Here is a 72089-nt window from a genome sequence, read left to right as displayed (position 1 = left end):
ATACATCAACACAGTGTGTGTCTATGGGTGCGTACTCTGTTGTAATAACATATCTTATTTACTTGTTGTTTATGCATATTGTGTATGCTGAAACTGTACACACTACTTTGAAATGCAGTTAATAGGCCTAAAACTGTCTCCCCATTTTTACTTACTGGCAGGGGCGGTTCTAGGAATATTCTGATGGGGTGCCAATGGGGGACCAAAAACCAATCATGGGTGGCCATGGGAAATCAGCAAATAGTATCACAAATAGCATTGAAAATTGGATTAAACTACAATCAACTGTTAATTTGTATGTGCCCTAATTTATTAAAATAAATACATTTGATCCATGTTAAAGTTATATACATGTTGAGTGTTGTCTCCCCCTCCAAATGTAATAGATTGAGCTATACACCTTTAATGATAGTCCATAACTCCCTTGTGTTTAACAGCCAACCAGTAACACTCGAGGTTGAAGGTCAAGGGGATTTGTAAATGAGCAGTCTTACAGTTGGAAGTGCGGCTGCCTTAACAGTGTTAATCGTTACCACGCTTCAGATATAAAGCTAAAAGTATTAGTACTTCAGTCTCCATTGTGAAGTTAATTCTACCGTGCCATCTAGAACAGGACACCAAGGATGCCCCCCCCCCTCCCCCCAAAGGAAGCGACATTACTGCATTTCTGCTAAATGTAAAAGCTCTCAAAAACTATGTGGAGAACAGCAAATACAAGTAAATATTACTCCAGCCATTATCACCATAGCTGCTGTAGTGTCATTAATCTCAGTCGATAAGGAACATACATAACATTTTATAACAAATATACAGAAATTAGCTATTAGCTAGCTCAGCACCGTGATTAAACCCGAATTTAGTTTCCTTTCAAGTCAAACAGCAGTTATCTAGCCATCTTCTTGTCTGCACTGCTTTCATCAACTCAAGTGTGAGAGAAGTTGCGCTGTTCGACAACTGCAGCTGTGCACTTCAAAGTCCTAAAGCCAGACAGCCAGCCAATCAATCAGCCTTCCCACCGGCTCCGAGCCATCCGCATGGTCCTAAAGTCAGCCACAATACTTCAAAACTGCTTAAACAAACGTACCCTTCTAAAACTGCACCTGGCTACTGGTAGGGTAGGGTTACATAATGTGTATGCAAGCAGAGTTTCACTTTATTCTGCAAGTGCAGAATAAAATGTAGCCTATATATTCAACAAGTGGATTAATCCGACATGCAGGCCTACACCACCAAGTGCAGACAGGGCGCTTCAGCAACTGCAGAAAAACATCCTAGAAAGATGCAATTTTACCTCAATTTGACGGAAGCACTGGATGAAATTTTAGCAGAAATGGCTGCGAGTGATGGGTTCCCCTACCATGCCATTGCAAACAGCATTGTGCTACACACAATATCTACCTTATCTGCCAGACTGTTCCACCGTGTGCTGCAGTTCAATTTCATCTTGAGCTCTGCAGTCCAATTTAATCTTGAGCTCATTCCTTAACTCTTCATATAACCTACCCCTGTATCTTTTCATCACTGACCCCTGACTTGTGAAAGTGACACGCAATCTTCCTTACTTTCTTCACTGTTCTGTGCAGGTCTACTCTTAGCTTGGGTGCAGTTTTATTAATTATCCCCATCTTCTTCAGCATCAGAAGGCTCACATTTATTTTATTTTATATTGTGGTTATATTTGGATATGATGTAGGCTAGCCTATGTGTTTTGACGAACATTTGATTTGGTGAAACGCTTGATTTGTATTTATTTAATTATCATAACATTTCTATGAATAGCCTATTTCTATGTTAACAAAGAACGCCTTGATGTACCCTTCATTTGTTTTATAAAGTGTTTTGTTCATTTGAACCTGTTATTTTTTGCCTCTGTGATTCAGTCAGTTTAAAAAATACATAAATAAAACATTTAAAACAAGATCTTGAGAGATGACCAATAACTTGAATGATAACAAATGCAATAAGAAAATGTTAGATTTTATTCTTGGGAATGGACCATTGGTAAAATAACAGGAAAATATGAAATCCTGACAGAGACGGGCAGAGAGGGGGAGAGAGAGAGGCCACAAACCAACAGGTAAGATAGTGTGAATCAACAGACTGTGACACAATCTTAATTATTGTATGACTTAACTTGCAGGTGAGAAGCAGTCATGAATATATTATATTACATTTTTTATAATAATTTCAGTTTGCCTACTTAAAAAAAAAAAAAATGTTTTTGACTGTGTGTGTTGCTGGTTATTATTAAGGTATAATTACTAGATTTTAAGTTGAAAATATTATGCTAAATTTGAAACCATACAGTATGTAGAGCAGCAGTAGTAACAACCTGACAGGGGAAGTGGGAAGAATACTAGGACATTAATCAGTAGCAGGGAAGGAGTACAAAATGGATGTTTAATTTAATATAACATAAACATTCACACTGGTATTGTGGGATTCTGTGTTTTACATTATAGCCATTACCATATATATGATTAAATATTATCTGATGTTGGCTGTGTGAAGTATCTGCATTTGTGCACTTGAGCATCATCATGAGATTAAACAACTGCTTGCTACATCTACTTGCCTGTTTGTGTGTGTGACAAGAACTGAGTAACATGGTGTGACCTGCATGTTGCAAAACTGTAGATAACAGCCCAGCAGATGCTTTGTCCTTGTGTTTGTATGTGACAATATTGAGCACATGGTGTGACTTGCTGTATCTTACAAAGTTGTGGTTAATTAGGTATAGGGAGGGGTGGTCATCACGAGGTTTAACTGAGATGGAAAAATACTGAACAACACAATAGCAGGAACTGAGCAACTGTTATAACTAGGGGGTGATACCAGAACAGTGAGAATCTATACATCGACAGAGGGTGGACTCCAAGAAGCGCCAAGAGGCAGGGACCAGCCTGAGCATCTGCGATAGGCTGAGCATGTTTAAACCACGCTCAGCCTCTACTGTGATAGGCCAACAGACGGGTTGGAACTATGTCTATCACAGTATAAGAACAGCTGTTTATGTACATCCTGTCAGTTCCCTGTTCTGCCCTGCGTGGTATTACAGTGAGCCCGTATATACGAAAATTTCATTTGCCATTTATTGCTTAGCTAACAAAAGTACATAGAGTACAATCAGTGACTCAGTGTTATAACTTGTTCTGATACCAGATTCGAATTGACGCAACCCTAACAATTGGTGACCCCGACGTGATCTGGTAGAAGGACTTCGCTGGAGATTGTCCGGACGATTGGCCATTGCTGTCATCGGACGGTGTTTCTCACAAAAAGACCTGTCTACTAAAAAGGTAAGCAGATATCTATTGTAATAACTGAAATTCTGCACATTGGCTTTATCCAAATTCATTTTGTGAGAACACCTGTTTGATGTAAGTTACTAAATTTAAACTATTGTGACATGTGATATTGGAATATAGTTGAGAAAGTAATATCTCCATTGGTGGTGGATAACGGGTGACCACCAAAGTGTGAATGGATAGCCTGGGACTACATGTATGATTCATTCTAGTTGATTATAAATGTGTGACTGGATAGTCTGGGACTACATGTATGAGTGGCGGGTAACGAGTGACCACCAAAGTGCGAATGGAGAGCCATATGATGTGAATGTGATGTACTAGGCAGGGCCAAGTGTGAGTGACGGATAATTAAAATTGATTTGAATATTTGGACTTGAGACCGATTTAGCCCTAAGGAGAGGGTCTCTCTAAGGTCCTAACAAAGCATAGGTGTGTGTGGAGTACATCAGGTAGTAAAGTCGGCACACTGACTACCAAGTTTGAGTGAGACATTAAGTTGTTCTAGAAACGTGATCCGGTCGACACGTAAGTCATATGGAGTGATTGTATTTTTTATTTTGTACATTTGGTATTGGTGATAATCCGGGGGACACTAGACTACTTAATACCCTAGTGGACACACAGTGCATAATTGAGTTCTTACTTTAGACCTAATTGAGGGCCAATTTAGCTGTAAGGAAAGGGTACCACTTGGGTTTGAGTAAAGGCATAGGTTGTTGACAGTATTGTAGTGTAAATAAAATGTCGTTGGAAATAGAAGAGGTGTTGAAAACGCTGAAGTCCACTCTAGAAGTGAATGAAGGCAGAGAGGGTAAGGAGTAGAAGAGACGGGGTGAGAAGCTGTACAGAGAATGGATAGAAGGCGGGGCCATTGCGTCTCCTACTGGTCTACTTACTGGCGTGAATGAAGATTTGTGTGTGTATGGTGTAAGTTGAAGCTTACTGGTGTGAACGAAGATTTGTGAGACTCAAATCGTGTGCATGACATACGCTTGATATTCAGTCGGGGACTAATATCGGTATGAATGAGGTCGGGGACCTTCAGATGAGATGTCTGAGTTGTAGTAATTTGAGCCTGCGAAGCGAGTGTGGTACATTAGGTATTACAGTTGGAGCTGGTACCGGTGAGAATGTTTAAAAAGTCGCAGACTTGCAAATGAGACGTTTGCACAGAGTTATATCATTGCAGGAATATTGAGGGGTGTGCATGACTATTGGAAAAAGTATTAAACTCTTAACGTAACGTAAACTATTAACGTAACATTCTGTGTGTAGATTCATATTATGAGGTTTGAACTATACTAATATTTTAGCATTACATAATCAACATCTGAACATACTTATGTTAAACATTAATTGAGCCACTGAGTAATAGATAAGATATACACTAGGTATGGGAGACGGGGCGACGGGTGTGGTCGACATAAGACGGGAGGGGTGTTCTAACCAAGTCAAGGGAATAAACGTATCTCAGATAACTAACCGATAACACCCCACCATGGAATGCTTATGAATGCGAATACATGGAAATAGTCAGGGACTATTGGGGGTAAATTACTGTATGATAACGAATGCAATATACTAGATAGATCAGGGACCTGTTGGTTTGCATGTGGGTGGGTCGGCGTACCTACTAGTGTGAGTGTGGGGGAACGGCAATATAACAGATAAATACAGGTCAGGGACCTGGGTTATATTGGAAATAAGATAAGTTCGCCGAGTGACTGTGGTACATTGGGTATTAAGTCAGGGTACTAATACCATGTGTGAATGACCTAAGGGGTTAAAGAGGTGTCGGGGACACAGTTCATATGGAATAATTTACCTAAAGTATGATAGTACATTGAATATTGCAGTCAGGGACTGAATATTCCTATGGGACCCACATTGCACGATTGAGTGTGCTGAGAAATAAGGTAGATTTATTTTGTTCTTTTAATTAATTTACACAAGTACTTCCCGGTTATTGATTTTGGTTTGATTGTTCAGATAAGACCATTGAAATTAAACAGGAGGTTAAGGTATACTAACATTAGAATCTGTTTTCATTATGGGGAACAATGAAAGGCCCGCAAAGTGGATTGCAGGCTGAGTTTATTTTATGTTAAAGGGACAGTGTACGTTTATCACAGTTGTGTGTGTCTAATGGCAGGGTATTTAAGAAGCATTTTGGAGATACTGTTTGAAGAGAGACTGAATGGATTTTAGAAATAACCACAAAAGGTAATTTAAAACTAATGATTTGATAGATACAATAGAATTATTATAACTATTAGGTTTTATTTGTAGTAAACATTTTGGGTGTAAGGGGATATCCATGTTCCCAGAGACAAGATATCTTAAAGGGGTACACTCACATATGGAATATTAGCAGTTTTATTTTATTTTATTATTTTAGAGATAAAAATATAAGATAAAGGGTTCTTTAATATGTCTAATATGGTATGGAACACAAATGTAAGGGGAGGGTGTAACCTTTGACCTGTTTTCATGGCTCTCCCAGGTGGTCTGATCAGCCACAGGGGGGTGCCATTTGAATAATGAATTTGTGGTCATGTTTTTTTTAAGATAAATTAATTGTAGTGGAGTTTAATTAACCTATATAAGGACTTTAGAAATTGCCACCATAGACATGTTTTTCTAAAAGAATCCATGAGTTTAGATAAAGCCAAACAGTGAGAAATTTAGTTAAAATTTGGAAACATGAAAAAAGAGCTACAGACAGATAGGGGGAAAGGCAGACAGAGCAGCCCTGCCCGTACTGCTGAGACCTTGAAGGTTGGAGAGCAGAGAGGAGAAGTTTTAGAAGGGGCACCAGGACGAGCAAAGATAACAGTTACTGAGTGGAGACAAAAGGGAGAATTTGACATGTGGAGAATGAAAGGGGAGCTCCTACATGATAATGTCAGAACAGAAAGATAATACACTAATCTTACCTAAGTCATTATTTAGAATAGGTAAGGTTGTTACCTGGTTAGAGCCAGGTATCAAAGGGGGGATGGGTAAATTGTGGTCTAGGATAGGATGGGGCCTATTGGATAATAAACTTTTTTTTTTAATAAAACAATATTCTAGCTAACAAATAGGCATAGAGGTTAAAGATATAATCAGATAGAACAAATGAGAAACTGTTTGTTAAACAAACCTGTATGTCTAAGATTTTATGCATTACAGCTGAATTAAAGGAGAAGGTGATTCACTCAATCCAGTCCCGGAGGAGAATAGATGGGAAGCAGCCCTTTGAGAGGGCCATACCAAGTGCTCCTGGTGACAGCCTTTGCGGTAGCTATCTGTGGACATATCACACATTGTTGGAGGGTAGGACACACTGACACTTCCGAACCATCACAGAGTTAGAGAGAAGAACCAAAACCAATATGGCTCGGGGTTTAACTCTCTTAACAAAGCTTCCCTGACCCTGCCCTCCCATCACTGTGTAGCGTTCATAGAAGTGGAAGTGTGGTTTGACCTCTGGCTGCTGATGTGTTCTCTGGGAGAGGGTGGGGCTTTACAGGAGTGTCAGTGTACCTGTGTAATGTGGGAGGGTGTCCGTATGGGGATTACATGATAACCAACTTGGGACAGTTCTGGAATTGGAGAAGAGGGTATCCTTATAGCATAAGGGATCCCACAAAGGTGGATAGGTTTTCCATGATATGGGGAAAACCTGGGAGCACTGTTGAACTCTGTAAAGGTGATGAAATCCTACTAACCATTAGGTCCATTAAGCTTTCTGATGCAGGTACTTACACCCTTGGACAGGACAGACCTGGGGCTGACACGATGGGCCTGTTTTCTATTAAGGTGCTGCCAAAACCATAAAGATCCCAGACGTACCAGAGTCAGACACACTCCTCTACCACCCCTGGTCCGAGTCTGCCATCCACCACCACTGTGTCAAATCCCATTCAGGTAATTAACGTTAGAGACTATTCAGCTATTGATCAATTAGGCACTGAGACTGGTTTTGATGGTAGGGACAATTTGTGGCTGTCCTATATGAGGTATATAGCTAAAACCCTGAAAAGAAAGGACTGCATTATCTGTGGTCATGCTAGACCTGTTCTGGCTACACACCCATTCGCTATAGGAGAAGGAGAGGGGTGGTTGTGTATTCAGAGAAGTTTTTTACCAGGTTAAGCCCAATTCAACCCTCTGTTCCTCTTTGAGCCTTGTGTTTCCTACAGTACCTCCTCATCGGGCCCCTTGGGGTGTTAAGGCATATCTGGGCAATTACATTTGCATCACGTGTGCAGATAATGGCATGGACTATGGGAGATTGCCTGAAGCTGATTGCAGCAGTAACATAACCATTAAGGCCACATCTAGGGTTGCCAGACAGAATAGACTTGCTTTTTGTTTTTTACCAGGCAAGTCAGTTAAGAACAAATTCTTATTTTCAATGACGGCCTAGGAACAGTGGGTTAACTGCCTGTTCAGGAGCAGAACGACAGATTTTGTACCTTGTCAGCTCGGGGATTTGAACTTGCAACCTTTCGGTTACTAGTCCAATGCTCTAACCACTAGGCTACCTTGCCGCCCCAAAATGCTTTGGATATGCTTCTGGCCAGTCAGGGGGGTGTCTGTAAGATGTTCGGTGAACAATGTTAAACGTTTATTCCTACTAACACCAGTCCAGATGGTAGTATATCTAAGGCCCTTAGTGGGCTTGATGCACTATCTGCTGAGATGAGGACCATGGCGGGGGTGGAGGAGTATCACGAGTCCGACCGAGGGTGGCTCCCCTTCCTGGTCGGGTGGTGCTCGGCGGTCGTCATCGCCGGCCTATTAGCTGCCCCTCCTTGTATGTTTATTGTTAGCACCTGTTAGTGAGTCATTAGTTGGGCTTTATTAGACAGCCGGCCCGCCTGTTTCTTTGTGCAGGATGAATTATTGTGACCTTCGGTTATGTAGTAGAGGAACGTGTTTGTTCCTGGTCGTGTATTCTGCTGTACTGTTTTCGTCCCCCGTGTTTGGGGCATTTGGTTTTGAGCACCCAGTGTTGCGTGAGTGCATTAAAGAGCACAGTATTGCACTCTCTGTTTCCTGCGTCTGACTCCACACCCACGACACCCGGAGCGTTACAGAATCCTGCACCATATTGAACGGAGTCGGCGATGGATCAATGGATGGAGAGAATGGACCAATGGGACAGGAGTGGTCTCCTCTCTCCACCTTCGGCACCCCCGGCTCCGGACTCCCCATCTTCCGACTCCAGCGCTCTCCGTCTGACGCTCCCGAGGGCTTATGATGGAGCGGCGGCGGGTTGCCAAGGGTTTTTACTCCAACTGGAGCTATACCTGGCCACCGTCAGACCCACTCCCTCGGGAGCGGAGAGGGTGAGTGTCCTCATCTCCTGCCTCATAGGTCGTGCTCTGGAGTGGGCGAACACGGTCTGGAATGGCCCAGACTCAGCGAAGGAGCACTACCCAGAGTTATCCCGCCGCTCCCGTGGTGTGTTTGATCACCATCCAGAGGGCCGAGCGGCGGGAGAACGACTATTTCATATCAGGCAGGAGAAGAGGAGCGCCCAGGATTACGCGCTGGAGTTCCGGACCTTGGCAGCAGGATCTGGGTGGAACGACAGGGCCCTTATCGACCACTACAGGTGTAGTCTCCGGGTGGACGTCCGCAGGGAACTAGCGTGTCGGGACACCGCTCTTTCCCTGGATGAGCTAATCGATATGTCCATCCGATTGGACAATCTACTGGCTGCCCGTGGGTGTTCGGAGAGGGTCCTGTGTGGTCCACCACCCAGCCCCTCCGCTCCCATTCCGATGGAGTTGGGAGGGGCCGTGCCAAGGGGTACCGGAGGAGGAGGCCTCCCCTGCACCAACTGTGGTCGGAGAGGAAACCTGGCCGATCGGTGCTGGGGGGGTCCCTCTGGGAGTAGAGATGGCAGGCGGAACGCTTCTCGATCACCCCAGGTGAGTCAGCATCAAACTCACCCAGAAACCCCTGTTGGCCACATGTTTGTCTTGACTTTTTTCCCTCTTCCCAGCATAGGGCGCTAGTCGATTCAGACGCTGCTGGGAACTTTATGGATCGCGGACTCGCCCTTAAGTTAGGGGTTCCGCTGGTGCCAATAGATTCTCCTTTCCCGTGCACTCCCTAGATAGCCGGCCATTAGGGTCAGGGATGGTCAGGGAGACCACGGTTCCACTGGACATGGTGACGCAGGGGAATCATAGGGAGCATATCAGTCTTTATATTATTGATTCGCCTGCGTTTCCAGTGGTGCTAGGGATTCCCTGGCTGGCCCGGCACAATCCTAAAATTTCGTAGAGACAGGGGGTTCTCCAGGGGTGGTCAGAGGAGTGTTCTGGAAGGTGTTTGGGAGTTTCCATCGGTGTCACGTCGGTCGAAAGTCCAGACCAGGGTTCCACGGTGTGCATTCCCCCCGAGTATGCCGATTTGGCAATCGCTTTCAGTAAAGTGAAAGCGACTAAATTACCACCTTATCGACCAAGAAAGGATTGTACGATAGATCTCCAGGTAAACGCTGCGCTTCCCAAGAGTCACGTGTACCCATTGTCCCAGGAGGAGATGTTGGCGATGGAGACATATGTCACACTCTGCTGGGACAGGGGTACATTCGGCCCTCCATCTCACCCGTCTCCTCGAGTTTCTTTTTTGTGAAGAAAAAGGAGGGAGGTTTTCGTCCATGTATTGAACGCCATCACAGTGGGGTATAGTTGCCCACAACCTCTCATCGCTACGGCGGTGGAATCATTTCACGGAGCACAGTTCTTCACAAAACTGGATCTCAGGAGTGCTTATAGTCTGGTGCGTAATCGGAAGGGAGACGAGTGGAAAACCGCATTTAGTACCACATCGGGCCACTATGAGTACGTCGTCATGCCATACGAGTTAAAGAATGCTCCAGCCGTTTTTCAATCCTTTGAAGACGAGATTCTCAGGGACCTGTGCGGGCAGGGAGTGGTTGTTTATATCGATGAAATTCTGATCTGCTCAGCCACTCACACCGCGCATGTGTCTCTGGTACGCAAGGTGCTTGGTAGACTGCTGGAGCATGACCTATACGTCAAGGCTGAGAAACGCGTGTTCTCTAAACAAGCCGTCTCCTTCCTGGGTTATCGCATTTCCACCTTGGGGGTGGTGATGGAGGGTGACCGCATTAGGGCTGTGCGTAATTGGCCGACTCCGACCACGGTAAAAGTGGTGCAGCAGTTTTTGGGTTTGGCCAACTATTACCGGAGGTTTATCCGGGGTTTTCAGGTAGCGGCTCCCATTACCTCAATGCTGAAGGGGGGCCCGGTGCGGTTACAGTGGTCAGCACAGGCGGACAGAGCTTTCAACAGGTTGAAGGCGCTGTTCACGGATGCACCCGTGTTGGCGCATCCGGACCCCTCTCTAGCATTCATAGTGGAGTTTGACGCCTCCGAGGCTGGGGTGGGTGCCGTGCTATCACAGAGCTCGGGTACGCCACCAAAACTCCGCTCCTGCGCTTTCTTCTCAAGGAAGCTCAGCCCAGCGGAGCGTAACTATGACTGTCTTGAGGGGGCTAAGCACCCCTTTCTCATCTGGACCGACCACCAGAATCTGGAGTATATTCGGGCAGCTAGGAGACTGAACCCACATCAGGCAAGGTGGGCCATGTTCTTCACCCGGTTCCGGTTTACATTGTCTTATAGACCGGGCTCCCAGAACATAAAGGCTGACGCACTGTTCCGCCTTTACGACATGGAGGATAGGTCCACCGAACCTACTCCCATCCTTCCCACCTCGAGGCTGGTAGCACCAGTGGTATGGGAGGTGGACTCGAACATCGAGCGGGCGTTACGGGCGGAACCCGCGCCTCCTCAGTGTCCGGCGGGGCGAAAGTACGTGCCGCTTGGTGTTTGGGACCAACTGATTCGGTGGGCTCACGTCCTACCCTCCTCGGGTCACCCTGGGGTGTCGAGGAGAGTGGGGAGCCTTCGGGGGAGGTATTGGTGGCCCACCTTGGCTAGGGACGTTAAGGTTTATGTCTCCTCCTGTTCGGTGTGTGCCCAGAGTAAAGCTCCTAGGCACCTTCCCAGAGGGAAGTTACAACCCCTCCCTGTTCCACAATGGCCATGGTCACATCTATCCGTAGATTTCCTGACCGATCTTCCCCCGTCTCAGGGGAACACCACGGTTCTGGTGATTGTGGATCGGTTCTCTAAGTCCTGCCGTCTCCTCCCATTGCCCGGTATCCCTACAGCCCTACAGACTGCAGAGGCATTATTCACCCACGTCTTTCGGCACTGCAGGGTGCCGGAGGACATCATTTCTGATCGGAGCCCCCAATTCAAGTCCCGAGTATGGAGGGCATTCATGGAGCATTTGAGGGTCTCTGTCAGCCTGACCTCCGGTTATCACCCCGAGAGTAATGGGCAGGTGGAGAGAGTGTACCAGGAGGTGGGTAGTTTTCTACGGTCGTATTGCCAGGATCAGCCAGGGGAGTGGGCACGATACATTCCCTGGGCTGAAATGGCCCACAACTCACTACGCCACTCCTCTACTAACGTGTCCCCTTTTCAGTGTGTGTTGGGGTACCAGCCGGTCCTGGCACCATGGCATCCGAGCCAGACCGAAGCTCCTGTGGTGGAAGAATGGGTACAGCGCTCCAAGGAGACCTGGAGGGCCGTCCAGGAATCTCTCCAACAAGCGAGTGGACGGCAGAAGAGGAGTGCTGGCCGCCACCACAGTGAGGCCCCCGTGTTTGTACCGGGGGACAGGGTCTGGCTCTCGACCCGAAACCTGCCCCTCCGCTTGCCCTGCCGGAAGCTGGGTCTGCAGTGTGTAGGGCCCTTTAAAGTCCTGAGGAGAATAAACGAGGTGTGTTATCGATTACAACTCCCTTCCTATTATCATATTAACCTCTCATTTAATGTGTCTCTCCTCAGGCCGGTGGGAGCTGGTCCCCTGCAGGACAGTGAGGTGCCGGAGGTCCCCCTCCCCCCCTGGACATCGAGGGGTCCCCGGCATATACGATACGGGCCATTCTGGACTTAAGACGCCGGGTGAGGGGTCTGCAATACCTCGTGGACTGGGAGGGGTACGGTCCGGAGGAGAGGTGCTGGGTACCAGTGGGGGACATCTTGGATACATCAATGTTGAGGGATTTCCATCGCCTCCATCCGGATCGCCCTGCACCTCGTCCTCCGGGTCGACCTCGAGGCCGGTGTGGGGGAGTGGTACTGTCACGAGTCCGACCGAGGGTGGCTCCCCTTCCCAGTTGGGTGGCGCTCGGCGGTCGTCGTCGCCGGCCTATTAGCTGCCACTGATTGTCTTTCCTCCCCCTCATTGTATGTTTATTGTTAGCACCTGTTAGTGATTCATTAGTTGGGCTTTATTAGACAGCCGGCCCGCCTGTTTCTTTGTGCGGGATTAATTATTGTGACCTTCGGTTATGTAGTAGAGAAACGTGTTTGTTCCTGGTCGTGTATTCTGTTGTACTATTTTCGTCCCCCATGTTGCGTGAGTGCATTAAAGAGCACAGTATTGCACTCTCTGTTTCCTGCATCTGACTCCACACCCACAACACCCGGAGCATTACAAGGAGTCTGGACTATTCTCTTGGCTGGGAGCCTGGTTTGGTAAGTACACTGGTATGGTGGTTACTGGATTTCTGAACCTAATTCTTGTATTTTTATTATTGATGTGTTGTGCTGCTTGCATCATACCATGCTTTAAGAAGTCTGTTACAGATGTGGTGAAGGCTTCAGGCATGATGCCTTTGCTTGATGCTCCAGTTGGAGATGCTGATACTGAATCAAGCTTTCAGGGGAGGATGGGACTGACTGAGGATGACCCATGGTATGCTGTGGGTGAGGTAGTAGAATAAATATTACACCACCACAGTTCCTTCTTTTACATTTTTGTGTTATGATCAGTTTTCTTTCCAGTATGTTTTTCTTCTCCCTGTTGTGAAGGTTTGGAGTCCCTGGGTGGCATGGTGCCCACCTGGTGCAGGATAGGAGGTGCTGAGAGGACCAGATGGTTTATAATAATGCTTTGCTCTGCTTTACTCTGTTTTCCATGACCAAAGTTTTATCCTATATCTTACATGTCAATAAACAATAAAGTTTTATCCTGTTTTTGATAAGTGACACCCTTATGGGTGTCAAAAGGGGAAGACAAAAGCATATATCACTTGTTGATTTTTTTTCTATTTTTCTTGGTTGATTTTTTTCTGTTTTTCTGTCAAATAAAAAACAATAATAATGTTTTATAAATAATAAACGTTTTATTATTTTCATAAAATTCTATTAACATATTACTATGTTGGAACCGCTGAACTAAAGGATAATGAGTGACACCCTAGGGGGTGTCAAAAGGGGGACTTAAATTTAACACCATTTTCTTTCATTCTGTTTTTAACTGAGCTGTTGTTCTCTTTTGACATGAGGGTTTTCAGTTACCAGGTGGCTGGTAGCCAATCTAGTACATAGTGGTATCGAATGGAGGACATGAAGGTATTTTAAACTTTGTAACTGTTATATGATTCATTGCTAAATTTTTATTCACACCCTTGGGGGTGTAAAAAAGGGGGATTGTGGGATTCTGTGTTTTTACAGTGAGCCCGTGGTATTACAGTGAGCCTGTATATACGAAAATTGCATTTGCCATTTATTGCTTAGCTAATAAAAGTACATAGAGTACAATCAGTGACTCAGTGTTATAACTTGTTCTGATACCAGATTCGAATTGACGCAACCCTAACAGTATTCAGTTCAGTATTTCATGGCCATGGTACTAAGACTGATTAGACTGTACCAGATTTTAAGTTCCCCTCTGCAAGGCCCCCCTTAGCCTTGTACATTTTCCCAATTGTAAATTAAGATTTGTCTGTATTCTTTCCCTTTAAAAAATAAAAATCTATAGAAATTAGCATTTGAAACCTGATAAAAAATGTGCAAATGTGTCACAAATAGCCAGAAGATATCGAGCTAATTTATTTGTACAGCTATTTCACACTGAATAATAGGGTTAGAGTATATGCCATCCCACCCAATAATTATTAACCAGTCAGCCCTATACCAATATCAGATGTTGGACAGATGTAGCCTACACGAGTAAAATCAAAACACTGTACTTCATTAGCTATAACTTTCATTACATTTCATATAGCTTTCATCTAAATGCATTTTAAACATATTTACCTGTAGTTTATCAATAATGTAACGTTATCTCGTTTCCCAATTAAACAAACTCAATCATATGCATTCTTTACAGGCACATCTCAGCCTACCTGTTATGCTATTCAGGACCTTTCACAACATCAAGATGGCGGCGTCCATACGGGTGTGCTGTGCCCTCCGAATTACGCTGGGAGGTGAATATATTTCCTAAATTACACATTTCTGTCACACAGTTGTTTTACCCAAAAAGGGCCCTAGAATATGTAATCGGATTTTATACTGAAATGTGCAGTCTATTGGAATAATGTATATTTTCATAGACAAATTCTGCACACTATGCTATTGCTAATACTAGCTAGCTATAGCTTGTCATCCTCGGCTTGTCATTTAGCCAGACAGCCAGCTAGCTATGTAAACTAACCATTCCATCACAATGGGATTCTTATCCGTATTTCGTTTGGATCGCTTTCTGATGAATGCCTGGTCCATCGCGTGACGACAATGACTAGTTGCCTAGGCCAGGGGTATTCAACCGGGGGTCGACGAAGGTACTGCACGGAGTCCGCAAAAATGTGAATAAATAAAAAAGTGGAGAAAGGTTCAATGTCTTTATGAATATTGCTAGAAACAACATAAAAACGAATTTTGAATTACATACCTACACTAGAAAAAAACATCTTCTAATCACCTTTTATTTCTCAAATAATTTTGAGCAAATTAGAGTTGCTACTGTCTTTGGTATTACACTCACTGGAGTGTCTGACATAGGCTTTGAAAAAGCACAAGCGAATTGGCTACCAGTGTGGCAAGTCCTGCTGGCTACCAGTAAGCTTTCTTGACTTGGACATAAATGTTTGCCTACACATGGCTAACATTTGTTTAACCAGCTAAACAGCTGCTCTTGGCAAAAATGTGTTTTGAGTTACCTTTCGAGCTACTAGGTTATGTAAGAGTTTACAGTTCTTCTAATTTATAATGTGGGGAGGTCAAAATAATGAGAAACTTTTTACAAAATTAATTTTAAAATGTTGGTTGCTTCTCCTTGCTGTTATCATTCCACTGATGAGAAGACAAGACTTTAATATTTTTTTTTGCTAATGTATTATGGGGGTTGACAGTTTGCCTGGGAGGGGGTGCTAAGGAATATTTCTGTCTGTAATAAAGTACTTCAGTAGGGAAGACTCATTTGTATTGGCTGATGGTTGGGCCTATGCCCACCCATTGCTGCACCCCTGCCCAGTCATATGAAATTCATAGGATAGTGGCAAATTAATTTATTTCAATTAACTGATTTCCTTCTATGAACTGTAACTCAGTAAAATCTTTGAAATTGTTGCATATTGCGTTTTGTATTTTTGTTCAGTATATATTCACGTCTATTTGTCCTAATCTTTAGCCTCATCTGGGATATACTCACCAGACAGTTTATTAGGTACACTCATCTATTACTAGGTCGTACCTCACTTTGCCTCCAGAAAAGCATGAATTCGTCTGCGTATTCTACAATATGTCGGAAACATTCCACAGGGATATTGGTCCATGCTGACGTGAACAGCCTGTTCCGTCTCATCCCAAAGATGCTGTATTGCTTGAGGTCTGAGGACTGTGCAGGCCACTCAAGTAAACTGAACTCGCTTATCATGTTCCAGGCAATGTTTTTCCGCTCCTCAATTGTCCATTGTTGGATATGGCGTACCCACTGGAGTCGCTTCTTCTTGTTCTTAGCTGATAGTAGTGGAACCCGGCCTGGTCATCTGCTGCAATAGCAGCAGGATCGATGAGTTGTGCGTTCTGAGATGCCGTTCTGCACACCACTGTTGTACTGTGCCATTATGTCTGTTTGTGGCCTGCCTGTTAGCTTGCACGATATTTCCCATTCTCTTTTTTGTGTGCATTTTGCATCATTCTCGGTGAACCCTACACAAGCCCAGGGAGGTGGATGTTTCTGAGACACTCGAACCTGGCACCGACGTTCATACCATGCCATACCACCCTTACAGTAAAACGACTTTGGCTACCAACACCGATTTCTGTATTTTTGCTATGCTACCAGCTTATAGGAACAGGAGTTAGAATTTAGCAGTCACTTCTTCTAAAGCTGAAAAGGGACTTCTAAATGTTATTATTTCAGCTTTAGAAGAAGTGACTGCTAAATTCTAACTCCTGTTCCTATAAGCTGGTAGCATAGCAAAAATACAGAAATCGGTGTTGGTAGCCAAAGTCGTTTTACTGTAAGGCAGTTGATTGGTGATGATGGCATGAACAAATATTGTGGTCGACACCCCTTCACTTTTTCCACATTTTGTTACTGTACAGCCTTATTCTAAAATGAATTTTAAAAAAAATTAAAAATCCTCATCAATTTCCACACACAACCCCATAATGTCAAAGAAAAAACTTGGTTTTATAAATAAATAAATAACTGAAATACCATATTTACATAATTATTCAGACCCTTTGCTATTGAACTCAGGGGCATCCTGTTTCCATTGATCATCCTTGAGATGTTTTTATAACTTGATTGAATTTACCACAGGTGGACTCCAATTGATTGGACATGATTTGTAAAGACGTACACTTGTCTATATAAGGTCCCACAGTTGACAGTGCATTTCAGAGCAGAAACCAAGCCATGAGGTTGAAGGAATTGCCCATAGAGCTCAGGATTGTTGTTGAGGCACAGATCTGGGGAAGAGTACCAAAAAATGTCTGCAGAATTGAAGCTCCCCAAGAACACAGTGGCATCCATCATTCTTAAATGGAACCACCACAACTCTTCCTAGAGCAGAACGGACGGCCAAACTGAGCAATCGGGGGAGAAGGGCCTTGGTCAGGGAGGTGACCAAGAACCTGATGGTCACTCATCCTGTGGGGATGTTTTTCAACAGCAGGGACAGGGACACTAGTCAGAATGGAGGTAAAGATGAACAGAGCAAAGTACAGTGATCCTTGATGAAACCCTGCTCCAGAGCGCTCAACCTCAGACATGGCGAAGGTTCACCTTCTAACAGGACAACGACCCTAAGCACACAGCCAAGACAATGCAGGAGTGACATCGGAACAAGTCTGAATGTCCTTGAGCGGCCCAGCCAGAGCCCGGACTTGAACCTGAGCGAACATCTCTGGAGAGACCTGGAAATAGCTGTGCAGTGACACTCCCCATCCAGCCTGAAAGAACCTGAGAGGATCTGCAGAGAAGAAAGGGAGAAACTCCCCAAATACAGTGTAGCGTTATACCCAAGAAGACTTGAGGCTGTAATCACTGCTAATGTTTTTTTTTTTTACTGTTTTTGCTTTGTCATTATGGGGTATTGTGTGTAGATTGATGAGGGGGGAAACGATTTAATCCATTCTAGAATAATGTAACAAAATGTGGAAAAACTAAAGAGTTCTGAATACTTTCCAGGGGGACTGTACATGTGATTCTGGATGACAACATAAAGATGCTTGTTTTCAACATTAGGGATATTTTCCTAAACAAGTTACTTGGGCGGCAGGGTAGCCTAGTGCTTAGAGCGTTGGACTAGTAACCGGAAGGTTGCAAGTTCAAACCCCCGAGCTGACAAGGTACAAATCTGTCGTTCCGCCCCTGAACAGGCAGTTAACCCAGGCCGTTGTTGAAAATAAGAATTTGTTCTTAACTGACTTGCCAAGTAAAATAAATCCACTTCGTATTTTGTTTTCTTGCCACAATACTAACGAGTATCGCCATACTGATATCGTCCCGGACCTGTCATTAACACCCAGAATAAACAAGACAGGATCATTTGCATTAGCTAATTTAAACTGTTCTAGGTAATTTTACACTAGTAAATGGCATTACCTCTGTGCTGTGTTTCAGGGGTAGCACCACTTCGGACAGCAGGGGGCGCCCTGCCTCTCTCTCACCTAGCCAGACCCACTGCCTCTCTATGTACTGCTACTCCACCAGCCCCTGCTACCTGGATACAGACCAGACATAGCAGTTTCTTCAACAAATGTAAGTGCTGATGTTCCCTAACTCTCAAGAGTCGATAGAGCACCTATATTGAAGCTTTCCAATCAATAAAATCATTGTCATTATCAGCTAAGCTCTTCAAGTGAACAAATCAAGTCATTATTTGCTGACATCAGCTCTGACATGGTCAACCCTCGCAAAAATGTTGCTGATATTCACAATCATCGGATCAATCATCGGATCAATCACATGGTATACAAATGTAATATCTTGATACTGCCCCAGTATTACCAGAGGCAGCACTATAATATATGCTTAACTACTTGAGCGTTTTAATAGGACTCAAATAAAATGGCCTGAGCTCACTAAGTGATACCTATTCACAGTGGTTGAACCTGTCAAATGCAGAGCTTCCACAGGAAGGTGTGTGTCTATCAGCGCAACACAGCAGTGGCAGGCAGCCACGCTATTTCCTGCAGCATCTCACTGAGATAATTACTCATGCTACATCTGTCACCACCAGCTCCGTCTCAGCCAATGCATGAAAACCCCAAAACACCCACCATTCCTCCCGCTTTATTAACCTGCCACCTTCAGTTGACACTCTCTCAGCACATATTTCTATTTGCCGTGTACATACTCAAGAGAAATTGTTACTTTGATTGCTTTGTATCATCATACTTTGCTTTGGTGTATACTGATGTTTCGGAACACTTGTTTAAAGATTTTGTTGACAAATTATTTTTTAGCAATGGATTTTCACAATTGACTGACATCCATTTGAACTGCTTTGGGAAGACTGCTTTGGTTCTTTTTTTGATAGGAAAAGGTCCACTTTTCCACGATGTGGAATTACAGAATTATCACTAGATTCTATGTTACCTTTAGTTAGTTACCTTTTATCACATAAGTTGAGCTAAAAACCTAGGCTGATGTGATGCTGGGTTTACTAATGTAAAAGATGAGGGAAATGAATTGTCCCAGTGGGACTCAAATGATTGTTTCTCTGCCTGACGCCAGGCGTTCTAATAGCTGGTTGTGGCAGCCTAACACAGGATCATTACTACTGCGAAGGAAAGATGCTGACTGACTGACTGACTGACTGACTTAGATAGATAGATAGATTTATAGATAGATTTATAGATAGCTACCTATATCCCCCCACTAGAATTAGTGGGGGGATAGATAGATAGATTTATAGATAACTACCTATATCCCCCCACTAGAATCCCCATATTTTAATGAAGACAGCTTCTCCATCCTGGAGGGGGAAATCAATCATTTCCAGGCCCAGGGACATGTACTAGTCTGTGGCGACCTAAATGCCAGAACCGGACAAGAACCTGACACCCTCAGCACACAGGGGGACAAACACCTGCCTGGAGGTGACAGCATTCCCTCCCCCGTATGCCCCCCTAGGCACAACTATGACAACATAACCAACAAAAACGGGTCACAACTCCTGCAGCTCTGTCGCACGCTGGGTATGTACATAGTCAATGGTAGGCTTCGAGGGGACTCCTATGGTAGGTACACCTATAGCTCATCTCTTGGCAGTAGTACTGTAGACTACTTTATCACTGACCTCAACCCAGAGTCTCTCAGAGCGTTCACAGTCAGCCCACTGACACCCCTATCAGACCACAGCAAAATCACAGTCTACCTAAACAGAGCAATACTCAATCATGAGGCATCAAAGCCAAAGGAACTGAGTAACATTAAGAAATGCTATAGATGGAAGGATTGCAGTTTGGAAACCTACCAAAAAACAATTAGGCAACAACAAATTCAATCCCTTTTAGACAATTTCCTGGGTAAAACGTTGCACTGTAATAGTGAAGGTGTAAACTTGGCAGTAGAAAATCTTAACAGTATATTTGACCTCTCAGCTTCCCTATCAAATCTAAAAATCTCAAATAGAAAACCGAAGAAAATTAACAACAATGACAAATGGTTTGATGAAGAATGCAAAAATCTAAGAAAGAAATTGAGAAACCTGTCCAACCAAAAACATAGAGACCCGGAAAACCTGAGTCTACGCCTTCACTATGGTGAATCACTAAAACAATACAGAAATACACTACGGAAAAAGAAGGAACAGCATGTCAGAAATCAGCTCAATGTAATTGAAGAATCCATAGACTCTAACCACTTCTGGGAAAATTGGAAAACACTAAACAAACAACAACACAAAGAATTATCTATCCAAAATGGAGATGTATGGGTAAACCACTTCTCCAATCTTTTTGGCTCTATAACAAAGAATAAAGAGCAAAAACATATACATGATCAAATACAGATCTTAGAATCAACTATTAAAGACTACCAGAACCCACTGGATTCTCCAATTACATTGAATGAGTTACAGGACAAAATAAAAACCCTCCAACCCAAAAAGGCCTGTGGTGTTGATGGTATCCTCAATGAAATGATCAAATATACAGACAACAAATTCCAATTGGCTATACTAAAACTCTTTAACATCATCCTTAGCTCTGGCATCTTCCCCAATATTTGGAACCAAGGACTGATCACCCCAATCCACAAAAATGGAGACAAATTTGACCCCAATAACTACCGTGGAATATGCGTCAACAGTAACCTTGGGAAAATCCTCTGCATTATCATTAACAGCAGACTCGTGCACTTCCTCAATGAAAACAATGTACTGAGCAAATGTCAAATTGGCTTTTTACCAAATTACCGTACAACAGACCATGTATTCACCCTGCACACCCTAATTGACAACCAAACAAACCAAAACAAAGGCAAAGTCTTCTCATGCTTTGTTGATTTCAAAAAAGCCTTCGACTCAATTTGGCATGAGGGTCTGCTATACAAACTGATGGAAAGTGGTGTTGGGGGTAAAACATACGACATCATAAAATCCATGTACACAAACAACAAGTGTGCGGTTAAAATTGGCAAAAAACACACACATTTCTTCACACAGGGTCGTGGGGTTAAACAGGGATGCAGCTTAAGCCCCACCCTCTTCAACATATATATCAACGAACTGGCGCGGGCACTAGAAAAGTCTGCAGCACCCGGCCTCACCCTACTAGAATCTGAAGTCAAATGTCTGCTGTTTGCTGATGATCTGGTGCTTCTGTCACCAACCAAGGAGGGCCTACAGCAGCACCTAGATCTTATGCACAGATTCTGTCAGACCTGGGCCCTGACAGTAAATCTCAGTAAGACCAAAATAATGGTGTTCCAAAAAGGTCCAGTCACCAGGACCACAAATACAAATTCCATCTCGACACTGTTGCCCTAGAGCACACAAAAAACTATACATACCTTGGCCTAAACATCAGCGCCACAGGTAACTTCCACAAAGCTGTGAACGATCTGAGAGACAAGGCAAGAAGGGCATTCTATGCCATCAAAAGGAACATAAATTTCAACATACCAATTAGGATTTGGCTAAAAATACTTGAATCAGTCATAGAGCCCATTGCCCTTTATGGTTGTGAGGTCTGGGGTCCGCTCACCAACCAAGACTTTACAAAATGGGACAAGCACCAAATTGAGACTCTGCACGCAGAATTCTGCAAAAATATCCTCCGTGTACAACGTAGAACACCAAATAATGCATGCAGAGCAGAATTAGGCCGATACACACTAATTATCAAAATCCAGAAAAGAGCTGTTAAATTCTATAACCACCTAAAAGGAAGCGATTCCCAAACCTTCCACAACAAAGCCATCACCTACAGAGAGATGAACCTGGAGAAGAGTCCCCTAAGCAAGCTGGTCCTGGGGCTCTGTTCACAAACACACCCTACAGAGCCCCATGACAGCAGCACAATTAGACCCAACCAAATCATGAGAAAACAAAAAGATAATTACTTGACACATTGGAAAGAATTAACAAAAAAACAGAGCAAACTAGAATGCTATTTGGCCCTACACAGAGAGTACACAGCGGCAGAATACCTGACCACTGTGACTGACCCAAAATTAAGGAAAGCTTTGACTATGTACAGACTCAGCGAGCATAGCCTTGCAATTGAGAAAGGCCGCCGTAGGCAGACATGGCTCTCAAGAGAAGACAGGCTATGTGCTCACTGCCCACAAAATGAGGTGGAAACTGAGCTGCACTTCCTAACCTCCTGCCCAATGTATGACCATATTAGAGAGACATATTTCCCTCAGATTACACAGATCCACAAAGAATTCGAAAAAAATCCAATTTTGAAAAACTCCCATATCTACTGGGTGAAATTCCACAGTGTGCCATCAGAGCAGCAAGATTTGTGACCTGTTGCCACGAGAAAAGGGCAACCAGTGAAGAACAAACACCATTGTAAATACAACCCATATCTATGCTTCTTTATTTTATCTTGTGTCCTTTACCATTTGTACATTGTAAAAACACTGTATATATATATATATAATATGACATTTGTAATGTCTTTATTGTTTTGAAACTTCTGTATGTGTGATGTCTACTGTTAATTTTTATTGTTTACCTTACTTGCTTTGGCAATGTTAACACATGTTTCCCATGCCAATAAAGCCCCTTGAATTGAATTGAATTGAATAGATAGATATTTTTAAATTGTAGAATCACATAATGGTGTCACACATCTGAGTGGCCAGCTTTACTGACTGGCCCCAGAGAAGGAATCAAGGGAGAAGAGAAAACAGGGTCCCTCTGCTTGTACATGGTGTCAATGTAAGAACTGTTGTGAAAAGGTATCACTGAGTGATGAACTTTTCAACAGACCTCTGCTCGAGGGCTTGGTGCTTTGAAGATAATATTTTCACTAGTTCATGACATTGTTGGAGATGCGCTGGAATCTTTTTGTTGAATACTCAGAACTCTGTTCAGAGCTGTTCAGAGTTCATGTTTGATTATATTTAGTCTCTGAACAAACGTTACTGGATTAGAAATGCAGTATGCCTGTTAGCTGCTTTAGTTTGCATCCTATTTTAAGTCTTGTAGCAAATAAGTCTCCTTGCCATGGGCAAAGTGAGGGAAAATAAACTTGCATACTGAGAGGGAAGCCTGGCCTGTTCTTGTGCCTTTCAACTTGTTTGTATACCTCATCCCTGTAGTGGCATGACTGGCATCTGTTGTAGCATGGTTGTGCCATCCAAAAGGAGAGATGGAGGAAAACCATCAAAGTTGGTGTGCATTGGCACCCCAGGAGTGAGAATATTGAAGCGCTCCAAGCTGACAGCATAGGTTAGTTTTTTTTGATTGACCGGTAGTATTGTTAAGTGCATTGATCTAGAATGGATTCATTTCCACACTATCTATCTGGGTCTAGGACTCCCTTTTCAGACTTTCCTCATGGCAAGGACACGAGATTTAGCCTCAAGCAAGGTTTGGCTCTTTGACAATCATAGCTTTTATTAGCCTAGTGCCTTGTTGTTTTGCTGTAGTACAAAGCTCCATTAAATTCTCAAACACACTGGTTACATCTCCCTTCACATGCTTTAATGAACTCCTAATCGATTCTCTGTGCGGCACCGAGCATCTCCTTCTAAATCCTTGAGAAGCGAGCAGCCCGGCTGAAAATAGATGTTATTTGGGGAAAACAAACTAGCATTCTCGCTCTCTGAGTAATAGCAGGTGTTTGTTTGCTGGAATGCATAGTGCGCTCGAGCAGCTGGAATGCAGTTGGAATGCATAGTGCGCTCGAGCAGCTTAGTGCACGACTGTAGATGCAGATTGGAATTTCTGGGCTCTTTTGTTGGAGGTCGATCCCAGACTTGTTGCAGAGAGATTGTGCTGCTTCTGTAAACTAAAGTCGAAAAACATTTTTGTACTTGCAAATAGTAATATTATGCCAACTGTGTTCAGACACTCAGGTCCTGTAGCGACATTAAAACTAGTTTCCTTGTTTACTTTCTCGGTCTGGACAAGTAAAGCTACATCAAAGAGAAGGTTCAATATATTTCAAACTCTTTAGCGTTCTAATTTTCTATTCCTAGAGTTTTGTAGGTAGGTAAAACATATATATATATATATATATATATAGGCTAAGATGATCCCTGGTCGTGACCCCACTCTCTGAGTGTGTCTCATGGGGAGTGAGACATGCAAAAAACACCTTTCCATTTCACACCACACATTTGTACAGGTGTGTGAAACAGGACATATAATAAAAGCACCCCCTAAATGTCTTTTAAAAAATCTGTGTCCTACAGGTAACCAGACGATCGTTTTCAATATTCTGGACAAAGATGCTGCATTGAGGTTGTCAGATTTGGCAATTAAATCCCCATTTCTGTGTGTTATCATTGCAGTGACAGCAGAGGAGCTTTGGAGGGGAGTTCTGGCAGAGACTGGTGCCGGTGCTCGAAAGGGCCGAGGGAAGAGGACCAAGAGGAAGATGAAGAAGGATCTGAACCGGGGCCAGAATATCGGAGAGGGTAAGATGGATATATTGTTTTAGATCTATTTAATTCATAGTTATTTATATATTCCTGTAACCCAAACATTTGACTTTGTTGGGGAAAAAGTAAACCCACTACGATTGGTTGGTATCATGTATATTTCTGTCTTTAAGGCCAAACCTGAATTCGAGTTTGAATATTGGTGGCTAAAGTTTGATCTGAATTTCCTTATGCTAATGGGCAGTAGACTATTCATCCAGTAGTATTTTAATTAATTACATTCATTTATAATGAACAGATTAGTCCTCGTTCTCTTTTCATCTATCTCAGTGCCGTTTAAAAAGTGGAAATTCATTGAGTGTGTTTTATTGCTGAGCTGTCTGCGGTCCAGTCAGTCTCCCTCTTTCTTTTCTGGCCCTGTTCAAATCCATCAAACCCTACAGATGTGACAAGATTGTGTAATCAGTACCGCATTGGAAGAGAATAGGCGTGACTTCTCTTCCAATGTTCTTGTGATTTTTGGCTGCACCTCGTCACACTGGTTGAAGTGCTGTCTACTCCCTGTAATCATTGCCCCATTTCTCCCGTCTGTGTCTGTCTCTGAAGACTATTCTTTATACAGTCTGTAACGTATAATAAAGTTGAAGTTAGTGCTCCGTTTGAGTTGAGTTAGTGCAGTGGAGCGTTTAGGACAAATTAATGCTCCTTCCCATAACAAACCCCCTACCCTCTCTCTGTCTCTCTCTCAGGGCGCGGGGGGTTCCTGTGGCCGGGGTTGAACTCTCCCATCCTGAAGAGCGGGACCATACAGATCATGTCTCGCCGCGGGGAGTCAGAGCAACAGGAACTGCAGGCAGAGCTTCTGCGACAGCGCGACGAATGGGATCGCAGGAGGAAGATGAGGGTGAAGAGGGAGCGAGGGTGGACTGGCAACTCCTGGGGCGGCATCAGTCTGGGGGCCCCTGACCCTGGACCCAACGGAGGTACTGCGCGTGTAAAGCATGCACATCAGGGATGTAATGATTTCCCCAATACACATTGGTCCCCGGTTCAAATGTTTAAAATATGAGCGATCCAAATGTAGCATGCATCAGTAAGAAAATAGATGATATGTTATGAATTGGCTGTTTTTAGCTCAAATTCCTTTTTTTCTACCTTCCGAAAATACCTAATCTTCTGTGATGACTGCGTCCTCTCCTTCAGTATCAAACTAAGCATGTCATTATGTTGACAGTTATTGATCTAGAAGTCATTATGCATGCTGAACAACCCCAGGCAATACCAATAGCCTAGTCAAACTGCACGCTGAGCAATGAGAGGTAGGCCTATTCCTGATCTGGCACATACAGTGCCTTCGGAAAGTATTCAGACCCTTTGACTTTTACCACATTTTGTTACGGTACAGCCTTATTCTAAAATGGATTAAATATGAAAAAATTATGCGCAATCTACACATAATACCCAATAATTACAAAGCAAAAACAGGTTTTTTGAATTTTTTGTTAATGTATTATTAGAGTTTTTTTTAAATACTGAAATACTTTTTATATAACATTTCAGACACTTTTATTATGAGACTCAATTTCAAATTGAGCTCATCTGCATCCTGTTTCCATTGGTCATCCTTGAGATGTTTCTATGACTTGATTGGAGTCCACCTGTGGTAAACTCAATTGATTGGACATGATTTGGAAAGGCACACACCTGTCTATATAATGTCCCACAGTAGACAGTTCATGTCAGATCAAAAATCAAGCCATGAGGTTGAAGGAATTGTCCATAGAGCTCCGAGACAGGATTGTGTTGAGGCACATATCTTTGGAAGGGTACCAAAAAATGTCTGCGCCATCGAAGGTCCCAGAGAACACAGTGGCCTCCATCATTCTTAAACGGAAGCAGTTTGGAACCACCAAAACAATTCCTAGAGCTGGCTGCCCACCCAAACTGTGCAATCGGGGGAGAAGGGCCTTGGTCCAGGAGGTGACCAAGAACCCGATGGTCACTTTGACAGAGCTCTAAAGTTCCTCTGTGGAGATGGGAGAACCTGGCACCATCCCTACGGTGAAGCATGGTGGGAGCATCATGCTGTGGTGATGTCTTTTCTGTTCCAGGGACTGAGAGACTAGTCAGGATCGAGGCAAAGATGAACTGAGCACAGAGAGATCCTTGATGAAAACCTGCTCCAGAGAGCTCAGGACAGTTCACCTTCCAACATGACAATGACCGTAAGCACATGGCCAAGACAACGCATGAGTGGCTTTGGGACAAGTCTCTGAATGTCCTTGAGTGGCACCACCAGGCAAAGGGTGGCTTCTCTGAAGAATCTCAAATAAAAAAAGGGTTAAACAAATTAAAATATATTTTATGTTACTACATGGTTCCATATGTGCTATTTCATAGTTTTGATATCTTCACTATTATTCTACAATGTAGAAAATAGTCAAAATAAAGAATAACCCTGGAATGAGTAGGTGTCCAAACTTTGACTGGTACTGTATATGAAAGTGATGTCTGGGTTTTACATTTTTTATAAATTTGCAATAAAATAAAAATGTAAAACTATTTTTGCTTTGTCATTGTGGGGTATTGTGTAACGAAAATGATTGAATCAATTTTAGAACAAGGTTGTAACATAAATTGTGTAAAAAGTCAAGGGGTGAGGCATCTCCCGGGTGTCGCAGTGGTCTAAGGCATTGCAGTGCTAGCTGTGGCACCAGAGACTCTGGGTTCGAGCCCAGGCTCTATCGCAGCCGGCCGCGACCGTGAGATCCATGGGGCGACGCACAATTGGCCTAGCGTCGTCCGGGTTAGGGAGGGTTTGGCCGGTAGGGATATCCTTGTCTCATCGCGCACTAGCGAATCCTGTGGCGGGCTGGGCGCAGTGCACGCTAAACCGGTCGGCAGCTACACGGTGTTTCCTCTGACACATTGGTGCGGCTGGATTCCGGGTTGGATGTGCGCTGTGTTAAGAAGCAGTGCGGCTTGGTTGGGTTGTGTTTCCGAGGACGCATGGCTTTCGACCTTCGTCTCTCCCGAGCCCGTACGGGAGTTGTAGCGATGAGACAAGATAGTAACTACTAACAATTGGATACCACGAAATTGGGGAGAAAAGGGGGTAAAATTCAACAACAACAAAAAAGTCAAGGGGTCTGAATACTTTCTGAAGGCACGTTCAGCATTCAAATCTTTGTAAAATGGCTCACGCAAAATTAAGCTCTGGAGCAGGTTTTCATCAAGGATCTCTCTGTTCATCTTTGCCTCGATCCTGACTAGTCTCCCAGTCCCTGTCACTGAAAAGACACCTCCACAGTTGAGTGACAACCATGTATTATTATTATTTTTTTTTAAATGCGCCAATTGAAAATGTGTGATTTACCTGAATAAAAGTAACCTAAGCTACTGCTGGAGACACAACTCATCTCGCAATAGGTAGACTACATGCTGATCGGGCCTTACATTAGATTTTATTTAGATTGTTCAGGTTCACCATTGTTTCAAGCAAAACTACCCAAACTCTCAGTGTGTATATATGGTCATTTTTAGATATACAGGGTAAAGTTGATAATTTCGTAACGAGGTCCGCGATCACTTTTGTTACCCGCACTGCATGGTCGAAGTGGAAGAAGAGACTCACTCCGAGTCTGTCAACTTCCAAACGGTCTTAACCATTCAATTATGAGACGGGGGTGAAATCCAAAGTTGTGCTATGTATTCATTGGCTATGGCATAGCAAAAAAATTTAAGATGAATATTATACATTACTAGCTCAAACTTTTAATCTGCAAAAATGTTAATTAAATTAATGGGTGATGGTGATTTCAGATCAAAAGTGTATGTGCGGGGGGGAAAAAGGCTGGCATTGCCCCCTAACTGACAGTGGGGTGGTAGAGGCTCAGTGCCACGCCCCCCCCACACACACACACACACACACACGTCAGCTCAGAAAGATCCGGCTCAAAGCCCCAGCTCATGAGCTCCATCAACAGCAGATTTAAATTTTTCGAATGGATGCATTTATGCAACAAATGTTGAATCGTTTCCTTAATCAAATCAACTTACACCAAATCGTTTCAAACTAAAACATATCGTTCCTGTATTGGATGGAAGCCCATGTTTCTAGATACGTATCAAAGCGTTTTAAAAGGGAAAGATGCACATTCCTAGTGCACATACTTTGAAGGTCTGTTTTTACATCAAACATCAATCACTATTATTGTGTAGTAGCATTGCTTTGGATCAGATTGAATATTGTTGCTACGTTATTGAAGCAAAGAGCTCTGCCTTCATCATACACACTCTGACTTGCTTCCATACGTCACCTCTGCCCCAGCTGTACTATAGTAATGACCGAACGTATTCCTCCAGCCAGACATATTCACAACACTGGGCCATTTCTCCCAGCATTCTATCGGCTCTGGTAATCAATACCCCTGGTGGTAGTGAAATGGCAGGTTGGGTCACTCTTTTCCTTCTGAAAGCTCCAAATGCCAACAGCCTCCACAACTCGGCGCCTTTCAAACGCTGCACCACACGGTAAAGGCTCAATCCACTGGGGAGAGCACAGCCCGTACCTCTGTCTGGAAAGGGCAAATGTCACCTGGAGCTAGCAGTTTCCTGCTTGACGTCCTGAGAGCCAACCGAGCCTAGCGAAACACAATGAAAGGCCAGACAGACTGACAGGTCTCTTTCCCACTAGAGACCCTTCCCCTCCCACCAACCCTCTCCAACACTAAGGCTAACCAAAACGTGATGATTTAAATTCATAATATCTAAACAATATTTCTATGAAATTATCAAAAAACGTTGAGATTATTTTGATCAAGTCTGTCGTTTAAAATGATGTTTGAGATCAAGGCCTGTTGATAGCTTCTAGATAAAGTGTAAGTCATTTTAAAGGAGGAAGGATGAGCGGGGACGTCTGTAGGTCTGAGGGATAGCCCTGCATGCAGGCCCATTCGTACCTCATGACTGATGGAGAGCAAGATTTAACAGGAGGGACAGTGCGGCTTTGTCCATATTTAGAAAGTAATTCTTCTACCACCCACTCACCCCCTCCCTTCCTCTCTCGCTTCTCAGCTCTGTCCATCTGGCTCTTCACCCCTCCGAGGGACATCTTATTTAGGGCTTGGAATACTAAAGTAGTCAATAAGCTTAAAAATTTAGAACTGCAGAACTTGAGAATATAAGTAAGTTGCCTGAGTAACATATTGATGGTGTTTGATGGTGCTGATTTTTAATGGAATATCTACATAAGCGTACAGAGGCCCATTGTTCCAATGGCACGTTGTGTTAGCTAATCCAAGTTTTTCATTTTAAATGCTAAATGTTCATTTAGAAAACCCTTTTACAATTATGTTAGCACAGCTGAAAACTGTTGTCCTGATTAAAGAAGCAATAAACCTGGCCTTTAGACTAGTTGAGTATCTGGAGCATGAGCATTTGTGGGTTCAATTACAGGTTCAAAAAGGCCAGAAACAAAGAACTTTCTTCTGAAACTCGTCAGTCTATTCTTGTTCTGAGAAATTATGGCTATTCCATGCGAAATAGCCAAGAAACTGAAGATTTTGTATAACGCTGTGTACAACCCCATTCACAGAACAGCGCAAACTGGCTCTAACCAGAATAGAAAGAGGAGTGGAAGACCCTGGTGCACAACTGAGCAAGAGGACAAGTACATTAGAGTGTCTAGTTTGAGAAACAGACGCCTCACAGGTCCTCAACTGGCAGCTTCATTAAATTGTAACACCAGTCTAAACGTCAACAGTGAAGCCGTGACTCCGGGATCCTGGCCTTCAAGGCAGAGTTACAAAGAAAAAGCCATATCTCAGACTGGCCAATAAAAAACGAAAAGATTAAGATGGGCAAAAGAACACAGACACTGGACAGAGAAACTCTGCCTAGAAGGCCAGCATCCCAGTGTCGCCTCTTCACTGTTGATGTTTAGACTGGTGTTTTGTGGGTACTATTTAATGAAGCTGCCAGTTGAGGACCAATGAAGTGTCTGTTTCTCAAACCAGACACTCTAATGTACTTGTCCTCTTACTCAGTTGTGACCGGGGCCTCGCACTCTTTCTATTCTGGTTAGAGCCAGTTTGCACTCTTCTGTGTAGGGAGTAGTACAAAGCGTTGTATGAGATCTTCAGTTTCTTGGCTATTTCTCGCATGGAATAGCCATCATTTCTCAGAACGATAAAAGACTGACAAGTTTCAGAAGAAAGTTATTTGTTTCTGGCCATTTTGAGCCTGTAATCAAACCCACAAATGCTGATGCTCTAGATACTCAACTGCTCTAAAGAAGGCCTGTTGTATTGCTTCTTTAATCAGAACAACATTTTTCAGCTGTGCTAACATAATTGTAAAGGGGTTTTCTAATGATCAATTAGCATTTTAAATGATAAACTTTGATTAGCTAACACAACGTGCCATTGGAACACAAGAGTGATGGTTGCTGATAATGGGCCTCTGTATGCCTATGTAGATACTCCATAAAAAAATCTGCCATTTCCAGCTACAGTAGTCAAATACAACATTAACAATGTCTACAATGTATTTCTGATAAATTTGATGTTTTAATGGACAAAAAATGTGCTTTTCTTTCAAATCAAGGACATTTCTAAGTGATCCCAATCTTTTAACGGATAGTGTATATTTATTTCCTCCACTCTTCTGGGCTGGGTTGGTTATTACATTTCCTGCCTTCCAATTGCACACTCTCTGTCTGCTAGTCACCACAGTGATGGATTACCATGCGACGGCGTGGACGGGAGCCTAAATCACAGCTCTGGATAGGAGCTGGGAACGCTTGACCTTCGACCTTCATCCTCCTCATTCTCATGCTAGGGTTACCCCACCTCCTCACAGATACCTTCACCAAGCCCTGCTCTTAAATCCAGGAAATGTCCAGTCGCCGCCTGTCTCTGTTAGAATCCCTTGTTAGAGTATTGAGGGAATGACTGACACGTTGCTGTTGGCAAACCTGAGCTAAATCACTGACAGATTTACCTTACTGGATTTATTTACCTCCCATCAAAAGTGGAAAAATGAATACTGTTATGGTGACCTACCGTAAAACCTTCCATTTAAACTAGCCCCATGTAGTGAACGTCATGTGTTTGTTAACAATTTGTTTAGGATTTCTATGGGTTTACCACAGACATTCTCTACTGTTTTAGCGATGGAGTACACTAATAAGTAAGTCCGATTTACCCATGCCATCAAATAAGTCAATAAACCCTTTCCTCTCTCCCTCTGAGAATTCTGCCTCATCACCCCTTTATTTGTCTCGCTAAAAGCTGACTGCTAATTTGCTTTGATCGGCTCTGAGAGTTGCTTCTGTGGCTCCTATTACACATGTAATGTAAGGCCAATTTGTTTGGATTGAATTTGCCTCATAAACCCAATCAGCACAGGTGAACCTTGTCATGTTTAGTGTCTGATAGAAGGTGATGTTGCAGTTTAACAGTATACAATGAGGTATTCGCATTGGGGAAACAGGGACTTTATCAGTCCAAATAGTTCTTCTCATAAAGGTCATAAAAAAACAAAAACATTTTATAAGTTCCATATATTGTTTATTGGAAACTGTAACCTGATTAACATGTAATGTCATGCCACTGGAAGTCACCTTTTACCTCCATGTTACTCTGTTTTTTTACTAACTTATTTTCCTTTCTTTTTTTTTTAGAGACTTACGATGACTTTGACTCCCGAGTGATCGAGGTGAGTGCTCTTCAAATACTAACCCAAAATGTTGGAATCGGTTACCATGGTATTAACCCAGCCCAAAAGGGTATGTCGGCGCATCTAGCAACATCTGTAGTTTTGAAAAAGAAGGTCAGACACGATGCAGTAGTTTAGTGCTATTTGGTGGCTTTGAAGAAAAGTGGATGGGATCCCTTTGATGGTTGATGTTCCCGGGACTTGGGAGAGCTGGGTTTGATCCGTGGAGGCTGGCTGGGAGTCTGTCTTGAGTGTCCTCTGCTGCTTGCCGTAACTCCTTGCTCGGTGAGGAACAGCACCCAGTTGAAGAGCTGACTGCCGACGGGCCTCTGAACATCCCTGATCGAAGAACATGACCCACGGCTGAACTCACCGGGCTAAGACGCAGAGATGAACAGGAGAGGATACGACCATGGAGCGCACGCACACAAACCCTACCACAGTCATGCTATAGTCAGTGTATTAGACACAGTGTGGAAAAAGGGCAAATGAATCGTATGTTTACACTCACCGATGCGTCTCACCTCGATATGCATCACTCCTACTTGGGCACAAAGTGAAGGTTGGTTGGGGGGGGGGGCTACAGCAAATGTCAACCCACCTTCCACCCTCCAAACATAGAGCATAACATGATTCCACTTGCATGCTCTCTGTCTCCCAAAGGACTGTGCCATGGTTGTATGAGAGAGACTGTAGGCATAGCCATGTTGTCAACAATGAGGTCTCACTGCAACTCAACCCACCTAACTGAGGAAATGATGTCGTTTTTTCTATTTTGGTAAATGGAGGAAAGTACGGTGATATGAATATGGTGGCGATATGGATATTACTAACACGTTGTTATCAGGGGCACCCCTCTGAGAGGATATTGGAATATAGACGTAGTCGATTACAAAACACTTTGATAAACAGATTAACAAGCCAACCGTCACCCAAAACAAACTCCTCGCCATCATCATCAATCCTCATTATGTGGCAGAGAGAGAGAAGAGGGGCTACAGAGATTCAGGGTTACGTTTAGCTTTCCCATCCAGTCGGAAGAGATCTCATGGTAATGATGGTCTTTCCATTTAGGCTAATTTAATAAAAATTGATGTTGTGGAGGGCCCAAACAAACAGGAACCATCTATAGAGTTTTTCAAAAGAGCTGAAGAATGGGATTTGGTAATCCAATTTCACCTTTTAATCTGGAATAAAGGTTCATTAAGTATAAAATTGACGGCAGTATGGGTATACGGTCAGTTGTTATAATGAGGAGTGTCAAATGTGTATTTATAAGGGATGTATGCAGGCTCTATTTCTAATCTAGCTACCTTTATGTGGTTTACTCATCGCTGTTTCCCAGTGACAGTGTAGAAGTAGTACCATAAACCTTCCAGTCGATGGCAAGGTGTTCAAAGCACTGAAAATACGCATTCTGTGAGCATAATACTTTGGTATGGATCAGAATCATCTTATCTGAATATTTTCTGGGGGAAAAAACGGCTCAAAAACAGACAGATTGATCTGATCCTGAATTGCAAAAAAAGAGGATTACAGAATGTGGATCATTCAAATGTTGAAAACCTGGGCATTCATCCCCTAGTTAAGGTGCATAATGCATTTCGGATTGTTTTTGAGGGTCAAGTTGCCGTTTGAAATGTCTGCGGGTATCAGGTTGAAGATGGATAACATGGGTCTGAGAATGCTGCAGTCCTCTCCATTTCAGTCCTCTCCGTTGTACTCCCTCTCCTTCTCTTTTTCCCAAAGCTAGACCCCCTACTCTCAGCATGATGCTACAGTCCACATTAGATCATCTCCGTGACCCTTGAGCCACTAATAGATGCGGTAAAGAGGTCAATTGTACTCGTCCAAAACAATGGAATTTGCCATGGAGGTAAAGAGACGTGGGGGAAAGATACAGTCTCCTCATTGCCCCCCAGATAAAGTGTCTACCTTTTAGGCTATTGTTTATATGTGTATTGTTCACTATGTTGAGGTAAAAAATCAAGTTTTATTCTTGTATGGATGTCAACCCCAACACATGTTCATGTCATTGTTGCCTATGAACTGCATTACAGTTGAAAACAACTTTGACTACCGTCAATGATTTCTTTATGCTACCTATGCTACCATCTTATACGAACGGGAGTTAGCATTACCAGTCACTTCTTCTAAACCTGAAAAGTGTTATGTTATGTAGCTAAACTTAAGCACATTGTGGGCTTGTTATAATAGATAAATCAATACGGATTTGATGAATATCCACTTTGTTAGATCAGGTTTGTTGAATGTGTGCCAATCTGGTCAACCTCTGCGTTCCATTGTCTCCTTTACCACCTCTATGTGTTTGTTCTGTTCTAAAGACACTACTGGCTGACCAGGTTTCACACACCTCCCTTTTCCAATCTGTCAATCATGTCCCTGAGCTGCGATTGACCAGTAAGCGGCTGAATGGTGTAGCAAGCCACCTGGCAGATGTTTAGTTGGCTGATGAGGCATTTGGATGAAATCCAATGATGTCCCTATATCTCTGTTTCCCCGAGATAGAGCAATGCTGTGATTGTTTTCTTAACATGGTGGTGATATTTATTTTGAATCTGAACATTAGGCTGAGTACTTGACATTCCCCTCAAAGCCTGGCAGGCTGATTAAAGCACTCATTCCTTAACATGTGAGCTGTGGTTGCCTGTACAGTATTTACAATCTTCTTCAACATAAAGTTACCGCTATAGATTTCTATTGACTTGGAGACAGAGGGAAAAGTGTTGGGAAAATAGAGAGTTAAGATGAAAGGAGCGAAATGAGGGGAGGTGAAGGAACGCAATGGATGTTTCTCTTGAGTAAGAGATTTTGCTGGAATGGCCTTAGAGGTCCATGTCGGCCTACTGTTCTGTTTTGCTGCTGTTTGTCGTTCATTCTGTTTAGACAGCATTATGACAGCTGTATTCAGAGGTTGGGCATGTGTTGGGCCCAGTGCCCAGCTGTCATATATCGTAATGCGGTCAGCATTGACCCAGGCCTGCAGCAATCAACTAATTAAATATGTCCTGCATTCATTGCACTGATAATCCTCCCCAGCCTCTGCATGTGCTCCTCTTTACATAAATAATACAGAGCCACAGACACTCGTGTCCCCCGGAAACTGATGGATCAGTTTATGAGTTCCATCTCCCTATAAATATACATGAATCATATGAAATGCTTCCTGGAAAGGGGGAGGATTTCTTCCCAAGGACAACAGCACCATGTCATTAGTTAGTCAGTGGGTTGGGACAGGAGAGTGCATTTCCATAGGAGATGGCCTGGCTCCAATGGCACGGAGACTCAGGCCTCTCACAACTCATTTCATTAAAAGGGGATGAATACCATTACGGATGTATTGTATAACTACTAGCTATACAACCTTCAAAGTATCCCCAAAAGTCAAAGATTTGTTTTAAAAGGTGCACCACTCTTGCAGTAGAATGGAATGTGTGCTTTGTTTTATATACCCATGGTCGTTAATCCATTCCATACAGCAGCTCAGTGATTCTCCAGTATGCACATAGTGAAGTGGTGCACTGTGTGTGGTCCATTAGTCCTGTGCCACCCAACATGGCTCACTGTTTATAGTACTATATTGTTAATTATAAACTGGGCGGTTCGAGCCCTGAATGCTGATTGGCTGAAAGCTGTGGTATATCAGACCGTATAACACAGGTATGACATGTATTTTTACTGCTCTTATTACATTGGTAACCAGTTTATAATAGCAATAAGGCACTTGGGGGTTTGTGATATATGGCCAATATACCACGGCTAAGGGCTTTATCCAGGCACTCCGCGTTGCGTCGTTCCTAAGAACAGCCCTTAGCCGTGGTATAATGGCCATATACCACTCCTCCTCAGGCTTAATCAACACATAGCAGTAGAGTTTAGTTAAATCTTCCTCCACAGTCCAGGGATGTATTCATTCCACCGATTCTTTTGCAAAATCTTTTTTAAATGGAAGCAAACGAAACGGGTAGGACCTACCTGAATTTGTCCAATAATCTCTCCAATAGTTTGCTTCCATTTTGGTTCTTAAACAGTAAACAGTTTCCCTAAAACACCACTAATGAGTCCCGCCATGACACTCAGCACCAGCTCCTCTAAGATATCACTTCCCAACTCTCCCTCTCTGCCTCGCATTGCACTGGCTATCTTTCATTTTATGACTTCATGCATGTTTAACTATTGCAATTATATTTTCTGCGATGCAATTTGCCAGAGCACCTGCTAACTCAAGTTAAATAAGTATGAGGGTTCTAGAGACTGTTGGTTACTAATTGTATCCGGGTGAATAGAAAACAGTTCTCTACGACTTCGTAATAAGCAGCAAATGGCAACAAGAATATAATGGCAAAGTGGCTTAACGACACTGCCAATACATTAGCTTGCAACTGGAGCTCTCGTTGTCTGACTCTCTTTCTTGCTATTCCCCCCTCTCTTGCTCTCTTTCTCTCTCCCTCCCTCTCTGTGGGTCTAAACACATTCACATTGGGATTGTTTTTATAGTGGAATACCCAGCTGTTATGGTTTCCTCCTTTTTAAATGGAGTCATATGTTGGGTTTTTAGCAGGCTTTTAATGTATTGCTGAAATGAGAGCTCTTTCTCTCTCACGTGCACACACATACATGCCTACCTACCTACAAACAGACAGGATCTGCAGTGGGGTTATGTCTCTCTGGCTGGCCACTGGCAGTTCCCTGTCACATTGGGAACAGCTGGCCCGCAAAGGCTCATAACCCACCTAGACAGGGGGGCACAAAGGGGAACTTCTGAAGTCAGTGTTGTTGAGTTATGAGCAGAGTTCTGTTGGACCGGTACCAGCTCTACATCTGTTCTGTCCTAGTTCTGTCTGTGACTGCTGTGAGCCCTGGGAGGATCTCTTACTATCCAGCTGTACCAGCTCCCATGGGGGAAGGGAAAGAGTGGAGAGATTGAATTGGATGAGGGTGCTAGTAGGATGGGTTAGGGTGTGATGGGGTTAGTAACCTAGTAGTAGTGTACGGGGTAGGCTAGGACTGGGTGAATAAGCTGTGTGCGTGCATGCAAATAAACGTTTCACGGTCTATGCCTGTTTACGATGCACATTCTTTTAACCTTTTAACTAGGCAAAACGGTTAAGAACAAATTCTTATTTTCAATAATGGACAATCCCGGGTGACGCTGGGCCAGTTCTGCACCGCCCTATGGGACTCCCAATCAGGGCCCCATGTGATACAGCCTGGATACAATGTGATTTGGTGTGTGTTGGGGGAGGGGAGTTGGTGCATGATAATTATGCTATACCTCCCTCTCGTTTTCCCTCTCTAGTTTATGTATCTGCCTCTCAATCTCATCTCTCACTGGTCTCTCTTTAATCCTGTCTCTTTAACCTCTAAAGAGTCTCTTACCCATCTTGCCACTCATTTTTCCCTCTTCTGGGTTTGACCGGAAAGGGGGAAAGCTGTCATGGTTTCTTCATGTCTCATCAAACTCCTCCACATCACACTGAAGAGCACTAACACTTATTGTACACACTCAAACTTTCTGGATGTACTGTAGGTAGTCCAGGAGTACACTAGTATCACATCCAGTCTACCACATGGAGGGGCCAGAAGTTTTTCTCCAGGGAAACAATCTCCGGGAAAAAATCCCCTCCGTGTAACCTCACACTCACATGCACACACACATAATCAAACATGTTTATTCTTGTTTACTGCTTATATTGTGTACAATTATAATTCATTTGCTTTGTTTTAACTGATCGAACACACTCTTATTTGTTTTACTTGCATCTGTGGTGTGGTTTTCCTATAAACCCTTTTGGGCTTCTCACCTGTGCACCGTCTTTACCAGTTTCATTTTTTGGTCTGTACAGTTTTGTCTCACTTAATTTCTTTGGTGCGAATAAATAAAACCTAAAATGGTGGCAGTGATGGTCTATATCTGAGGATATTGTCTCAGTATGTTTGCCGTGTTTGTTCTTGTGCGTCTGTGTGTGTGTTAAATGTATGTTCCATGTCAATGTGTTTGTGTGTTGAATGTGTGTAGAGCAGCCGTTGTCTCTCCTCCAGTGTTGTATGTATGGCTATCCCTTAGCTCTGAAATATGCTCACACTGCCCCCTGCTGCCTCCAATGTCACACTGCAGCTCGTAAATCTGTCCGGAAGGAGGGGAACAGAGTGAATGGACAGGGAAGTGCAGCACTCGTCTGTCTATACCGATCGATGGGAGGCAATTAAATCTTGAGAGGGTGTCTAGGAGGGATGAGATGGGCTGTTTCCCCAGGAGCAAACCCACAGACATCTCCAGACACCGGCAGGAACTTTACTCAGTCGAAACATCGGACACAAAGTGGACACTGGCGACTGGGGCCTTGAAGGAAAGGGCAATCCCTCTTAAAAAGCCAAAGGTTTAATAAGGTGCTACCTGCATTATTTTTGATAACAATTAATCATTTGTTCGTTTGACTATTCTCCGGTCTGTTTTTTCCATAGGACTTTTAGTTGGAAAGCAATTACAAAGAGAGGGAATACGTTTATCACCAAATCTAATGAACCTGGGGCCTGCCTCCCTTTAGTTCTGCCCCAGTGCCCATCCTCTGTTTTATAATAGCATGTATATGGAATTCACTGACATTCTGTCTCCCATAAATACATGTTTCACATTGTTCTGGTCTGCAGTAATGGGTGCTTTTTGTTCAGACTGTCCTCTAGGGGTCAGTCTAAGCTATTTTAACCTGGTGGTGGTTGTTTGAGTGTCAAGTTTTATTATTGACAGGTGAAGAGCGTGTTCAACATGACAGCCAAAGAGGGCCGGAAGAGGTCCATCAGCTGCCTGGTAGCTGTTGGCAATGGGAACGGGGCAGCAGGTGAGTCCAAAACCCTGCTGAAGAGTAGCTCCAGGGAGAAGTGGTGGCCACTCCTGAGCTAGCTACACTCAGGTTGCAAAGCCTCTCTACATTTTCCTCCGTGTGGCACTCGAAAGCTTTTAGTTCACTGAGACAGATGAGCGAGCCAGAAGTGTCTTCCATGGATTGGAAAGGGACTGGTTCATCTGTAGAAGCTGTCAGCTTAATGAATTATACATTTAAAAAAAGATAGTGACAGCTGCATGACAAGATGAACAATAAAGCAATCTGATATGGATACTATGACAGGCAGTGATGCTGATGGGGATGAAACCAAAAACAGAATTCTTAAGATTATTATACATTTTTGTATACTTTTCTCCTGCAGGTTTTGCCTTGGGTAAGGCGGCAGACCGTCAAACTGCACTGAGAAAGGTAAAATGTTTCCCTGTTACCTGGAAAATACCCATACTGGCACTCTACAGCAGGGCTGCCCAACCCTCTTCCTGGAGATCTACAATCCTGTGGGTTTTCAGTCCAACCCTCTTCCTGGAGATCTATTAGGTGTGTTAAATTCGGATTGGACTGAAACCCACAGGACAGTAGATCTCCAGGAAGAGGATTGGACTGAAACCTACAGGACAGTAGATCTCCAGGAAGAGGGTTGGACTGAAAACCCACAGGATGGTAGATCTCCAGGAAGAGGGTTGGACTGAAAACCTACAGGACAGTAGATCTCCAGGAAGAGGGTTGGGCAGCCCTGCTGTAGAGTGCCCTGTTATACAGTACGTGTTCAATAATGGAAGTGGCTGTGTTGAAATGTGGATACACTGACAATGGTCTTCTTACCATAACAGGCAAAGAACCGAGCAGTGCACTATTTGTACTACATTGAGAGATACAACGACCACACTAGTAAGTCACTATTTTTGTGGGAGGGTCTCTGCGTGCATTGAGTTTGAGGGTGAGATCAGAATGTTTGAGGCTTCCTCTCTCATCCTTCTTACTCCTCCATCTCCTCATGGCCCATTTAGACACAGGGCTGTTGAATAGGGGTCTGTTTTGGCTAACATGGTTTTTGTGCTTACTGTCTGAACAGCGAACCAGGCTTGTTCTATGCAAACCCTTGTACTGCAAGTGAGCGAGCTGAAATAATATCTTTGCTATTCCGTCAGCATAGACTAATCAAACTATGTCAACGGTAGTCATGTTGCTAAAGGCTTTCTGCAGAGGAGCTGTTGCTACAAATCGGTAGATCAAAGAGAAGTGTTTTCACTCTAGGGGTTTGGGATATTTCTCTTGTTGTAAGTTTGTGTCTGTGTGAGTGTCTCACTCTCTCTCACACACACACACACACACTGAAAGCGGCTGTTCCTAACAGGCCCAGACCTACTGCAGCAGCTACTGTAAATGTTCTGTTCTGTGGGTGATGGGTTCGTGACCCAGTCTAACACAGGCTGGCTCTTTGACTGCCGTCACTAACCCACACATTTACATTTGCTCAAGGCTCTGACTCATCATCCGAGGTTCATCAGGAGTAGGGTTGCACCTGGCATTTAGGGACCTTTTTGGGTACTTCAGATTGTCACAGGTGTCTGTAATTATCTCTGGCCCGCTGTCTGACATTATCACATAAAATGAAATGTATAAAATAATCAAATAAGATGATTGCAAAAAAAATGAATGACAAAGCTGTAAAACATCTTAAATATAAACCATCAACTTAGTGAATACCATTGGTGTATGAGGGTTTCAGCATGAAATATCCTTTATTTATGTTTTTACAAGCTTTTATAATCTATACTATGTTAATATGTATTTGTTGTCAATGTTTTGACATAAAAACAGTCAATAATTGGAAGAGTTGCAGAGTTAATTTAAAAAAAATCCTTTGTTGATTAGATGCTTTTTTTTTCATTAATTAGGCCATTGTCTCTTGAACCTTGTAGTCTATCCACTTGAAACTCATGGACAGATGTAAAAAAAAATATATATGCAGTTATTCAAGTATAAATGACCAATGTTACCATAGATTACTTGTTAATTACCAAATTAGCGATAGTCACTGGTAGTTTTACAACCCTAATCAGGAGAAATCAGAAAATGCCCCCCTATTCACTACTTTTTTGGCAAGAGGTAAAGTGCAGGACAGGCTGAGATGAACTGACAGCTGGGTTGACTTTGATGGTTTGTTTCTTCTGTTTTTAACAGTTTACCATGATATCAATTCCACTTTCAAGAGGACTACCCTACTCATGAAGAAACAGCATAAAGGTATAGTAGAGGGGGGGGTTCAGGGCTGCCCCTAACAGAATGTGTTCCACCTAAAAGAGCAACACGTTGATGAGAGTTGAACTGACAGTGCACTGAGAAATGATACCATGACAATGCTGCTCTCATACCCTATACACAAACCCACACAGTCTCTCTCATACTGTTCACATAGACACAGTCACAAATCTATTCACTCACACAAAGGAACCCACACATCTCTCTCTCATTTACGCCCTGTCATGTAAACCGCCTCAGAGGCAGTTGGGGTCTTGTGTAAAGGATTATGAAACTCCAGTGTCGTTGTGACACTGGCTTTTGGAGTAGTGTCCACTCAGACCTTTGTCCTCACTCACAACACTAGTGTTAGTGTCTGTTCCCCAGTCTTAGACTCAAGCGATGTAGGCACAACCTCTCCTAAATATATCACTTATCAGAGATTAGTTTGGTGTCAGTTAATACTCTTAACCGTGCATGTTTTTCATGTCTATGAGTATATGTGCTTCTGTGAATGTCATTTGTTCGCAATGGAAGAGTTATTGACAACACAGTGATAGGCATGGAGGTTGGCTACTAGTCTGACTAGTCTGTCTCTCTCTAGGTTACGGACTACACTGTCACCGTGCGGTCATCACCATCTGTAAGCTGATTGGTATAGAGGACATGTACGCCAAGGTAGAGGGCTCCGTCAACCTGCTTAACATCACCAGGGCTCTGTTCACCGGACTGGCTAATCAGGTGAGCTGTTGTCAACATCGTCAGGGAGACCTGCTGGCTCTGGCCAATCGCAGGAAATCTTCCTGCAAAAACATAGACGAGCTCTAAACACACGCCCACAGACACTGCTTTAGACTAACCCTCTCCCCTTCTCTCTGTGTAGGAGACCCACCAGTCCCTGGCTGAAAAGAAGCAGCTCCACGTGGTAGAGTTTCAGCCGGAGCGCGGGCCCCTGCCCCTCATCGTGGCCACCCCTAAGAAGGGTGTGCGACCCGACCCTGAACCTGAGGAGGAGATCCCCAACACGCGGCTCAACTGGGACGACGTCCGTGCCTCTCAGGGCATGAAACGCTCTGTCTGGGCCGGGCTCAAGAGGACCATCTGGTGACCACAACACAACCATAACAATAGACCCGCCCTATGGACCGGTTGAGATAGGTTGGGGCAATGTTTGGCTGGGTTCAGGTTGTTGGGTTGAGAGTGTTACTAGGAAGGAAGCCTGTCTCTCAGGCATCATACGACTCGTAAGATTGGACCCCAGTGGAAATAACATCATCAAACCGAGACATTTACTGTATGCATATGTATAGCATCATGACTTAGTATTTCACCAAAGGTTGTGAAATACTCCCAAAAGAGTTTCACATCTAAACAGTTTAATTCAACCAGTGGATCTTTTAGGCTCTGTAAGAATAGTGTTGTTTCAAAATCACTTGTTCATGTGACATTGCTGAAAATCTGAGCTGTCTAATTAAACATTGAAACTCTCCAAAATGGTTTGTGTTGTGATGTATTGCTTTTGAAAGAGCTGTTGGGACATTATATGCTAAGATCACAGTGGTGATTGTTTGTGTATACCATTTCTCCTCAGCGTCTGTCTGTCGCTCGCTCCGGAGGCTCTTGATGTTTAGCTTTTCAGGGATTTCGGCCTACACTTCCAGTATGCCACTTCTAACATATTCGCCACATTTTTACAAACATGAAAACAAAACTCAGTGGTAACAATGCACCAAGATAATGGCTTCAAAGAACTAGTGCTTTTAACAGTGAATGACTTGGTAAACACAAAGTATTAAGTTCTGCCATACTTTACCGTACTCTGGCTTTCCATGTTATCTCTCCTTGACTATAATCTGACTCTGTTAATGTGTATAATTATTCTCTTTTACTGGCCCCTGTAGTCAACTTACAAATGATAAATAATTCTGTGTGTGTGTGGCAGGGAGTCTCTCTTGGTTTGAAGTATGAAGAAGCATTAATTCACACATGAGAAGTTCTCCAAAGAAGAGATCCTACCAATAGTGCTATCTTCGTCATACTTTTTTATTCTTCTTCTGCACACTACTCTTTTACACGTTTAATCTCTACGGGATTGGTGGCCTATTTTTGGACTATTAGGCCTAGTCCAGTAATCTTGCATGCAGACTAGCCTATAGCCTATGTTCTATTCAGTTTGAGAAGGAGAGCATGAAGATGAGGACCGGAGGTCAACTTTGATAGCTTTAAAAACATGTTTATTGTCCATGATGTATTTATCAGAGTTATTGACCTCACAAAAAGCCAGATTTGAGTAATTTACATTGTGGTCCTGAAACTTGAAGCAGCAGCCTTGGCACAAATAAATCGGAAAAGGACCTCTCATGGTGCTGAAAGTAGACACATTTGAGTAGGCATAATTCATTTCAAACATAAATTGAATTAGAATTGACTAACAACAGGGGGGCTTTGCGTTGCAGCCTGTTTCTTCCTATTTAAGAAATAAGAGGTGGGCCTACCTGTTTGACAGACGAAATTAGGCTATAGGCTGCTATATCCATAGATGTGTCGGTCAATTCAGCCACACACCATGCACACTTTAAATAGCCTACCTCCATGTCAGTGAAAGGCTGTTAAGTTACCCCCTCCACCCCCCACCCCAAGTCTCCTCCTTGTTAACTTAAGATTTTGAAGAAAATAATATAAATGATATATGTAACTTCGGTCCGTGATGCTTTATGCTCGAAACAAGCTGTAAAATACATGGGAAAGAGGTGACTCGATGCATATGGGGCAAACTGGTCTCAGAGCATTTAGTATATTCTGTATGTAAATCCGAGACACCCCAATCAGTATATGTTAGGTTTCGTATGGTATGTATTCATTTTTGGGTGTCCATCACCAATTTCGTATGATATGTTACTAATTAGAATTCATATTGTATGTTACGAATTTGAAAACGTACAATATGTTATGAATTTGCAAAAGGTATAAAATGTTACGAATTTAGCTAGCTCACTAATTCATTAACGCTCACCCATCCACCCCGACCAACCATCCTACAAAGTAACATATAATACTAAATGGGGTGTTTCAGGTTTACGTACAGAATAATATGAAATGCTCTTAGACCAGGTTGCAAAAGGATATCAACGTTTCATTTCTTTGACATTCAGAGGCTGAGCTACAACCTATAGCCAAGGGGAAGTAACCTAATTTTGTCACTATCAATTGATTAAGCTATTCACTTTTCCATATGGTTCAATATAATTTCTTATTTAACCTTTATTTAACTAGGCAAGTCAGTCAAGAACAAATTCTTATTTACAATGACGACATATCCCGGCCTAACCCGGACAATGCTGGGCCACTTGTGTGCCGCCCTGTGGGACTCACAATCACGGCCAGTTGTGATACAGCCTGGAATCAAACCAGGGTCTGTAGTGACGCCTCTAGCACTGAGTTGCAGTGCCTTAGACTGCTGTGCCACTCGAGAGTCCTAAACCCAATACAAAAGACCCATGGGTAGAGTAGACATACCGGCACTGCTAAAACCATGTAATGTTTTACAGCTTTTTCATTCTATATATAATTTTAAATTGTCTTATTTAATTATTTCATATTTTAAATGTGATAAGGCCACAGAGGACCAGATATGATTACAGACACCTGTGATAATCTGAAGTACCCAAAAAAGGCCAGTAGATGTCACCTTATTAATTCCTAATAAACCGTGAACGTTACCACAATTCTGGTAGTTTACTGGAAATATACCTTCCATTTGCAACTCTACACAGGACAGGTGAATTGTGTCATGTGACCTCTCCACCACCTGGGGGTGTTACTACTAGTATATCTGATATTCAGGCTTCTCATTATTGTTTGTCTTTATTTGTAGATACAGATAGGATTATTTTTTGGTCATGAGTGATATGTAATAAAACAACATATATGTCTCTATTGAATTATCTTGTAGCTCAAGTTCCTTGGCTTTCTTGGAAAATCTGTAGATGTATTGTAAATAATTACAATAGCTGTATCATCAGAGGGACTAGGTTGCTTTCTATAGGTAGTACATGTGACTAAAAGCAGATATGTCACACGTATTGTTAACAGTGGGAACTAGATCCATTCTCTGATTGAGTTTCTGTAGTGCCAGCTGAGCACATACCACAGACTGTGTAAAGGTTCACTAGCAGTGCCGGCATGTTTACTCAACCCCTGGGTTTTTTGTGTTGGGTGAGGCCCTATAGAGGCCCACTTATACTTATACCATTTAAATATTTACATACACCTTTACTTGGCCCTGTGTCACGCCCTGGTCTAAGTATTTTGTGTTTTCTTTATTATTTTGGTCAGGCCAGGGTGTGACATGGGTTATTTATGTGGTGTGTTTTGTCTAGGTTTTTTTGTAAGTAATGGGATTGTGGTTAGTGGGGTTGTCTAGAAAAGTCTATGGTTGCCTGGAGTGGTTCTCAATCAGAGGCAGGTGTTTATCGTTGTCTCTGATTGGGAACCATATTTAGGCAGCCATATTCTTTGAGTGTTTCGTGAGTGATTGTTCCTGTCTCTGTGTTTGTTTGCACCAGATAAGGCTGTTTTAGGTTTTCACGGTTATTGTTTTGTATTGTTCGTGTTTATCTTTTATTAAACATGTATTGAAATAACCACGCTGCATTTTGGTCCGCCTCTCCTTCACCGGAAGAAAACCCTAACACCCTGGGGCCCCACATACAGTCCATGCTCTCTCATGGAAATGGCGGGAGTTAGGGGTAAAGTTTGGGGTTGGAGAGAAGGCTAGGGTTAGAGTAGACAGTAGATTATGGTTGGAGACAGGGTTAGCTTAGAAATAGCACAGCCCATTACCTCTTTAGTAAACCCACAATTTACCCTAACAAACCTAGACACTTAGCACAAGTATGTCTTATAACACAATTGACCAACATCATATAGATGCAATCAAGATAACTAAGCATATTTAACAAAACTAGTCAGAGAACATGGCATGTTGAAATAGTTTTTTTTATGCAGTCTAATGACTATCATATAAAGAATTGCTAAACTCGAGTAATTTCAGTTGCAAGATTATACCTTTCACTCATTTTGTACCATATCACATTAAACATACAATAGCCTTGACAAAATGAATTGTGCAATAGTTATAAAACATATATCATTGGTAAAAATGTGAACTGGTATGTAAAGTGATGGTAAAAGATGGGGTGCCCAGACATTGGCTGTTTAGTTAGTCAAGTGTACTTTAAAAAAAGGAATTGCAGACATACATATATCACCAATGGACTACAGTATGTGACAATGTTGCATATAAAAAAAACAAGAATAAACAGGATGATGAGTTCCTTAAATGCCCAATGCAACCATTTTTATATCATTATCAAAAATCATTTCTGGCTAACAATGACCGCTGCCACCCATCCGCCCTTGTTTTTGTGTCTTCTGGCAGCGACGATGACGAGCCAGAGGAAGGTCATTGTTAGAGCCGATTTGGACTTATTTGGATAAAAGACTGAACATACGGAGGTCCATGTACATTTGTGTAAATATATTAAATATTAATGTAAATGATGAAATATTAGGTACGTACCTTTATGATTTATATTTACCTGATTGAGATATATTCATTTGTTGTGAGTGCAACTCAGTTTTTGTCAAGGTCTAGCAATCAACACAGAATCAACACTGCGGGTATCAGCCATAATACCAGCCATGATAACCTCTCTACTGTCATGCAAAGGCAGAATGAAATTGCTGACCTCCTTGTACTACAGCACAAACAGGCCACACTCCCTGTTAGGGAGATACCTGTGTTTGACGGTAATCCTCTAAACTTTAGGCCATTTATGCGTGCATTTGAGCATGGTATAGAAGATAAGACAAGCAGTCACCAGGATAGGCTCTATTACCTGGAATAGTACACCTCTGGTCAGCCCAAGGATCTGGTCCGTAGTTGTCTGCATATGGAAGCCAGAAGAGGCTATGCAGAGGCTAAGAGGTTGTTAAAGGAACACTTTAATGTTGACAATGTTGGCAATGAAATCAAAGTCACCACTGCTCACATGGAAAAATCTTGGAACTGGATAAACATCAAACCGGATGATGGAAAGGGCCTGGGTGGCTATGCACTCTATCTTAGAGGTTGCTGTAACGCTATGCAAGACCTACAGAACATGGAAGAGCTTAATCTTCCCTCCAACATAAAGTTGATCATGTCAAAACTTCCCTACAAACTAAGGGAAAAATGGAGGTCTACGGCATGTGATATTTTAGAGAGAAGCCACCTGAGGGCCCAGTGCAGTGACCTTGTGACGTTCATGGAAAAACAGACCAAAATACTGCAGGATCCGTTGTACGGAGATATCCAAGATCCCCTGACCAACAAAAAGTTTTTTAAAACCAAAACAGAAGCTGAATTTAAACAGCAGTTCAAATCCAAGAGTAGGGGAAGCAGCTTTGCCACTGCAGTAGATGTAGTGGCAGATTGTGACTCGGAAAAACCTCTAAAAGAACAAACATTCAAAGTCAAGAAACCAGGCACCTACCCTTCTGATGCTCCCAGTATCTAATGTGTATTTTGCGCTGGTGAGCATTTCCTGGTCGACTGCCAACAGGTGAAGGCACAGCCACACGAAGCCAAGGTTGAGGTTCTGAGATCAAAAGGCCTTTGTTTTGGCTGTTTGATGAGAGGACACTTAAGCAAAGAATGTAAAAGAAGGATGACCTGTCAGAAATGTCAAAGAAAGCACCCCACTATCCTGCACATTGAAGGAAGAGAGAGATTTAGACCTCTGAAGGCAGATACGAGGGGTGTAGCAGTAAAGCGGGATGAGACTGTCAGCAGTGCTCTTGTTTCACTGGAAGCTGGTGAAGAGACCGGGGCCGGTACAGATTGTGCACTTGCGATTGTGCCAGTTCAAGTAAAGATGGCAAATGGAAGCAAGTCTACGTTAACCTATGCGTTTCTCAATTCTGGTAGCTCAGCAACATTTTGTACGGAGGGACTCATGAGGCAGTTGCAAGCTAAAGGCAGTGAGACTGAAATTCTGCTACGCACAATGGGGCACGAGAGTCCTACCAAGAGCTTTGAGATATCTGGATTAGAGATTGGCAATGTGGAAGGTGACACATTTCTTGCATTACCAAAGGTCTACACCCAAAATAAGATCCCAGTGACAAGAGAAAATATTCCCACCCAGAAAGATCTCAAAAGGTGGCCATACCTGAAAGAGGTTCAGTTGAAGGAAGTTGACGCAGACGTCGAACTCCTGATTGGCGTAAATGCTCCAAAGGCAATGGAACCCTGGAAAATCATAAATAGTCAAGGCATCGGACCGTATGCAGTGAAACCCCTCTTTGGATGGGTGATGAACGGTCCTCTTAACAATTGTACCATGGCAGAAGAATCTGGGCATCCTACGGTGATGGCCAATCGTATCTCAATGGCCGACCTGGGGGTTCTTCTTGTAAATCAGTACAACCATGACTTCCCTGAGAGAGGGTATGAAGAGAAAAGTGAGATGTCAGCTGAGGATCGTAGGTTTATGGAGATCGTATCAAGCTCCATAACCCTCAAAGACCATCACTACTACTTACCGTTGCCCTTTCGCAAAAAAGATGTAGTCCTGCCAAACAATCGTGACATGGCAAAGCAGCGGGCTCTAAATATTATCAGGAAGTTCAAGAAGGACAAAGGTTACGCTGCAGAGTACAAAGGCTTCATGGAAGAGATGATAACAAAAGGTTACGCCGAGAAGGTACCACAAGAACAGCTCGTCAGAGAGAAAGGCAAGGTATGGTACATACCACACCAAGGCGTTCACCATAAGCGCAAAGGAACGATACGAGTAGTGTTTGACTGTTCATCATCCTATAAAGGTACATCTCTTAACAGTGAACTCCTTCAAGGCCCTGACCTGGCAAACACGCTTATAGGAGTCTTGCTAAGATTTCGGCAAGAGCACATTGCCATGATGGCAGACATCGAAGGAATGTTCCATCAAGTACGTGTCCATGAAGATTACTTAGACTTCCTGCGATTCCTATGGTGGCCGGATGGTGATACTAACAAAAGATTGGAGGAGTGCAGAATGAAGGTTCATCTTTTCGGTGCAATATCCTCTCCAAGTTGTGCAAACTTTGCATTGCGAAAGACTGCAGAAGACAACTGTGAGAGGTACAATGAAGAGGTGATTCAAACAGTCAAGTCCAACTTCTATGTTGATGACTGCCTCAAGTAAGTGGCCACAGAAGAACTAGCCATAGCCCCCCCTAAGAAACCTCATGGTTGTGTGCTCTTAGGTTTGGTTCAAATTGACCAAGTGGGTCAGCAACAGCCGCACTGTGCTGGCTTCTATCCCTGATGAACACAAAGCCAAGCAGATAAAAGAACTGGACCTGGACAGAGAAAAGCTACCTGTAGAAAGAGCACTTGGAATCCGATGGAACATTGAAAGCAATGCATTTACCTTCCGAGTCACTGTCAAGAACAGACCCCTTACAAGAAGAGGTATTCTCTCAACTGTCAGCTCTATTTATGATCCATTAGGTTTCCTCGCCCCACTTGTATTAAAGGCAAAGCAAATTCTTCAAGTGCTCTGCAAGCTAAAGTGTGGATGGGACGAAGTCATCCCTGAAGAACACTATTTCATGGCAGAGATGGCTCTCAGAGCTGGACCAGCTCTCCAGATTCCAGATAAACAGGTGTATGATGCCTGAGAACTTTGGTCAAGTCAAGACGGCACAGCTGCATCACTTCAGTGATGCAAGTGAACAAGGTTATGGCACGGCAAGCTACCTTAGGTTCACAAACAGTATGGAAAAGGTTCACATTGCATTCATACTGGGGAAATCAAGGGTGACTCCACTCAAGCAGATGACAATCCCCAGACTGGAACTTGCTGCAGCAACATTGGCAGTGCGAGTGGACAGGATGTTAAGGTTGGAGCTCCAGATTGAACTTGAGGAGTCAACTTTTTGGATGGACAGCCAGTCTGTGCTAAAATACATCCGCAATGATACCAAGAGATTCCATACCTTTGTGGCTAATAGGGTTGCTATGATCCGTGACTTATCGAAAGCAAAACAGTGGAGGTATTTGAACTCCAAACACAACCCAGCCGATGATGCCTCAAGAGGATGACATGTTGAAATGTTCCTGAACTCAAAGAGATGGCGCAAAGGACCAGAATTCCTGGAGAAACCAGAAACTCAATGGCCGAAAGTCCCCGAGGAGCTTAGCTCCATCCCTCCGGATGATCCAGAGGTGAGAAAAGACGTATTCGTAAACAGTACAAGTGTGGAAGAAAAGAGTCCGACCAGCAAACTGATTGAGTACTATTCAACATGGAACAGCTTGAAGAAAGCAGTTGCCTGGATGCTGAAACTGTAGAAACGTCTTCTACAGTTAAGCCAGAAAAGGAAAATTCTCTCTCAAACTGATCCAAGATCAGATCAGAATCTGACAAACTCACTGAAGGAACAAATTGACAACTTCAAACTGACGTTTGGAAAAGAAAGTCTGTCTGTGGATGACCTCGATGAAGCAGAAAAGGTCATCATCCGATTTGAACAACGACAGCACTTTAAACAAGAAATTGCACGAGTTGTGAAAGGAAAACAATGTGCCAAGAGAAGTGGCTCAATCTGTAAGCTTGATCCAATTGTTGACAATGGCATTCTGAGAGTAGGAGGAAGGTTAAGCAAAGCTGCTATGCCTACGGAACTAAAGAATCCTATGATCCTGCCCAAAGACTCCTACATCTCTAGTTTGATCATTACTCCACATCCATGAGCAGGTTGGCCACTCTGGGAGAGGTCACATGCTATCTAGACTTCACCAGCGATATTGGATACCCTGTGCCAACTCTTTAGCAAGGAAGATCCTTAAGAGCTGTGTCTTGCAGGCGGATGCAAGCTAGAGCTGGAGAACAGAAGATGCCCGACCTTCCACAAGATCGGGTGTCACCTGATTTGCCGCCTTTCACCCATGTGGGCATAGATTACTTCAGCCCCATAGAGGTGAAGCGAGGCCGCGTTCATGTGAAGCGGTATGGTGTGATCTTTACTTGCCTTGTGAGTCGAGCTGTCCATCTAGAAGTTGCTAGTTATCTGGATACTGATTCCTGCATCAATGCCCTGCGCAGGTTCATCTGTCGAAGGGGCCCAGTAACAAGTATCAGAACAGACAATGGCACCAACTTTGTTGGAACACACAGAGAGCTAGGAGAAGCTATGAAAGAGCTGGATCACAGCAAGATTCAAAATGAATTACTGAAGGAAGGAGTGACATGGTCATTCAACCCTCCCTCTGGAGCCCAACATGGGGGGGGGGAGTATGGGAGAGGTTGATCCGACTGGTGAAAAAGATCCTCTATTCAGTCCTTAAAGAGCATGTACTGGATGATGAGGCTTTGCAGACAGCCTTGTGTGAAAGTTGAGGCGATTATGAACGACAGACCAATAACAACCGTAACAAATGACCCGAATGATCTAGAACCCCTGACTCCGAACCATCTGCTTCATCTGAAAGCTAAGCCAGTCCTGCCACCAGGACTATTCCAGAGAAGCGACCTATACTCACGAAGGAGATGGAAGCAAGTACAATATATCACTGACCTCTTCTGGAAGAGATGGATCAGGGAGTATCTTCCACTTATGCAGGAGTGGAACAAGTGGAACAAAACTAAGAGAAACTTCAGTCCTGGTGACCATCGACATCAGCATTTATACGGAGACTTGATTACACACAGGTGGATTGTATTTCTCATCATTAGTCATTTAGGTCAACATTGGATCATTCAGAGATCCTCACTGAACTTCTGGAGAGAGTTTGATAGACTGAAAGTAAAGGGGCTGAATAATTTTGCACGCCCAATTCTTCAGTTTTTGATTTGTTAAAAAGTTAGAAATATCCAATAAATGTTGTTCCACTTCATGAATGTGTCCCACTTGTTGTTGATTCTTCACAAAAAAATACAGTTTTATATCTTTATGTTTGAAGCCTGAAATGTGGCAAAAGGTCGCAAAGTTCAAAGGGGCCGAATACTTTCGCAAGGCACTTTCGTAAAGCAACTTCTACTGCAGAGCATATGCATTTTAACCATTTTGTGATAACAAGAGACTGACAAATGTCTGTAAAGTACAGAAAAGAGACAGCCGTTGTCTTTCTGTGATGTAGCACTTAGATAAGTGGCATCTACATATTATGCAATGATGAGGCTATCATCTGGCACTAAAATGACCATACATTACATATGTAAAATTAACTGATTACAAAGTTAAAGCTGCAATCCTTAATTGAAACAATAACAAAGTGGACAACCTGCCTGTGTTTTGGTAAGAAGCTGAAGGATGGGCTTGGAGAAATGTAACCACTCTCAAATTCAAAGCGAGAGCTATGTATGCAATGACTGACCATCCATAATATCAAAATTCCAGTGTTAACCATGTTTTGAGGCTATACAGTGTTTGTTTATAATTACTTTGTTTACAAACAGAGTATAATAAGCTTATATTTGAAATAAGCTCATTAGGCATTTATCATTTTTATTGTTGAAGAATCAATGCCGTTTATTCAATTTGTAGGTTATATCATTAAGTTATATGTCCAAAAATTGATGTAGCAACTAAAGATTGTAGCTTTAACTTTTTCGACAATTGACAGGAAAAATGTGAAAAAGATCATGCCTATTTGAGTGGAATAAAAGTTGTATTGTGAAATTAGGGATGGCGAACGTTCAGGCAGCTGCACATACTCTACAATATTATAAGCTCTAGTCAGTGCACCCAGTTCAATTCTGTTTGAGAGACTTTTTAAACTCTCTAAATGGTTAAATGAGTAATAAATAGATGTAATTGTTGCAGTAGTTTGTGAGTGGGCAGTACATAGAAACAATATACAGTGCATTGGGAAAGTATTCAGACCCCTAGACTTTTTCCGCATTTTGTTACATTACAGCCTTATTCTAAAATTGATCAAATCGTTTTTTTCCCCTCACCAATCTACACAGAATACCCCATAAAACAGCCACATTTAATAAGTGTTCTGCTCTCAGCTGTGACTGGACCACTGGCATTGCTCTTTACTCTAGAAATATTGGAATGAATTAGCTTTACATTAACAGAGATTTGATTGTTTCATGTAATATTTGGGTATGCATGCATGATGTAATTCAGAGTGTACTGTGAGAAAGGAGTATTACTTTAGAATGGCAAATACTTTGCATAGACTCATACCAAGCACTTAAAGGCAAACTTGTGGATGAACCCTTGCCTAAGAACCCTTGCCCTGTGCCCAAGAACGCCAACGTAACCTGTATAATTCACTATTGCCCCATAGCACTCACATCTGTAGCCATGAAATGCTTTGAAAGTCTGGTTATGGCTCACATCAACACCATCATCCCAGGGTAGCACTCACATCTGTAGCCAAGAAATGCTTTGAAAGGCTGGTCATGGCTCACATCAACACCATCATCCAAACACACTGAGACAGTTGTGAAGAGGGCACGACAAAGCCTACTACCCCTCAGGAAATTGAAAAGATTTAGCATGGGTCCTCAGATCCTCAAAAGGTTCTAGAGCTGCACCATCGAGAGCATCACTTGGTTGCATCACTGCCTGGTATGGCAACTGCTCGGCCTCTGACCGCAAGGCTCTACAGAGGGTAGTGCGCACGGCCCAGTACATCACTGGGGCCGAGCTTCCTGCCATCCAGGACCTCTATACCAGGCGGTGTCAGAGGAAGGCCCTAAAAATTGTCAATGACTCCAGCCACCCAAGTCATAGACTAGTCTCTCTGCTGCCGCACGGCAAGCGGTAACGGAGCACCAAGTCTAGGTCCAAAAGGCTTCTTAACAGCTTAACAGCCATAAGACTCCTGAATATCAAAGGGCTACCTTGACCTCTCTTTTACGGTGCTGCTACTCTCTGTTTATAATCTATGTATAGTCACTTTAACTCTACCTTCATGTACATATTATCTCAATTACCTCGATTAACCGGTGCCCCGCACATTGACTTTGTACCGGTACCCCCTGTATATAGCCTCGCTATTGTTATTTTACTGCTGCTGTTTAATTCAAATCAAATCAAATCAAATCCAATGTATTTACAGTGCCTTGCGAAAGTATTCGGCCCCTTGAACTTTGCGACCTTTTGCCACATTTCAGGCTTCAAACATAAAGATATAAAACTGTATTTTTTTCTGAAGAATCAACAACAAGTGGGACACAATCATGAAGTGGAACGACATTTATTGGATATTTCAAACTTTTTTAACAAATCAAAAACTGAAAAATTGGGCGTGCAAAATTATTCAGCCCTCTTAAGTTAATACTTTGTAGCGCCACCTTTTGCTGAAATTACAGCTGTAAGTCGCTTGGGGTATGTCTCTATCAATTTTGCACATCGAGAGACTGAAATTTTTTCCCATTCCTCCTTGCAAACAGCTTGAGCTCCGTGAGGTTGGATGGAGAGCATTTGTGAACAGCAGTTTTCAGTTCTTTCCACAGATTCTCGATTGGATTCAGGTCTGGACTTTGACTTGGCCATTCTAACACCTGGATATGTTTATTTTTGAACCATTCCATTGTAGATTTTGCTTTATGTTTTGGATCATTGTCTTGTTGGAAGACAAATCTCCGTCCCAGTCTCAGGTCTTTTGCAGACTCCATCAGGTTTTCTTCCAGAATGGTCCTGTATTTGGCTCCATCCATCTTCCCATCAATTTTGACCATCTTCCCTGTCCCTGCTGAAGAAAAGCAGGCCCAAACCATGATGCTGCCACCACCATGTTTGACAGTGGGTATGGTGTGTTCAGGGTGATGAGCTGTGTTGCTTTTACGCCAAACATAACGTTTTGCATTGTTGCCAAAAAGTTCAATTTTGGTTTCATCTGACCAGAGCACCTTCTTCCACATGTTTGGTGTGTCTCCCAGGTGGCTTGTGGCAAACTTTAAACCACACTTTTTATGGATATCTTTAAGAAATGGCTTTCTTCTTGCCACTCTTCCATAAAGGCCAGATTTGTGCAATATACGACTGATTGTTGTCCTATGGACAGAGTCTCCCACCTCAGCTGTAGATCTCTGCATTTCATCCAGAGTGATCATGGGCCTCTTGGCTGCATCTCTGATCAGTCTTCTCCTTGTATGAGCTGAAAGTTTAGAGGGACGGCCAGGTCTTGGTAGATTTGCAGTGGTCTGATACTCCTTTTATTTCAATATTATCGCTTGCACAGTGCTCCTTGGGATGTTTAAAGCTTAGGAAATATTTTTGTATCCAAATCCGGCTTTAAACTTCTTCACAACAGTATCTCGGACCTGCCTGGTGTGTTCCTTGTTCTTCATGATGCCCTCTGCGCTTTTAACGGACCTTTGAGACTATCACAGTGCAGGTGCATTTATACGGAGACTTGATTACACACAGGTTGATTGTATTTATCATCATTAGTCATTTAGGTCAACATTAGATCATTCAGAGATCCTCACTGAACTTCTGGAGAGAGTTTGCTGCACTGAAAGTAAAGGGGCTGAATAATTTTGCACGCCCAATTTTTCAGTTTTTGATTTGTTAAAAAGGTTTGAAATATCCAATAAATGTCGTTCCACTTCATGATTGTGTCCCACTTGTTGTTGATTCTTCACAAAAAAATACAGTTTTATATCTTTATGTTTGAAGCCTGAAATGTGGCAAAAGGTTGCAAAGTTCAAGGGGGCCGAATACTTTCGCAAGGCACCGTATATAGCCCTTCATACAACAGCTGATATCTCAAAGTGCTGCACAGAAACCCAGCCGAAAACCCCAAACAGCAAGCAATGCAGGTGTAGAAGCACGGTGGCTAGAAAAAAACTCCCGAGAAAGGCCAAAACCTAGGAAGAAACGTGGCTAGTCCTCTTCTGGTTGTGCCGGGTGGAGATTATAACAGAACATGGCCAAGATGTTCAAATGTTCATAAATGACCAGCATGGTCAAATAATAATAATCACAGGGAGAACAGTTGAAACTGGAGCAGCAGCACGGCCAGGTGGACTGGGGACAGCAAGGAGTCATCATGTCAGGTAGTCCTGGGGCATGGTCCTAGGGCTCAGGTCCTCTGAGAGAGAGAGAGAAGGAGAGAATTAGATAGAGCATACTTAAATTCACACAGGACACCGGATAAGATAGGAGAAGTACTCCAGATATAACAAACTGACCCTAGCCCCCCGACACATAAACTACTGCAGCATAAATACTGGAGGCTGAGACAGGAGGGGTCAGGAGACACTGTGGCCCCATCCGAGGACACCCCCGGACAGGGCCAAACAGGAAAGATATAACCCCACCCACTTTGCCAAAGCACAGCCCCCACACCACTAGAGGGATATCTTCAACCACCAACTTACCATCCTGAGACAAGGCTGAGTATAGCCCACAAAGATCTCCGCCATGGCACAACCCAAGGGGGGGCGCCAACCCAGACAGGATGACCACATCAGTGAATCAACCCACTCAGGTGACGCACCCCTTCCAGGGACGGCATGAGAGAGCCCCAGTAAGCCAGTGACTCAGCCCCTGTAATAGGGTTGGAGGCAGAGAATCCCAGTGGAAAGAGGAGAACCGGCCCGGCAGAGACAGCAAGGGCGGTTCGTTGCTCCAGAGCCTTTCCGTTCACCTTCCCACTCCTGGGCCAGACTACACTCAATCATATGACCCACTGAAGAGATGAGTCTTCAGTGAAGACTTAAAGGTTGAGACAGAGTTTGTGTCTCTGACATGGGTAGGCAGACCGTTCCATAAAAATGGAGCTCTATAGGAGAAAGCCCTGCCTCCAGCTGTTTGCTTAGAAATTCTAGGGACAATTAGGAGGCCTGCATCTTGTGACCATAGCGTACGTGTAGGTATGTACGGCAGGACCAAATCAGAGAGATAGGTAGGAGCAAGCCCATGTAATGCTTTGTAGGTTAGCAGTAAAACCTTGAAATCAGCCCTTGCTTTGACAGGAAGCCAGTGTAGGGATCAATATGGTTACAGATGAAAATATGATGGAAACACATTTCATTTGTATTTTTTATTTGGTACATGGAAATGTAATCACAAAGAGTATTTTTATGTGCACTACGTCATCACACACAGCTTTTTATCTGCAACAAGTCCATCTCTGGTGGGAAAATGTGCATATTGTTTTTATGCGGAGTTTCGAATATTCACATGAAAATATGTTGCCAATTGGATGGAAACCTAACTAGTGCTAAAGTAAATTGGTTGCATTTCAAACCCATTCTGCCATGGGGCTGATCAAAAATGTAAATTGTTGTAGTTTTAAAGGTAATATCTGCCAATTCTACACATTTTGCCATGACTTATGCCAGGTTCATGATATGGTGTGGAAAACTGCTGATGCACTACCAAATGTCGAAATTGCACCTGGTTTATTCTACCTTTCTAACACTCAACAGTAAATTGAGTACCCCCTCCAAAAACAAAAGTCTGTAATCTGCATATAGGCAGAGGTGCTTCGGTCATGAGGGCCAAACGTCAAGGTTCAATGCACAAATGAGAACTGGAATTTATCTGTGGAGAAACAGTGCCCTCTTGCGTGTAAAATGAATCTACACAAAGGAGGAGGTCATGGTTAGTGACTCAGTGAAACCATTGTGCATTGTGCACTAGCGCATTTTGCATTTGCCTAAGATCCCACAGACACACTGTTAGTTTGGTGCTGCTACTGAATCTGCTATTTCTGGCACATTTCACACAATACATAATTTCTCAACAGGCGCTTATCGAGCGCCGTGCGCTCCTCACGTTACCACGCAACAACCATCCATGGTCATGCAAGACTGCGCGCATTGCGTAATGGGAGAATCTCAGTGATGCTGATTCAGAGGAGTAGAGGCGTATAACGGGGAGGATGGAGAATGGTGCAACGATAACCGACACATATGTCATTAACACGACCTCGCACAAGGACTGATGCACCTCTCAAATGCCTCGCGAACCGAGGCCCTACAACGATGTCAGAAGATCAGGTCTGGATACAATGTTTTGCTCTTTGTTGAATTGATGTAAATGATATTGCGGACATAAAGAACATCCAAGGCATTAGCACTTTGTCAATAATGATGCTATGATATGGTATGATAACTTGGGAGAGCAACGCCACTTCGATGCGCTGTTTCTAAAGAATAAAGCAATCTGGAATAGATCACGGTGTCACTCCACAACACAGTTATTGGCAATGATGACAGATGACGTAAGAAGCTTGAACATAACAATTAGTAATTTTTTTTACATCTATATAACAAGAATCATGAATAATTTAGAAAGAACCATCATAATGCAGACTTACGTCAGTGATTTGAGTCGCTCGCACAGGAGGTGTAGTCTTTTACAAGCATCTAGTCGGGTACCTTTGCATCGGCTTTCCCGACTATAAACGACATTTCCCGAAGTGCAACTCGCGGCTTACCGTGCAGTGGAACGTTGCATGGCGGCTGATTGACTGATATTGATCCAATGGGTGATTCCTGAAATATGTTTTAGAGGCGGAGTAAAGGTACACAACCTGCCCATTGGGCCAGGGGCGCAGGGCGATGGCGAATGTTGATACTTAGAAAACGTCAATTCTAGAATTAGAACTCTGTATGGGCTGTGCGCACCGCCTGCCGCTTGGTTGGTAACCCTCCCTACCCGTTGAGAGAGCGCCGGAACTGCAGTGCGGAGAAAATGTAACAGTAGGAGGAGAATGATAGTAGAGCTTATGGGCCTGGGGACTTCTGTTAGTTGCGATGGAGGAGAGGTTGTGTCTTATAAAATGATATCTAAGGAAAGCCTATTGGAAACAGAACGTTTCCCACCCTGTGATTGTAGCAGTAAGGTGAGAGCGCAAATTACAAGGAATTCATAGGCCCAACATTAGACAGTGCAGTGGCCTACTAAAATGTTACACCCTTTTCCTAATTCTAAATATAAATATAGCTGTAAAATGTAGCCTAGTTACATACTTGAAAATGATCACGTGGTTTTCTTAGTAGCCTACTATGATAATGGATTTTGGGTGTTGCAATTGATCAGTCTATTTTTTGTGATGGGGTTCGTTATATATTTGGAAGAATATAAAGACATGGTTTAAATATTGGCCTACTAAAAGTGTTTTGCCAACACTGGGTGTGTGGTATTGGAGTTGTTCAATCCAAAGTCTCCAATGCAGGTGTACTTAACTTTAATCACCCAAGTGTAAATTGACATTATTGAACCTCGAGGTAATTGCATGACAGAGTTAATTAACTTGAACATTGCTTCATTACTTTTCATTGTTGCATTGAGTGTACCTTCAGCACATGAACTGTCTAGGGCAGTGGGAAGCTTCCACACTAGTGTACGGCTCAGGATGTTCTCTCCTGCTTCTGCATTTGATTTGGGAATGCTTTTAGCCCAGCCATTCTAATACAAAAATAAAGGAAACTTTATAACTATAAACTAACTGCCAAAATAAAGGAAACTTGCATAAATGAGGGATATAAGTTATATTGAAATCAGGTGCTTCGACACAGGTGTGGTTACTGAGTTATTTAAGCAGTTAACATTCTATCATGCTGAGGGTCATGTATAAAAATGCCCAGTTGTCCATTATTTTGGCTACCATGGCTAGAAGAGATCTCAGTGACTATGAAAGAGGGGACTCAAAGGAGCATAAGGGGTTTAAAGGGTGTGTGTGTGTGTGTGTGTGTTTATCTCACCAGATCTCAACCCAATTGAACACTTGTGTGAGATTCTGGAGCAGTGCCTGATATAGCACTGTCCACCACCATCAACAAAACAATAAATTATGTGATTTCTTGTGGAAAAATTGTTGCATCTCTCCAATAGAGTTTCAGACACTTGTAGAATCTATTCCAAGGTGCATTGAAGCTGTTCTGGTTCATGGTGGCCCAACACCCTATTAAGACACTTTATGTTGGTGTTTCCTTGATTTTAGTAGTTACCTGCAGGTATGCTGTCTGGCAGACAGCGCAAGCCTAAAGCAGTGTTTCCCAACTACAGTCCTCTAGTACCCCAAACAGCACACATTTCTGTAGTTGCCCTGGACAAACCCACTTAATTCAATTCATTGAGGGCTTGATGATTAGTTGATTCAGGTGTGCCTGTCTGGGGCTACAACAAAAAAAAGTGTATTTGAGGAGTGGGGAAACACTGGCCTAGAGAATGCCAGCAAGTGTGTTAAATGAGGGGTGCTGCGGCGCTGTCCTTGGCCAGCACGTTGCTGTAATGAGTGGTGCTGTCCAATGTGCTGAAAAGACAGCTTCAGTCACACCTATGCCTATGGATTCCATTTGTAGCAAAATTGCATGCAATCTATCTAATATTTTAGCGCTAATTGTTGTTGTCCCTAGTGCTGAATCTGTGACCAACACATTTGTTTTAAACGCGGGTCGCAGTGCTTTCCGTGGTGCTGAATTGTTGTTAAGCGAGGATAGTGGTGCTGTCTGTGGTGCTGAATTTTTGTTAAGCACGGATAGCTGTGCTGTCCATTGGGCCAAATTGTTTACTTATGACCACATAGACATATTTGGGGTTCAGAGACGTTAGTGACATGTCGACAGTTTACCAGGAGGCCGAGGCTAAATCTGCTGCTCTTCCTGACATATTGGTTTTGTGGCCTCATTGTATTGTCAAGCTTGTACCTTGTTGTTTTAAAATGAGTTAGTCAGTTTAGAGAATACTTTTTTATTTATAATCTATGTGTTGTATACTCTAGTTGTGTATGTGGTAGCTTACATTACTGTGTTCTTCTTCACAGGTAAATGGCTGAATCAAGTTGGGAGCTGCTGTGTCTCTGTCTGGCCGGCCAATGCAGTGCGTAGGGACGGCCGCCCAGCCCGACGAAAACATGAACGGAGCGGGGGAGCAGGTGGACATCCTGCCCCCAAACTGCTTGGTAAAAGACCGATGGAAAGTGGTGAGTTTGGTTTTATCTTCAGAGACATTTTGACCATGTAATTGACTCTCAGCTGAGTGACTGGTGGAATAATTAAGCAATTGATTAAAATGAAACACATTATGCAAGAGTTGAGAGTCCCTGATTTAGAATGTTCCTTCACCTGATGAGAACTGGCCTGGTCACAGATCTGTTGGTGCTGTCTTGCCAAATGATATGGTCATTGTTAGGCGTGACAATTACCATAAAAGTTGGCAAGACAACACCAACCGATCTGGGACCAGGTTAGTGGGGAACTAGCATTTTCTAAATGTTCACTTCAAAGAACCGGCAGCAAACAGTAAGAAGCAGGCATCCACAATCCTCACCTTTCTACTGTGTTTATTCCACCCTTGTCTCTCCTCTGCCACCATTCCCAGCTGAAGAAAATTGGCGGGGGAGGTTTCGGGGAGATCTACGAGGCGTTGGACCTGCTGACCAGGGAGAATGTGGCTCTCAAGGTAGAGTCAGCCCAGCAGCCTAAACAGGTCCTCAAGATGGAGGTGGCTGTCCTCAAAAAACTGCAAGGTAAGGGCCTATGTGTTTAAGCAGTAACACACAATCACACGTACAGCTGTGTGTTTGTGTGGTTAACTGGTAACGCCACTAATACAAGCATGTATTAGAAACTCAAAGGTTGTGGGTTCAATCCCTGTGACCTTTGCCACTTTCTCTTCTCCTGCACTATATATCACCCTTTGCGATGAAATTCCACTTTACTGTTATGAAAAAGAAACTGCAAGGTAAGGGCAGGGCAGGCAGGAACCGGGGACAGATTGGGTTCACTAAGGACATGATCAATCAATGACAACATCACCTTGTACATGAATAAGCATGGCAAGGTTAATTAAGTTGTCTGGCTATGGTCTGATGTGACATCTGTCTGTTTAGCCATTTGATTAGTGTGATAGGCAAGGTTGTAGGTGTGGTGATTGTTTGTTCTGTTCTGGGGTTTGATGAGTTAGGTAGTCAATCAGTTGACATACCTGCTGCACTGGGGTTTATACTGCTTTGTGCAAAATTATATTTTGGCAGTGAGTGTTTCACATCGTCGATCTCTTAGGTAGTATTTATTTTGGGGTATTTCTGTGTCTGTCAGCTTTGCTTGTTCTGGTCTGTTGTCCCAAAAACAGATGCAAAAAGAAAGTCATCTTAAACATCCAACTGAATCAGTTGTTTAACTGTGATGGTACAAGTAGATTCGTAGATTGCTCATTTTATAATGACTGTATAATCACATTTACACTAACCTCTCACTTCTGTCACAGGAAAAAATCATGTCTGTAAATTCATTGGATGTGGAAGGAACGAGAAGTTTAACTATGTGGTCATGCAACTTCAGGTAACCATTTATCAGAACAGTCTGATACAATTGCTTTAGGTAGAGAGAATCGTAGCCAAGGCTACAACTAAGTAGAAAAAAATGAATGAAAAATATTTCTCTCCCTCTATCTCCCCGCTCTCCCTCTCTCCGTCCCCCTCTCCCTCCCCCTGTTTTCTCTCATCTCTCTCTAACCTCCCTCCCTCTGACCCCTCCATCTCACTCTCTCCCCCCACCTTCCCCCTCTTTCCCTCCCCCTTCTCTCCACCCCAGCAGGGGAGAAACCTAGCGGACCTGAGGAGGAGTCAACCCCGCGGCACTTTCACCATGAGCACCACGCTACGCCTGGGCAAACAGATCCTGGAGTCCATAGAGGCAATCCACTCTGTGGGCTTCCTGCACAGAGACATCAAGCCTGTAGGTGGCCCTCTCTGTAGCACTTTACCTAAAGCTTGCAGGTATAAGGCATTGTGATGTGTGGTTATAATGCATTGTAAGATTATTTAATCTATTCTAGAGTTCATAGAGGTCATTGACTCTGGAGGATTCCTGCACTAAGACATCAAGCCTGTAGGGGGCAATTTACATGTCAGAGATAGAGAGGGGTGGGTGAGAGAAAGAGCAAAGATGTGAGATAGAGAGAAATGGGGGTGAGATAGAGAGAGGTGTGTGTGTGTGTGTGTGTGTGTGAGAGAGAGTGAGTGAGTGAGTGAGAGAGATTGTGTGAGAGAGAGGGTGTGAGCTAGGGTCATGTCTATACAATGACAGAGAGAAACACTGCTTTGGGCTTTACTTGTTGATATGCCTGTGATGTCCTCGACTCAACTCTGTTTTTCTGTTGTTTTTTCCCAGTCAAACTTTGCCATGGGTCGACTCCCCTCCACCTATAGAAAGTGCTTTATGTTAGACTTTGGCCTGGCTCGCCAGTACACCAACACTACCGGAGAGGTCCGACCGGTAAGTAGCCGTGGAAGGATTTTCTTCATTTAATTTATTATGTTATGAATATAGCAAGAATATAGGACATGGGGTATAAGGTTTGCTGTTTTGGTGTTGAGTTAGGAGGGGTAGTTCACACAACCTGGGGGTAGTGGCAATGTTTTTTTTGCACAGGAAATGCTTGGTCCTCAGGGCAAAGTGGGTAGGAGAATAGGAAAGCACAGGGCATGTGCCTTTTTGTGATGTGATTAATAGTTGGCTAGCCTGATACAGACAGATCTAGAGTTGGTTAGCCTGATACAGGCTGATGTAGAGTTGGCTAGGCTGATACAGGCTGATGGAGAGTTGGCTAGGCTGACATAGGTTGATGTAGAGTTGGCTGATATAGTTTGATGGAGTTGGCTAGCCTGATATAGGCTGATGTAGAGTTGGCTAGCCTGATATAGGTTGATGTAGTTGGCTAGGCTGATATAGGCTGATAGAGAGTTAGCTAGCCTGATATAGGTTGATGTAGTTGGCTTGGCTGATATAGGCTGATGGAAAGTTGGCTAGCCTGATATAGGCTGATGTAGGGTTGGCTAGCCTGATATAGGCTGATGGAGAGTTGGCTAGCCTGATATAGGTTGATGTAGTTGGCTAGGCTGATATAGGCTTATGGGCCACAGTGGAGATTCTTTCTGCTTTTCCTTTTGCTGACTCAGCCTCCACTCATCGATTTAGAAGGGCGGGTCTGTACTGCAGATTTAGAACAGCAACTAGACCACACACACACACACACACACACACACACACACACACACACACACACACACACACACACACACACACACACACACACACACACACACACACACACACATACAGTGTACATACACACACACACACACACACACTGTTGTAAATTCTAACATGCAGTTTCTAAGGTAATATTCATAGGACTACCTGCCGAATGGAATGGGTGTTATTATCAAGGTCAAACCTGTCATCCTCCACTCTTGAGCCAAAATGGTGATGCGGATTCCAGTTATTATATCACAGATTCCAATGACTATAAGAAACTACAAATATTAGGAAGATATCACAGGAAAATGATACATTTAAATGATGCCTTATGCTTTGTAAATGCATTAGTTCATAGTTTGTTACTGTAAATTACTGCAACATTGTTTCATATATTATGTTCACAAAGTGTTGATGTTAATACAGCGTTTACAGTTGTTTTGCTGCAATGTGATGCTGTCCTTTTTTCACCTGTGTGATTTTATGTTTTGCAGTTTTGCTGTTCCTTTTTGGCCTTTTCTGTTCGAAGCGCATGCTTGTGATCCGTCTCATCAGTAAGGTGCTTGATCCCATTTCAGTTTTTATTATCTCTCTCTGCCTGAGATATTTTCCATATCCTTCCTTGTCTCTTTTGAGTTTTTATTTTAAATACTTTATTTTTCTTTCTAGTTATCATTGTGAAAAAAATTTAGGTTTCGTGCTGAAAAGAGAATTTACCAAATTTTATTTTTCCAGCCCAGAACTGTAGCGGGATTTCGGGGCACTGTTCGTTATGCTTCAGTAAATGCTCATAAAAACAAAGTAAGTGTCTTTTTGGGTTCGAAAAATGCAATGCACTACAAATTAATTTAGATCTGAGGGTTTTGTGTATCATCAGTTTGTCGGGAAATCCAAAATAACTGTTGCAGATTCAGATTCAAATTCTAATAAGTCATGAAAATAATTCATTGATTAATGAATTCTTTAACTTCTCAGGAAATGGGTCGCCATGACGATCTATGGTCGCTATTTTACATGTTGGTAGAATTTGCAGTCGGTCAGCTACCATGGCGAAAAATAAAAGATAAGGTGAGCTACTGTCTACTGCAGTTTCAGTTATTTCCAATATTTCTGTATCCTGGTGCAGTGAACCCAAAGGGGTGCACATTGTTATGTTTGGCCGAGCACTACACACCTGGTTAGACTCAACAGTTCATCATCAAACCTTTGATTAGTGGAATCATGTGTGTAGTGTTCGGGCAAAAACAAAAAATCCCTTCTTTGGGTCACCAGGAACAGGATTAAGAAACCCTGCAGTAGAGAATGGTTACTGGTGTCTACTGGTGTCTTGCTGGGCTCAACTGATTTCTAATGGTTTCTACTGTATCTCTTGTGTGCCACCAGGAGCAAGTGGGTCAGATTAAGGAGCGCTACGACCACAGAATGCTGCTCAAACACATGCCTTCTGAGTTTCATGTGTTCCTGGATCATGTTTTAGGCCTTGACTACTTTACCAAACCAGATTACCAGGTACGTACTGTTCACTTGAAAAAGAAAAGGAGAGCCACACATTCTAGGAGCTCAGATGCAATAATTGAATAACCTAATATCCAACGTTTCAACAGAGTATAATGACAAACACTGCAGGTCACTAGTCTATATAGTGTCAAAGGACACACACAGGTGTCTGTAATCATGGCCGGGTGTGGCGTGATATCATTGGTTAATTCTTAGACATGAATACGTACTGTTCACTCCCTGCACGTGGATTCACCTTGTTAATCCCCACTGAACCTTGATTTCCTTGCGTTCACTTCAATAGCAGAGTGAACAAGACCTGGAAGTGTGGTAATGTGAGACTAACTCCCATACCATACCCGCTCTCTTAAGTGTCAGTAATAAAACTACAGTATGTCGAAACTAAACAAAAGTAAATAACTTTTAGTACTTAAAGTAACGCCTATTATTTTATAGCATTGTAGGTTTGATTGAATTCCACCGTTATACCTTACTTTTTACATTTCTCTGTGATCCTCTTTGCAGTTGCTGATGTCTGTCTTTGAGAACAGTATGAAGGAACGCATCATCACAGAGAATGAGTCTTTTGATTGGGAAAAGGGAGGGACGGATGGAGTGCCTCTGTCCACCTGCACGTCAACGCCCCCTCAACAGAACACACGACAGACCCCCGCTGTGGTCGGGTAAGGAAATCAAAATGAGCTATTTAGGTTTATTCCAAACGCATCTGTCACGCCCTGACCTTAGAGAGACGTTTTATTTCTCTATTTGGTTAGGTCAGGGTGTGATGTGGGGTGGGCATTCTATGTTTTGTTTTCTATGTTTCTTTATTTCTATGTTTTGGCCGGATATGGTTCTCAATCAGGGACAGCTGTCTATCGTTGTCTCTGATTGGGAATCATACTTAGGTAGCCCTTTTTCCCTCCTTTCAGTGTGGGTAGTTATCTTTGTTAGTGGCACTTAACCCTGTAAGCTTCACGGTTGTTTTTCGTTTGTTGGCGACATTTACTAAAATAAAAGGAAAATGTATGCCCACCACGCTGCACTTTGGTCCAATTCTTATGACGGCCATGACAGTATCAAAATAAAGATGAAGAAGGCTGGCATTTTACGTGTCTCTAACTGATTGTGTTTTTTTTGTTAGTTTCTTTGCATTGTTTGTAACTTATTTCTTTACTTATTTTTTACATAATGTTGCTACTACCGTCTCTTATGACCGAAAATATATTCTGGACATGAGAACTGCGATTACTCACCACGAACTGGCAGAATCCTTTTTTTCCTTTAACGATCCCGATGAGCCCAACGTGAATGACATACTGCTTTCCCAGGAACAGGCCCAGATGCCCACCATTTGCGTAGAGAAGGCAGAGAAAAAGGGACCGGAGGGCTGGCTGCCTTTCGAGAATTTGCAGGCGATCGAATAAACCCCCACTGCCTTCCATTCTGCTAGCAAATGTGCATTCTTTGGAAAATAAAATCGATGACCTACGTGGAAGATTAAACTACCAATGGGACATTCAAAACTGTAAAATCTTATGCTTCCCAGAGTCGTGAGTGACATTATCAACATACAGCTGGCTGGTTATTCGCTGTATCAGCAGGATAAAACAGTGGCATCTGGTAAGACAAGGGGTGGCGGACTATGTATTTTTGTAAATAACAGCTGGTGCACGATATATAACGAAGTCTCGAGGCTTTGCTTGTCTGTGGTAGAGTATCTCATGATAAGCTGTAGACCACACTATCTACCTAGAGAGTTTTCATCTGTATTTTTCTTAGCTGTCCACATACCACCACAGACTGAATCTGGAACTAAGACCACAATCAATGAGCTGTATTCCGCCATAAGCAAACAGGAAAACATTCACCCAGAGGCGGCACTCCTAGTGGCCGAGGACTTTAATGCAGGGAAACTTAAATCTGTCTTACCAAATTTCTATCAGCATGTTAAATGTACAACTAGAGGGAAAAAAACTCTAGGCCACCTTTACTCCACACACAGAGACACATACAAAGCTCTCCCTCGCCCTCCATTTGGCAAATCTGACCATAATTCTATCCTCCTGGTTCCTGAATAGTGGTCAGATGAAGCAGATGCTAAGCTACAGGACTGTTTTGCTAGCACAGACTGGAATATGTTCTGCAATTCCTCCGATGGCATTGAGGAGTACACCACATCGGTCATTGGCTTCATCAGTAAGTCTATTGATGACGTCGTCCCAACTGTGACCATACGTACACACCCAGACCAGAAGCCATAGATTACAGGCAACATCCACACTGAACTAATGGCTAGAGCCGCCGCTATCAAGGATTGGGACTCTAACCCGGAAGCTTATAAGAAATCCCACTATGCCCTCCGATGAACCATCAAACAGGAAAAGTGTCAATGCAGGACTAAGATCAAATCGTACTACACCTGACGTTTGTCGGATGTGGCAGGGCTTGCAAACAATTACAGACTACAAGGGAAGCTCATCCAAGAGCTGCCCAGTTACACAAACCTACCAGACGAGCTAAACTACTGATATGCTCTCTTCGAGGCAAATAACACTGAAACATGCTTGAGAGCACCAGCTGTTCAGCAAGTCTGTGTGATCATGCTCTCCGCAGCCGATGTGAGTAAGACCTTTAAACAGGTCAACATACACAAAGCCTCAAGGCCAGATAGATTACCAGGATGTGTACTGCGAGCATGCGCTGACCAACTGGCAAGTGTCTTCACTAACATTTTCAACCTCTCCCTGTCCAAGTCTGTAATACCAACAGGTTTTAAGCAGCCCACCATAGTCCCTGTGCCCAAGAACACTAAGACAACCTGCCTAAATGACTCCCGACCCGTAGCACTCACGTCTGTAGCTATGAAGTGCTTTGAAAGGTTGGTCATTGCTCACATCAACACCATTATCCCAGAAACCCTAGACCCACTCCAATTTGCATACCGCCCAAACAGATCCACAGATGATGCAATCTCTATTGCACTCCACACTGCCCTTTCCCACCTGGACAAAAGCAACACCTTTGTGAGAATGCTATTCATTGACTACAGCTCAGCGTTCAACACCATAGTACCCTCAAAGCTCATCACTAAGCTAAGGACCCTGGGACTAAACACCTCCCACTGCAACTGGATCCTGGACTTCCTGACGGGCCGCCTCCAGGTAGTAAGAGTAGGCAACAATACATCCGTCACACTGATCCTCAACACAGCGGCCACTCAGGGGTGCGTGCTCAGTCCGATCCTGTACTCCCTGTTCACTCATGACTGCACAGCCAGGCACGATTCCAACACCATCATTAAGTTTGCAGATGACACAACAGTGTTAGGCCTGATCACCGACAACGATGAGACAGCCAATAGGGAGGAGGTCAGAGACCTGGCCGTGTGGTGCCAGGACAACAACCTCTCCCTCAACGTCATCAAGACAAAAGAGATGATTGTGGACTACAGGAATAAGAGGACCGAGTGGAGAAGGTTGAGATCTTCAAATTCCTTGTTGTTCACATCACCAACAAACTAACATGGTCCAAGTACACCAAGACAGTGATGAAGAGGGCACAACTAAGAGGGTAGTGCATACGGACCAGTACATCACTGGGGCAAAGCTGCCTGCCATCCAAGACCTCAATACCAGGTGGTGTCAGAGGAAGGCCCTAAAAATTGTCAAAGACTCCAGCCACCCAAGTCATAGACTGTTCTCTCTGCTACCGCATGTCAAGCAGTACCAGAGCGCCAAATCTAAGTCCAAGAGGCTTCTAAACAGCTTCTACCCCCAAGCCTCCTGAACATCTAATCAAATGGCTACCCAGACTATTTGCATTGCCCCCCCCCCTTTTTGCACCACTGCTACTCTCTGTTGTTATCATCTATGCAGAGTCACTTTAATAACTCTACGTACATGTACATTTGACCTCAATTACCTCAACTAACCTGTGCCCCCGCACATTGACTCTGTACCAGTACCCCCTGTATATAGTCTCGCTATTGTTATTTTACTGCTGCTCTTTAGTTACTTGTTACTTTTTATTTCTTCTTCTTATTTGTATTTTACATTCTTTATAACTGTATTGTTGGTTTGGGGCTCGTAAGCAAGCATTTCACTGTAAGGTTCACTGTTGTATTCGGCACATGTGACTAATCAAATTTGATTTGATTTGAACAGTGTATCCACTACTTATCAACCAGATTAAACAGCAGAAAGGAATTCAAATGGGATCACACTTAAGAACATTTTGGACACATTAATATGAAATATTAAAACATCCAGCTAGCCAAGAGATTGTACAATTCCCATTACCTGTAGCCTAATTTACATAAACAAATCAGGAACAAATAGTCCAATGCCTTGTTGTGATAATTCATTCAGGATTAGAATGCAACTATGTGGTACAGGATATTTTCGACAACACAAATCTATTTAATCGCCTGGTTGTTTTGTAAAAGAGAATGTGTTCTCAATACCTTACCTGGTTAAATAAAGGCAATCAATAAACAAATAGTAAAAATGTCAGTGTATGTTCTGTGCTTTCCCAGGGTGGTGAACGTGACTCTGATTCCTGGGGAGCTGCCGAGGGAAAACACAGATGACGTTCTACAAGATGAGCACCTGAGTGACCAGGAGAATGCTCCACCTGCAGTACCTAGCAGGCCTTGCGAAGGGACACGACCCCAGGCGGAAGGCGAGGCATGGAACGACACCGACTTCAACCGCAACCAACTCAGGATCAGCATCAGCAAGGTACAGGAGGGACCATCTAATACATCCTCTGTGTGTCTCACTTTGGTCATGGCAGCACTGTAAAACATGGCCTTACATTCTTTAAATATACTCAAAGTTAGAAATAAATTAAAAGGGCTAGTTTACTTTCTTGTTGGTTTTCAATTAACATCTATTACATTCAGAGGATATAGACATACCTGGTTGTAGATAGAGCAAGAGATATATTTCAGGTACTGTGTGTACCATGAATTTACAGTGCTCAAACATGGTAAAGCAAATAGTAACGCATTTACAGTACAATTCAAGCTGCTATATACCTGGAATTATTATTTGAAATTAGTTAACAGAATAGGTCTAACTCTTGACAGTGCTTTCTAACAGTGGTAACCCTAGAAACCCTCATTCCCCCAGGGACAGTTGGCTGCGGAGGAGGAGCCTGCTAGAGGGGTGTGTCCTGAGGCCACTGTGGGTGGAGCTCCCCCAGAAATGACTGGTGCTCAGGTCTGCGCTCTGCGGTACCGGAGGATCAACAGCCCAGAGTCAGACCGTCTGTCCGGCGCAGATGGGAGACCAGATGTCTACGATAAACGAGGGTGAGGGCTCTATAGAGTGCAGACAAGTTATAATACACTTTTGTGCAGATGTATACTTTCTGTACACCATACATGCATGAAATTGATTTTATAAAGACCTTTTTGCATCAGCACCAGCCTCAAAATCAAATCAAATCTCATTTGTCACACGTGCCGAATATAACAGGTAGACCTTACAATGAAATGCTTACTTACCAACAATGCAATTTTAAGATTTTTTTTTTTAAGTAAGCGATAAGAGTAACAAATAATTAAAGAGCAACAGTAAATAACAATAGCGGAGCTATATGCAGGGCGTACCGGTGTTGAGGTAATTGAGGTAATATGTACATGTAGGTATACTTATTAAAGTGACTATGCATATATAATAACAGAGAGTAGCAGCGGCATAGAAGAGGGGGGGGTGCAAATAGTCTGGATAGCCATTTGATTAGCTGTTCCTTTTTTATGGCTTGGGGGTAGAAGCTGTTTAGAAGCCTCTTGGACCTAGACTTGGCGCTCCAGTACCGCTTGCCGTGTGGAAGCAGAGTCTATGACTAGGGTGGCTGGAGTCTTTGACAATTTTTAGGTCCTTCCTTTGACACCGCCTGGTATAGAGGTCCTGGGTTGCAATAATCTTGGCCCCGGTGATGTACTGGGCCGTACGCACTATCCCCAGTAGTGCCTTGCGGCCGGAGGCCGAGCAGTTGCCATACCTGGCAGGGATGCTCTCAATGGTGCAGCTGTTAAA

General features: G+C 43.2%; 2 protein-coding genes across 5 annotated transcripts in view; both read left to right on the top strand.

The window, feature by feature from the left end:
- The first annotated feature begins 13696 nt into the window (after positions 1-13696).
- On the top strand, positions 13697-43042 carry LOC135512235 (small ribosomal subunit protein uS5m-like). Its single transcript, XM_064934042.1, has 12 exons — positions 13697-13774; positions 14535-14634; positions 18282-18419; positions 24639-24764; positions 25478-25711; positions 32413-32447; positions 39217-39307; positions 39675-39721; positions 40144-40201; positions 41498-41560; positions 42159-42295; positions 42438-43042. The coding sequence occupies exons 1-12, from the start codon at positions 13760-13762 to the stop codon at positions 42660-42662; spliced, it is 1269 nt and encodes a 422-aa protein (XP_064790114.1). The 5' UTR covers positions 13697-13759; the 3' UTR covers positions 42663-43042.
- A 15250-nt stretch (positions 43043-58292) lies between these two features.
- Positions 58293-72089, top strand: part of LOC135512234 (tau-tubulin kinase 1-like) — a 35957-nt gene continuing 22160 nt past the window's right edge. The window contains exons 1-12 of one of the 4 annotated variants that reach the window (XM_064934039.1): positions 58293-58557; positions 61329-61487; positions 61886-62033; positions 62774-62847; positions 63103-63243; positions 63679-63783; positions 65281-65346; positions 65521-65613; positions 65929-66054; positions 66568-66725; positions 70580-70784; positions 71178-71359. In XM_064934039.1, coding sequence (XP_064790111.1) covers positions 61380-61487; positions 61886-62033; positions 62774-62847; positions 63103-63243; positions 63679-63783; positions 65281-65346; positions 65521-65613; positions 65929-66054; positions 66568-66725; positions 70580-70784; positions 71178-71359 — 1406 coding nt within the window. In that variant the 5' untranslated portion in view covers positions 58293-58557; positions 61329-61379. Of the gene's footprint in view, positions 58558-59228; positions 59406-61328; positions 61488-61885; positions 62034-62773; positions 62848-63099; positions 63244-63678; positions 63784-65039; positions 65105-65280; positions 65347-65520; positions 65614-65928; positions 66055-66567; positions 66726-70579; positions 70785-71177; positions 71360-72089 lie in introns of those variants that run through there. The other 3 variants (XM_064934037.1, XM_064934038.1, XM_064934040.1) reach the window with 3 other exon arrangements.

The sequence above is a fragment of the Oncorhynchus masou genome, chromosome 24 (assembly GCF_036934945.1).
Source record: "Oncorhynchus masou masou isolate Uvic2021 chromosome 24, UVic_Omas_1.1, whole genome shotgun sequence".
Lineage (NCBI taxonomy): Eukaryota > Metazoa > Chordata > Actinopteri > Salmoniformes > Salmonidae > Oncorhynchus > Oncorhynchus masou.
This window is presented reverse-complemented; position numbering and strand designations above follow the sequence as displayed.

What these genes read in the sequence shown, in the direction of transcription:
- LOC135512235 (XM_064934042.1), top strand. An exon ending in TAGCAGTTTCTTCAACAAAT is followed by an intron (nt 18,420 to 24,638) that starts GTAAGTGCTGAT and finishes TTATCATTGCAG; the next exon opens with TGACAGCAGAGGAGCTTTGG. An exon ending in TCACCGGACTGGCTAATCAG is followed by an intron (nt 42,296 to 42,437) that starts GTGAGCTGTTGT and finishes CTCTCTGTGTAG; the next exon opens with GAGACCCACCAGTCCCTGGC.